Source organism: Pimephales promelas, chromosome 2 (assembly GCF_988280905.1).
Source record: "Pimephales promelas chromosome 2, fPimPro1.hap1.1, whole genome shotgun sequence".
NCBI lineage: Eukaryota > Metazoa > Chordata > Actinopteri > Cypriniformes > Leuciscidae > Pimephales > Pimephales promelas.
Window position 1 is genome coordinate 47,859,347 of NC_142770.1, and position 72,089 is coordinate 47,931,435.

Below are 72,089 nucleotides of genomic sequence, written 5' to 3' on the forward strand. Positions count from 1 at the left end.
CCATGCACATCAATAGCAGTGTCAGTATACAGCTATAAACTAACTCTTCTATAGCCACTATGTTATGGGTAAAAAGTTGTATCATATGCCATTGTTGAGTACCCTTTGAAGTATGATAGTGTGGATGGAAACATACCTTTCGAAGCCTTTTGCTAAGACTTTTAGCAGCATGCCAAATGTCAAGTGAATGCTGTAATCCCCATTCCTTGTATCGTCCACGTTCAGGATCTGCAAAAAAAAAAAAAAAAATTGTCAAAAATCCAATATGAAAGTAAAGACTTATAATACAGTACAAAAGTTCTGCTTACTCAGTAATGCCATGATCTGAGGGTGGGCATCAGTAACCACTTCTTTTATTTTGACATTTGGGAGCAGAGCATCCATGGTGCGAACGAAACACTCCTTCTCCATGATCACGGAGTTGCGGCTGGTCTCCCTTTTGTCAACAGAAACGATGTGGATGATATCTCTAGACTCCTGCTCTATTGTTGTATATGTGCAATACTGAGCACAGTGTCCTGAAGCATAACACACCTGTCAGTAAATGAACATTAATCACACAAAATAAATGTATGTACTCATAACTTACCAGGAGAGTCCATTCGGCCGTCTCCTACATCCAACAGACAATTGATTAAAAGGCATTAGAATCACAAGTCTCACATTGACTACGTCTTTGATAAACATTGATTTCTACGTAATTGATGTCGGCAAAGAAACAAAAGTATCCCTCACCTAGAACAACAATATGGTCCTTTTGACGCATACGCTCCATGACTTTGGCATTGATGTTGTCCCAGAAGTCTTGGACAGGCTCTATGCAGTATGCATCTTGGATACGGTAGTATGTCGATTCTGTAACCATCCCCATGGCCATGAATTTGAAAAGAAGAGCTACTTTTCTGTAGTTGTTGCCAGACAGTAGTATATTTGCAGAGAGCATGAAGTCCCCACCCTGCATGCCAAACTTTAAAGTTGGCTGCGAGTTCCACTTCCACTGGCTGTGTCCGAAGGGGCAGAACTAATGTACATGTGAAAAAATACATCAACAAGAGACCGTTGTTTCTATGGGTCTGAATAAAATGTGAATAACGGGATCTGAATTACAGTCACATCTCATTCGCCAGAACCAACTTACCCATTCCAAAACTGCTCCAGTCCCACGAGGTTTCAGGGTGACCTGAAACGGTGGAACACCAGGACATGGACAACCAGACAGTCTGTCCATGTGTTTGCAGTTCTTGATTGGTAGTTTCAGGTGCCGAGCGAGTTGAAGGAGATTATCGTTGTATGTAATGTTTGCACATTTACCAACTAGGTCTTCCTCTGTAGTTATTCTATGTTGTTCTGGAACAGAATCTGATTCCGATTCATCAACTGGACAATCAGATACAAAAAAATCTAACACAGCTTCGTCCACACTGATTTCCGGAAGCTTGTCTGTTTTGGCACCAATAGTGCTGTGTAAAGAGTCAAAATATGTATGCATTGATCACCACATCAAATTATTAATGACCATTACATAATCAATTAATCAGTGGTATGAACAGCCCACCACCTACTTCAAACAAATAAACAAATTATTTTACCGCAAATGAAGAGATGGGACAAAATCCTCATCGGAGCTGTACCCATCTTCAAAGCACACATTTTTTGGGTTATCCCAAAAAGGATCCATGACAATACTAAGAATTAGACATGTATATTGACCTTATTAATGATGTATACATTTATTAATCTAAATGATACACATAATATCCATTACTTACTAGGTATTCCTGAAATCATTCTCCTCCTCTTCATCTGGTGAATCTTGGTTATCCTGTTTGCTAATATCCAGGGAATGCATGCTGCAAGCGTAACAATAAACAAATGAACAAATAAATAAACAGTAAACAGAAAAGAAACACATTAACCCAAATCAAATATGAGTTGTCATATTTGTGTAATATCACAATATGTGTTGCAAGGCAAACTCACCTGGATTCTAAAACCTCAATTTCTCCCTCTCTAACCAACGTTTCAACACCAATTGCATTGGGATTCATTTCTCTGATTGAAAAAAACGAACAAAACAATCAATCACTTTCTGCAATACCAACCAACACTGTCTGAAATATTACTGCTTTTGGGAGAAAAAAAAATTACAGGTCATGATCCGACTCCGTGCCGATACTCGACACCACTGGTTGTGGTGGTCTGCACTGGCCCTTGCGTGGCGTGGACGTTGTCGCTTGCCAGCGCTTGTAGCTACAACAAAATCAAGAGGACAGGTGTCACCTTTACACATTGTATAAATTTTCTAAACAATATAAAACTAAAAGAACATTTATGACTATTGCTAATCCATTACGAAATCAAACAGTCTAGATATAGTAAACGCATATTTTTGACCGATGCTAAAACACGAATGCAGAGACACAAATGTGATCAGTGTTATTAGCCTTGGTTATTATGTACCACTACATGGCCCGACGGATAAATCATATATGACAATAGTTGTTTGTCAAGTTTGCCACATAGATATGAGCAACCCAATACAAAAGATAGCAATGTACCGTGCTCAAAACAAACACGTTGTCTCGCTAACGTAAGGCAATCAGCTTACACAGACAGTCATGGTTTGAACACATTTATAAACACAAACAAGAATAAGTAATAAATAAAACAAACACTTACTTACAATTGCATTAGCAGAAACGCAAGGTCCGCATCTGTTCTGCATTCTTCATTATCTTTTAGTTCTCGCCACTCGGTGAATGCACGACCAATGTTGACTCTTGTACGGTCCCTAGCACGGTCAAAAAGTTTTTTCCTCTCTTTCACCTCCTCCGCCGATAACCGTCTCTTCAGTCTTTTCGCTGGAACATTATCCATCGTCGCTTGTACTCAGGTTACTGCTAGCTAGTATTGAGGTGGGCGTGTGTGTGTTGAATTGCCGTAAAGCTGCTCGTGTTTCGCGCTCGTTCTCGTTCTCGTATTTTGCCGGGACGGTAGTCCTCATGTTGCAAGGTTGTTTTTTCGCCTGGGAACGCTGGGGGGAGCTGGTAAAGTCACCAATATCACCAGAACAGGTTGTTTAACCATCCAAATGATTTCTAGACGGCTTTATTATGTTAAATAAGTTACCAAGTTCCCCTTTAAAAATAATATAAACAGATGAGTTGTAAAAAATTTTACCCACCTCACAGTTGTCATGAAGGGAAAAATGAGCTCTATAGACCAAAGCCACTTTTTGCTCCAGGCTGTAAACATGTTTTTTTTTTTCTGCTGTAAAGTTGGGCATTTTAACATGGGGGAGATACAGATTTGAGCGGCCACTCGATAAATTGCAGTTTAATTCACTTCCGTGTTGGCTTCAAGAGAGAGACGGGGAGGTTGCCGCTTGGTCTGGATCGGCATGATATTAAATAGTTGTAATAAACTACTGTTGCTAACATATTTATTCCGGCCCAGGATTCTATTTATTCATTGATTTTTCTTCTTCTAACGTGACTCTGGTATAACGTTAGTGCTGCGTATTATGACCGTTCTAAAAGCTTGGCTTTTATTTTGATAGGCCATATTTACTATTACTTCCGGGTCACGTGGCCAACCTGTAGATCTTCAAACGGAAAAATGGTAAAGGAATTAAAAAAACAAAACAAAATCGGACCGTTATTTGATTTTGTTTTTTTAGTTTTCGGATTCAGAACCAAAAACGGGAAAACGGCTCTTTTTTACGGTTTCTTTGTTTTTGGTTTGAAACGACAAACGAAAAAAGGGTGGTTTCTCGTTATTTTGTCTCTTTTGTTTCAAACGAAAAAACAAACTATCAAAACGTACACGTACCGACTTGGCATTTTGATATTTCTGTATTCATTTGGCCATTTAGGTGCGCAACCAAAAAGCTAATCAAATGATCGATCTCCTAACTTGCACTGTTTGTTGGCGGCGTCACGGCGACCATCAGTAAACGTTATGGATACAAACAATATTTTATATTTTTTATTAAGCTGTTCATGTCTTTACTAAAATCTAAATTAGATAATCAAAGGGAAGAGTGCTCTTAAAACTCACGAGGGAGCGATTTGACCGAACGTAATAGACTCGCTGTTTTTGCTGATGGTGAATCGTCTTTAGCATACAATGCATTCTTTACAAACGTAACTAAGTTAAACGCGTGTTTAAACAACACCTAGAGAAACTCACTTCACCTTCAGAGGTTCTGGGCCTCCGCACTCGTCGCGCTGTGTGTGTTTGTTAGAGCACGACGACAGCGTCACAGCGAACGCCGCTGCCGCTTTTAGCTCCACGTCGAATCAGGGGGAGGGGCTAATAATATGAAGGTATATTTGTTTCTTTATTATTCAATCAAAAAAACTATTTTCAATTAAAAAAACCTTCACTTCACTGGAAAAAAAACTTTTCAATCAAAGAAAAAAAGTGTTTGAATTCAAAAATATATTTGAGACTAAAAAAAATAAATTTTAACACTGCTTTTCTTTGATTGAAAATGTTTTATTGGATAGCAGTCCGTTTTTTTTTTGTTTTTGTTTTTTTTGTTTAAAGCAACCTTTTTAATTAAAGTAACATTGTTTTTTGATTGGACCATATAATGGGGACATTTGTGTCTTTATCATTCAATCAAAAAAGAAGTTGCTTCAAACAAACAACAGAATCAATAAAAAAGTCACTTCAATGAAAAGATAAACATTTTTCAACAACACACATCAAAAATACAAAATCGTTTTTGAATGCAAATAAAATATTTGAGAGTCCAAAAATTGCATTTGAACACTTTTTTTAAAAAAATTGGAAATTTTCTCTTTGATTGAAGTAATCTTTTTTGTGTTTGGGCCATACATGGGTAGGATATTTGTCTTAATCATTCAATTCCAAAAAAGTTGTTTCAATCAAAAAAATATATATATTTTCAATCAAAGAAAAAACTGTTCAAATGCAAAAAAAAAAAAAACCCTGTGAATAAAAAAAGTATTGAAGAGAATGTGTTTTTTCGTTGTTTTTGTTTTTTTATTTGAATTAAGTGCAAAAAGTTTTGAAGTTACATTTTTTTTGATAGGGGATTATCACGCTGTTACGTAGACTTCCGGATTCTGTGATCTTTGTGCACTGCCACTTCCGTTGAATCACAGATCTCGCTGGCGAACTGATGACAGACTACACTAAGTTTATTTATACGGCATCCCTGGTAAATTCATCTGATTCACTAAAGTGCCGGCTGCAAACAAACGTGCTTGTTTTATCTTAATGTTTTAATCCACTTCTTCCTTATACTCAATTCAGTCGGGAATCCATGAAAACTTAAGTAGGGTTGGCGTTGTTGGCTAAATTTACAAAGTGGAACAGAGCAGTGACATAAATAGCATTCGTCTCAGCCATTGTTGAACTGCGTCGGAAGTGGACATGCACAAAGTTGACAAATCCCGCCCATGAAACCCGGAAGCGTGATAAAAGAGCGTAAAAAAAAGCGTAAAAAAAGAGATAATTTGCAGGTCACCGCACATGCGCAGAGTATAGTGCCTTCTTCCCGCGCGCTTTTCAAATACTGAACTGATTGATGATGAAGAGCAGACTGGTTAAACAGCCAAGGACAAAACAGCGGATTCGGTAATTTTTCGAGGGTTTATCATGACAAACGTTTTGTGAAGGTTTTGTAAAAGATTTTGTTTTTGTAAAAAGTTTTTGTAAAAGATGCGGAAGGATTCTAATGTAAGGAGGTGTTTCACGTGACGTTACTTGTCCTAACTGTACATGTGCTTCAGATACCTGTGTGTGTGTTTAAGTCAAGTCAAGTCACATTTATTTATATAGCGCTTTTCACAATACAGATTGTATCAAAGCAGCTTCACAGTGATAACATGAAAGTAGTACAACACAGATCAATAATATTGTTAAATATTAAATATCCCCAACTAAGCAAGCCAAAAGCAAGGCGACAGTGGCAAGGAACCAAAACTCCATCAGATTGGATGGAGAAAAAACCTTGGGAGAACCCAGGCTCAGTCGGGGGCCAGTTCCCCTCTGGGTTACATTCATATTGTTTAAATATAAATGTTAAATATAAATATTTTTTATATATAAAACGGCGCCATAACATATCGCCGGCGTTGAGTCGTCTCTTCAAAGGCGTTGGGGCATCCGAAATCCCCGTGAGAGGCTGGATACAAAACTGGACCTGACGAACGCCATTTTTCTCGGGACAAGCATCCCGAGATAACAGAAAAAAGGCAGATGGGAAATAATTAACATAACTGATGTTCATAATGATTTCCATTATACGGGAGTCGGTGTTAGAAAACCACTATCTAGAGTTAGTTAAAGTACGTAATAAGTAAATCATCAAAAAATGGCGGTAAAATTAGAAATGGCCAACTTCCTGTTGACTTAAGGGTATCCTTTTCTGTGCGTCTGGACATGGTAGATGTACCACAGAAATATCGCACATGTCGGTCAAACATGCGACGGGGGCTGCTTCTTTAAATGTCACTTCCTGTTGCCACTAGGTGGCGCTATGACTGTGTGAATGTCGGCATGTAGATTTGTTCAGGGCAGGACTCTTGTCAAATGTGTAAAATTTCATGCATATCTGGGCATTTACAGCCAAGTTACTACAACTTCCTGTTTCATGGCGAATCATCGACGCCACGGACACGCCCATCGACGAAAACGCGCAGATAGCACAACTTTACATCGTCAATGCCTTTAGAAGGCACAGCAGAAATTTGAAGTCTTTAACCTTTAACCTTTTTTAACCTTTAACCGTTTGACCTTTAACGAAGCAGCCCCCGCCGCATGTTTGAGCGACATGTACGAAATTTCTGTGGTACATCTACCATGTCCAGACGCACAGAAAAGTCTCTTGGAGCGATGCCTTAAACTCAACAGGAAGTCGGCCATTTTGAATTTGCCGACCGATTTGGGGCGATTTACACACTCCTTACTTTAACGAACTCCTCCTAGGGATTTTGTCGGATCAACTTCAAATTTCTGCTGTGCCTTCTAAAGGCATTGACGATGTAAAGTTGTGCTATCTGCGTGTTTTCGTCGATGGGCGTGTCCGTGGCGTCGATGATTTGCCATGAAACAGGAAGTTGTAGTAACTTGGCTGTAAATACCCAGATCTGCACGAAATTTGACACATTTGACAAGAGTCCCGCCCTGAACAAATCTACATGCCGACATTCACCCACAGTCATAGCGCCACCTAGTGGCAACAGGAAGTGAGATTTAACAAAGCAGCCCCCACCACATCTTTGACCGACATGTACGAAATTTCTGTGGTTACATCTACCATGTCCAGATGCACAGAAAAGTCTCTTGGAGCGTTGCCCTAAACTAAACAGGAAGTCGCCATTTCTAATTTTACCGCCATTTTTGGACGATTTACTCATTACGTACTTTAACAAACTCCTCCTAGGGATTTAGTCGGATCGACTAATTAAAATTGTATGTTGTTTTTGTTGCTATATTTGTTTTTTCTATTGTTTATTATGGATTGAACTGCTAAATTTAGACAATTCTCTTCACAGACGAACTGACAATTTTGACTCTAGAGCCTGACTTCTCCCAAGTAATTAATTAAAGAAAATTGTGATGATGAAACAAAGGTTGCACTATAACAGTTATCACCAGTAAATGTTAGATATGTGCGTTCTCTGATTTGATCTACTCTGATTAATTGTTTTATTGAAATTACTGGAAATATTGGATTTGTTTTGCCTTACGGTGAAGTGTGGAGCTTTTGAAAGTCGAATTACATGATTTAGCTGATTAATTATGTGATTAAAAAAATACAAAAAAATACCTCGATCTGTGTAAACAAGTGTAGCCTCTGTTGATCAGAGAAAGTTAGTAGTTGTTTTGTGTGATAACAAAGAAACTCACAAAATGGTTGTGACGAATGCTAGGTTGGTTCCTACAACCTTTTTTACACTTGTAAAAAAGTGCTTGGAGCAAGTATTCGCAAGAACAATATGAAAGCTATTATCTGTTGTTACAAAGAATACAGTTTATCCATTGCACAGGAACAAGCTAGGTGTATTGCTAAGTTAAATGAACAGAACAAACAATTGCAGACTCAATTGTCCTGTTTCAAGACAAAGGTGGGCCATAACCAGGCCTCAGCCAAATGTAACTCTGAAGACCAACAGTCAGATGAAACTTTTCCTGACTTACAAGCATTGTTTGAAAGAGATGTAGACATCCCATCAGTAACAGATAAGCATGCAAATTCAGTGAAGGTGTGTGCTGCTAGAAAAAGACCGCAGGGAATTGAAGAGTCAGAAAGTGTTCCTTCCAGTGCTTCTGTTCAAATCCAAACTGTTGCTACAACGCTCGGACCTAGAGACATAGAGAGATTGTCACAGAGTTTACCGCCAGCACGCACACAGTTCACTGAATTTAGAAGAGCATTGGTCAGCAAAATGCGTCTCTACGACATGTCATTAACAGAAGTCACACAGTTAATGTCTCAAATTCTAACTGAATCTGAATTCAACAGTTTTGAGTCTGCTGTTACTTCTGAACTGCAACATGCCAGAAAAGATGAATTGAGAGAAGGTGTTCTGAAAATCCTAAAGAATATCCTAGGACCCAAGATAGATTGGTCTAGAATTACTAACTGTGTACAAAAGAAAGAAGAAACTGTGAATGAATATACTGAGAGGTTTTGTCAGTCAGCTGTAACGTACAGTGGAATAGTGGATGATTCTGAAAGTGTACTCAATGACAAAGGACCGCTGGTCCGCATCTGGTCAGATGGCCTTATAGCTGACTACAGAAGTGCTTTGCCATTTTTGGATCTGACTTGGTCTCACAGAACTCTTAGAAGTAACCTGGACAGGTTAACTGCTTGGGAAAGAGATTTTAATGTTCAGGCAAGAGTACAAATTGCAGCAGCCTCTTTTAAAGTCAGCACAGAAAATCCACAGAAACGTAAATGTCCTAAGGAGCAGAGAGTGTAGAAAAAGTAGAAAGAACTTTAGAGAAGTCAACCTTTTTGGCCAACTTTTTCCTCTGCTTTCTTGCTACTCTGAAGCAGCCATTCTCCACGCCAGTAAACTTGACCAGCTTGTTGACGTGTTAACCATTTGGACTGTGAGTGCTTAATTTCCCCAGTAACTTACAACAGAGATAAAAGACTTATGTTTGTTTAACAGAACAAAAAGAAAGTGACTGTCTCTGCTTTTCCTTTGGGGGACTGCTTTAAGTAAACTCACAGCCTTAAATGTTATTCTACAGCACAGGCCTTTCATCAATAATAGTGTTAGGTCAGACTGTAAATGCCCACACGCAGTATTAGCACTAATGAATGAAGCGAAAGTCAATTTTGTCACCTTTTCCCTTTGGGGAAATTGGTTTAACTACCCTCACCCATTCTCACGTATGATGTCTACAACGACTGATGTTTTGTTAGAGGATGAAGGAAAAATAACTCATGATTGGGTTACGCAGATCAAAGTACACTTGTCACAGGACAGGTCAAGCCATTAGAGCCTAAGTGGCATGTGCCCCATCAAGGGATGTTGATCGGCAGTATTTAGTCAAGCAAGAAAAAAAAAAACTTATGTCGCATTGAAAAGTGTTCTGCAAAGTTCTGCCACTCACAGGGACATGTTAGGACATGAACCAGTGAGGAGCCAAGGGAAGAACCAAATGCAACAGGCTTTGGGGGCCAACCCTTTCGGTGAAGACTCCCTCATAGGTTTCCCCCATCCATTTAGTCCATCCTCACCTCACTGTTTTCTTTAGGTGTCAAGAATTAAGAAATAGGGAAAGAGGGAACAATAGCAGACTCAGTGTTTACTCAGCAGGATACAACCCTTGTCTTTGAAGAAATACTGCTCTCCTGTCTTTTGTCTCCCTCTGTGCAGATACCACTTGATGGCTATCCCGAGACCCATACGCACAGACGTCTTCACCTGCGTATGAAGACACCACTTCCAGAAAACAACGAGACCCGCTGCCGAGCCAACTATCACCAAAGTAAAGAAGAAAAATTCACAACGCAGAGAAAAGACTTACGGAACCTTCAGTCATCCATCAACATTATCAAGATGTAGTAACCACCAGGACATCACACAAAGTGAAGACTAAAGAATCCTTGTTTTGCTGGAAACGTTGCAGGCCACAGCCGAAGATGGCTGCATTGACTCACTTGTGCACAAAACATGATGGTTAAACAGTCTGAATCTTTCAGCAAAAATTACACCAGATGTAACTGAAGTTTAATTCTTCCGTTAGAGCTTCACGGACCCTACTTGCATTTTTGTTTTCTGTGTCAGCATGCAATTACAGAAAAAGCAAACACAGAACATGTGCCTGTAACTAGCAAAAGTTACAAGAGTGAACTTTTAATCATTTAAATTTGTACTTAATGTGAGAGTTATTAGCACTCTCAAGAGGGGGAAATGTGAGATTACAAATTTTATTAATACATGTTTAATTTAATGTTTTAAATGGAGAAAGTCTGAAAACAGTAGGAATTCCCAGTGTGACCCTCCTGATTGTCCTGTGACCACACGGGAAAGCTAGGCCTTTCCTGTTTCTCGTCTCACCGTGTGAAAATGCCTGTTTGAAGTTTGAACACCTGCTAGGTTACCATTTGTCTTGGAGCTTCAGGGTCACGTGCATTACCATTTGCTTTGTCTCAGAGTCTCCAGCTTCATGTAATCCCACCCTCTTTGAAATGTATAAATTAGAATGTAAGGTTCTTTTAAATCAGACTTATTTTGAGATGACTACAGCGATGCACTAAAGAACTTCTGCATGAAAGATACCTCAAGAGTCTCCTGGTCTGTTGTGTGGAAGAATAAAACGTCACTACAACGTTCATAGAAAATCCTACAAATATGTACTCTCTCTCCGTGTTAGTCACCAAGACATTGTTTATTTGTCGGCAAGTCCGACATGCAGGTAACATGAAGAAAAAGTACATATTGTTCATTTAAATATACTACCAGTACCAACATTGTAACAGTACAACGTTATAAAATGGTCGAATTTATCTTTTACTAACGGCTAGCTAGTTTGGGACCAAATATTGATTTGTAGTTAATTTATGGGAAATGAAAGTTCATTTTGATAATTTTTCTTGGAATGGTTGGGATGGTTTAGCTTTACAAATGCAAATCAACAACATTTATTAAAAAAACAATAAAAAGTTACTCATTTAAGATTCAAACTGTCCATTGAATCTCAAAATAATGTATGATTTTAGTTGTTAGATGAGTTGCAGTCGAAAAGGTTAAGGAAGGCCACCATTGGTGGAAAATGGTCAAGTCACCATTTTAAGAGTAAGGCTGGGGGATACATTCTAAATTAACTGAATGTTGGATAGTTATTAACATGGGATTTGCAACACAAGCATCTTAAAAACTACATTTATGAAACTGAAAAATATTTGTGCCAAAAGGAGTTAGAGAAAGAGTTCTGCATTGGACTGACCGATCTCCAGGCGTGAGCTTGAGTAGTCAATAATGTTGACCTGAACCCCCTGAGTCTCGATGGAATGCACTGTTCCATTCAGAATGAAATTAATGGTCTTGTGCTTAATGTCCTTCACCAGGATGTTCCGCCAATGAAGATTTCTGAAACATCAGTACACACCACTTACATCAGCTTGCACTGTAGATGCATACAGATTTCTGCATATGCGGTCATTTAAATTTCAGCTTCACACTTGTTACCTGTGTTCAAAGCTCAGGGCTTGCTCAGCAACAGCCAAAGCTGTGGTGACTTGATGTAGAACACTCTTGGCCTGGGTCAAGGATTTTAGCTGCAATGGTACACAAAAACAAAACTTTTAAGTTGTCATAATGATACAATATAGCTCAAAGTAAATGGACAATCACTTCTAATTAACAGGTTTAGATATTACAGTAATTCTTAAAGGGATAGTTCACCCAAAAAGGAAAACATCCTTGTGCCATTTCCAATTAAGATATTTTTTAATGAAATAATGAGATTTATGCCAGTCTACCAAAACTTTTTTTGATCACAAAGTTCATAAAAATATTTTAAACTAAATCCAAATTAGACAAACGGTGTAATGAAAGTCCTCCGAAGAGACATGAAGACTTTAGGTGAAAAAAAACCCACATCAAATATGGTAAAAGGAAGCTCAACTATGCTTTACTGATGTGCGAGAACTAGGGGTGTCACGAGATGCTTATCCCACGAGACGAGACCGGACACGAGATTCACGAGAACGAGACGAGATTTTTGCACAACTTTTCAGAAATCCTCAATGACAAAATGCATGACTGGAAAAATGGCATGCAGGTGCATTTTGCAATCTTTTAACTAGTGCTGTCAAACAATTAAAATATTTAATCACGATTAATCGCATTAATGTCATAGTTAACTTGCGATTATTCGTACATTTTTATCTATTCTAAATGTCTTTTGATTTCTTTTTGTTACATTATTTTTTTCTCATTTTAATGCTCTTATCAACATGGAAAAGTGGATTGGCTTGTTTAGTGCAAATGTTTTTTATTATTATTATTATTGAAAATAACATTGGAATAGTGCTCAATTTCACACTAACGTATATAAATAACCTCTCACACAATGCAACACTGTCTATCAATAAAAGAGTGAAAGAAATACTGACGAGGACCTGATAGTGACGAGGGGGTGGAGAATTCGCATCATCTTTGTGTGTGTTTGCTTTGAGTGGATGACGAGCGCGAGACGCCAAAATGGATCAGGAGGCATGCCTGTTGCCAGGTCCTGTTGCAAAAGAATGTGAAAAAACTACAAAGTTTGCTAGGACAAAAAGTCCGTTAATCACACGATAAAAAAAAATTAACGCCGTTAAAATGGGTTTGCGTTAACGCCATTAATAACGCGTTAAACTGACAGCCCTACTTTTAACTAATAATGCACTAATGCATGTCATTTCAGGTCTACTTTGAGTATGAATTATCAAATGCATTTAAAGGGTCATGAACCCCCCCTTTCAGCTAAAGTCTAGCTCAATCTTTTTGAAAAATGCAACTGAAATGGGCGTGGCTAGCTGTGAGAAGAAGGGAGGGAGTGGGTGTTGTATGGCCATCACGTCACTGTCTCATGCATTTCGACTGTCACTAAAAAGCAATGGTAAAACGTGAGGAAATGCTAGATTTTTATATAGCTGGCAAAGTTAAAGTCTTATGAAGTACACTGACCCTTTATTATTGTCCTTTCAAAAGTAACTGAATTTCCTACTACATATATTAGCCTACAATAATTGCAATTCTAATTAAAACATATTAATGTAGGCTACATGTATATTTATAATGTCATTATAAAATATATAGTGGTTTATATAGACACTATAAATACATTTCAGAAAAAAATTATTAATTTTCCGCTTAAAAAAAAATCGTTCCGTGCATAGTCATAGACAGTAAAAGAAAGTGCATACTCTACACCCCCTCTGAACCCTCATAATAAATGACTTCTCATTTTACACACACACACACACACACACACACACACACACACACACACACACACACACACACACACACACACACACACACACACACACGCACACACACACAGTTGATGTTGGTTCTTTGGTGTAGGCTAGACTGTACAGAGTGCAAAAAGGCTGCCCTCATTCATACGGTCATTCTGACTGAATCTGATATGATCTGACACTGATTACCTGATAGAATCATTAATCTTTGTTTTAACCTTTTTAATCTTTGTGTGTTAAGTGTCTGTGAACACCAACATGCCGCAGTGTCATGAAACCACTCTATCCCGTCCTGGCCTTCAACACCGGACCCCTCAAAGTAAGAAATATTTTAGTGTATGATATGTTTGTACTTCTTACTCCGTATCATGGTAGCCTAGAGCAGAGCAGGGCTCGAGACTAATGGCTTCCTAGAGGCTGAGACAGTAGTCAAGTATTTTTATATAGCGCTTTTCACAATATAGATTGCATCAAAGCAGCTTCACAGTATCAATCAGAACATAATAACAATGTCCGTTTCTTAGTGGAAAAACATCCACGTTTGGTAGAGCTGATCAATGGTATTAATGTTAATTAATTTGAATATCCCCAACTGAGCAAGCCAAACGCAAGGAACTGAAAAACTATCAAGTGACCTAGTGCTGTCCTATAACTCCATCAGGTGACCTAGTGGAGAGGGAAAAAAACCCTTGGGAGAACCCAGGCTCTGTCGGGGGCCAGTTCTCCTCTAGGGCTGTGTATCACCAACAATGTCACGATACGATACGCATCACGATACTAAAGCCACAATACGATACGTATCACGATATGGATCAATTTAGAATTTTGAGCTGAGTTTGGTAACAGTGTTATACTGTAACAGTTGTGATAACTGAAAAACAATTTAGTTTTTGTCATAAAAAAACAATGTATTGTGGTGTATATTACTCAAGTGAAACTAAAGAAACAAACAAACAATTAAAACGCCACAGCAGGCTGAAACATGAGGATTCACACTGAAGACGCGTTACGCTGAACCTTTGTATGTATTGGTCAATATTACGCTATTTCACAAACATAAACAACCAATCACTTACTTGAGCGATGCATGGTGTAAGCAGTACAAAGGTACCTCAGAGACATCAATAAAGGATGTTTGTAATGATCACATTGATGGGAAAACAGTGGTAAGGCCAGTGGTGACGGTCAACAGAAAGTTTCTCCCCATAATCACCCTGCAGCCATGATCCAATTCCAAACCCAAGCTTGCGCACAGGTGAGCACACTCACACATTAATACAGACATCGCACCCCCAGTAACGCCCACAGTCACCGATGACGTCACCATGCGCGTGCATGTACACAACAGTGCAAGAAAAAGAGAAAACATAATAAAAGCCCAAAACCCAGTGTATGGCTCCTACACAATGAGTTAAATAAAAATGCTTAAAATGGCTCTTCCTTCTGAACGAGATGAACGAGACACGAGCTATAATTTATAGGCAGTGTTTTTCAATTCAGTGAAATCTAGAATTAATTAATTTTAGATACTTTAAAGCTATGAAAGATCTTGTAGCTTTTGATCAGATTTAGTGTAATAAGGGGGCTTTGTGTGAAATTATTGACGACAACCTGCATTTGCACCCCTTTTAAGATAATTTTGTCTTGTCTGTTCTGATTTTTTTTTTTTTTTTTTTTTACAATGTGTTAATTGACTGGACAATGTTTTAAATTTTGTAATTCAAAATTCTCTCTCTCTCTCTTGTCTGTCTTTCCCTCTCTGTCTCTCCCTCTCTGTCTCTCTCCTTCCCTCTCTCTCACACACACACACACACACAGTTTTATTAAAAAAACAAGACACACTCGTAGTTTGCATTTTTGTTAATGCCTATATTTTTCCTGTTTTCCACAGGTCAAAGATTTGCCAGATCAGCTCCTGCTGGATGCACAGGTATTTTGGGCAGGTTCTCTCTGCTGTTGTCAGTAAACTACTGTATTATGCATTACTTGTTAATTTTGTTTTTTGTATATTTTCTTCCTGTACTTTCCCCAGCTGTTGAAAGGCTCCTTTTGGAGCAGGTCGGAGAACTGCAGCTTAAAATGGATCATGTAATCCAACTACTTCAAAAAAACAATCCGATTCCTCATGAAGATTTTAATTTGAATATGATACCACTGCTCACGCTGCAAGACCTGGAGAATTTTGAAGATAAACTTCGGACCGACAGCACCTTTAAGAAGAAAGTGGTATGTCCCGTCTGTGTCTACCTCTAAAGCACAAAAGCCCTGATTTATCGTCAAATAAGACACCTATAGAGTATAGATTCTTTTTTGATCCCGTGAGGGAAATTTGGTCTCTGCATTTATACCATCCATGATTAGAGTAACACACAGAGCACACAGTGAACACTTACTCAAGGGCACTTCAGCCATGGATGTGGGGATGGGAGAGCAGTGCTTCAAAGACAATGTAATACAGCAGGTTGTGAAATGGGATTAGTCAAATTTGTCTTTTACTTTACAGATAACTAAACTGTCACTGTCTGGTGGCAAAAATTTAAAGGAAACAGTTTGGAGAGTCTGCTCTAAAATATTTGAACAGAATCTCTCAACTCAGCTGAACTGGTGCGGTAGGGGTCAGAAGACAGGTCTTAAATCACGGCCTATTCATCAGGTACTCCTGAGTAAGTCCTACAATGTGTTGAAGCAACATTCTGTCACTATTTAACATTCTGTCACTATTTATAAATATATATATATAAATATTTAAAACAACTGATATAAATACAGACACCACCTGTATTTATATCAGCTGTTTTCGATATTTATATACTAATTTCACAGTATTCTAAGTAAATCTTTTTCCGAGTCATTTGGTTCATTCAACAAACGAAACAAACAAATTTACTCGGAAAAATATTCGTTCATTTTGATGAACGTGATCGAACAGGAGTCACGAACGCGCATCACAGAACAGAGCTAGGTGAGCATTTGAGCTTATAAAACATTAGGATGTTATCTTGCAAACTAGGTATTCCGATATTATTATCATATGAAATAATCAGAATATTAAAGTGATAGTTCACTTTGAAATTAATTTTTGATATGTTTTATCTTACCTCAAGGGCATCCAAGATGTAGGTGTCTTTGTTTCCACTGTAGTTTCAATTTTGATATTTTTAGGTCAAACCGTTCTTGTCTGTCAGTCATATAATGGAGGTCTATGGTCACCAACTCAAAGAGCATGCGCAGAGAAGTCCAAATTAAACATGATTGAATGATTCGTACATGTAAGTACACGTTGATGCCCTAAGACACGAAACGAGCGGTTTGTGTGAGAAAACGAACAGTATTTATATTGTTTTTACCTCTTGTAACCACAGCCACAAAGCGCCCGCACGCTCAGATCACTTGGACGTGACTGGTTAAAAGAGGTAAAACGATATAAATACTGTTTGTTTAATTTGGACTTCTCTGTGCATGCTCTTTGAGGTGGTGACCATAGAGCTCCATTATATGACTGACAGACAACAACGGTTTGACCTTAAAATATCAAAATTGAAACTACTGTGGAAACAAAGACACCTACATCTTGAATGGCCTTGAGGTAAGATAAAACATATCAAAAATTAATTTCAAAGTGAACTATCCCTTTAACGATACAGATAAGCCCATGATTATTACATGTTGTGGCTGATATGAAAATTAAATGCTATGTTGTCCAAATCATTTAAAAATCATATCAATAATTTGAATTTGGTGAATTTGTGCATCACAACAATATAATGTACAGTATAAAAAACTAATATTAATTTTGAGATTTGCTAAGTATTTAAGTAAGGTTTTTTTGTGTGTTTTTAAAGATTCAATTCAAGTGAGTTGTGATCTAAATTTAAAAACTGAAAAAGGAAATAAGCATGTACATTTCATAGCTGCCAACTCTCACGCATTGGCCATTAGACACCCGCATTTGATTGGTTTCACACTCTCACACGCCACACCCCCGATTTCTCACGCTGAAGTGTCAACCCTCCCGTTTTTCCGGGTTTCTCACGTATTTTAGCTCTTTTACTGTCTTCCCATGTTAGTATTTCCCGTAAAATATCTCGTATTTGTACACTCTGATTGTGTGAGACCTACAAGCTCGGACAGATTCGGCTCGAAGTCGATCGTCCTCGGATGCGGTTCCGCGCGCGCTGTAACACAAGCTTTGCACACAGCTCGAAGTGAGGTCTTGCCGGTGTCGTGCCAAGGTACTTACCCCTGATAGAAAGTGTATCCCCGGTCGCGGGAGCGCGCTCGCATTCAGCAGGAGGTGTGTCATTGCTTTGTCCAAGGTGAATTAAACTATAACACGTGAATTGTTTAAGTTATCGTTTTACTGTTGTTGTTTTTTTTTTAATCGACGAGGTTTAGCAAAGACAGATATCACGTGGCCCATCAAAAACTAATTATTTTATTCTTCTGTGGGCAAACGATCGAGCTTCATGCACGGAATGGAAAAATTCTCACGAGAATGTCTAAAGTTACTGAAAAACTAAGACGACCATATCGTTCAAACAGCCTGTGGATATAAAATTGTTCTAACAGAAGTGAATATGAACACATTTCTTTTTTCCTGACTAAAGTTATAGTGGGATACAGATTTTTTCAGATCGTATTTTCGACCTGCCAAAATATGTACCCCCCCCCCCCCCTAAAATCTACAGGTGATGGCCTATCATTAAGTGTTTTATTTTGTGAATACTGTACATCATGTCTAATAACAGAAGTGAATATGAACACATTTCTTTTTTCCTGACAAAAGTTAGTGGGATACAGATTTTTTCAGACCGTATTTTCGACCTGCCAAAATATGTACCCCCCCTAAAATCTACAGATGATGGCCTATCATCTAGTGTTTTATTTTATGAATACTGTACATCATGTCTAATAACAGAAGTGAATATGAACACATTTCCTATTTCCTGACTAAAGTTATAGTGGGATACAGATTTTTTCAGATCGTATTTTCGACCTGCCAAAATATGTACCCCCCCCCCCCCCCCCCCCCCTAAAATCTACAGGTGATGGCCTATCATTAAGTGTTTTATTTTGTGAATACTGTACATCATGTCTAATAACAGAAGTGAATATGAACACATTTCTTTTTTCCTGACAAAAGTTAGTGGGATACAGATTTTTTCAGACCGTATTTTCGACCTGCCAAAATATGTACCCCCCCCCCCCCCCCCCTAAAATCTACAGATGATGGCCTATCATCTAGTGTTTTATTTTATGAATACTGTACATCATGTCTAATAACAGAAGTGAATATGAACACATTTCCTATTTCCTGACTAAAGTTATAGTGGGATACAGATTTTTTCAGATCGTATTTTCGACTTGCCAAAATATGTACCCACGCCACCCCTAATATCTACAGATGATGGCCTATCATTAAGTGTTTTATTTTGTAAATACTGTACATCATGTCTAATAAGTGAATATGGACACATTTCTTGTTTCCTGACAAAAGTTATAGTGGGATACAGATTTTTTCAGATCGTATTTTCGACCTGCCAAAATATGTATCCCCCCCTAATATCTACTTAATGCCTATCATTAAGTTATAGTAAACTTTTGTCAGGAAACAAGAAATGTGTTCATATTCACTTCTGTTATTAGACATGATGTACAGTATTCACAAAATAAAACACTTAATGATAGGCCATCACCTGTAGATTTTAGGGGGGGGGGGGGTACATATTTTGGCAGGTCGAAAATACAATCTGAAAAAATCTGTATCCCACTATAATTTTAGTCAGGAAAAAAGAAATGTGTTCATATTCACTTCTGTTAGAACAATTTTATATCCACAGGCTGTTTGAACGATATGGTCGTCTTAGTTTTTCAGTAACTTTAGACATTCTCGTGAGAATTTTTCCATTCCGTGTAGGGCTGCAACAACTAATCGATAAAATCGATTATAATCGATTATGAAAATCGTTGTCAACGAATGTCATTATCGATTAGTTGGTCCGATTACGTCGCGGGGATTGTTTACATGCTACATGCGCTTTTTACATGCGCTTCATGAGGCACACACGCAGTCTCTCTCCCTCACGCTCTACCCTGCCTCGCGCGCGCCACACCGACTGTTTGAACTGAGCACATTATCTTCTGTCTCGCGCGCCGCAACACGGACGGTTTGGAGCACATTATCTTCTGTCTCGCGCGCCGCAACACGGACGGTTTGGAGCACATTATCTTCTGTCTCGCATGCGCGCTCTTGATTCCGTGAGTTTGAACTAATCTGCGGGCATCAGGAAACCGCTATCAATATGCAGTCACGAAAATCATTCACCTTTCGGCAAATTCGCCGTTTTGAAACCAAAATAGGTGACCTACGTTAATCGTGTATACTTTATGAAGCCATACTATAGTATAATGTGAGATAGAAATGTATATTTAAGTAATTAAATTAAAGTTAACCTAAGCTTTTCCCTCCACTGCGGCTGTCAGTCATTCTCTATTCGGTGTTCAAACAGCGCGTCGCGTTCGGTTACAACAGTTAACATGATGAAACTCTTTCCAAGATGATTCAATGTTATTATTATAATTGATCCGTAGATAAAGCTCTATGGTTTCGTAATATAATGACTATCTTGCTAGACTTTTATTGCTGTAACTTTTCACTTTCTACTGAGTGTCTGTTAGATCACAACACTATAGTAGAGTCGGCGCAGTATAATTGTTCTTCACGTGCACAGTAGCCTAACTGAAATTTAAAACTGTTAAAAGAAGAGGCTTAATAAACTATTGCAAAGATACTGTATAATAGACAGTCAATATGTCTTTCTCTTTCCTTGGTGCTTTTAACTTTAATGCGGCGGACACTGAAGAGCTGCGCGCCGCCCTGTGACTCCGTGTTGCTTCAAGCGCATGATTCAGCGCTCGTGATGCGCATAAGCACTTTGTGCAGCTCTTTCATGATCATGTCATAATACTTTTGCGCAATGAAAGCTTATTAATAGCCTTTCTTGTTCTGTCCTATCTATTATATTTTGCTTCCTCACTAAACAGCTGTGCTTTACATTTAAAACAGTTGTGCATCTGATTTTTACGATGTTTTTCATGAATGTATAACAACAATACAAAGAGCAATGTGTAACGTTTTACCAGAGTTAGTGCTACACTTATTGTCTCTTATTTGTTCCCCACTAAGCAATGTTTTTTTCACTAAATGTTCAGATTTTATAAAATTATTGTGCACTTGTGATATGTCTAGGCTAAGTTTTTCTGAGTTATCCACTAATCTAGTTTACAATAGCATTTTTGTCATAGGTTATGGTCATATATATATTTTTTATTTGTTGTTTTTCTTTATAATGAAGTTGTCTGTATTAAGTAGATTGTTTAACATACAAAAGAGTGTGGTTTTTAGGGTTTTATTTAGTTATAATAAACAAAAAAATTAAATACATTTTTATCCGATTAATCGATTAATCGAAAAAATAATCGTCCGATTAATCGATTATCAAAATAATCGTTAGTTGCAGCCCTAATTCCGTGCATGAAGCTCGATCGTTTGCCCACAGAAGAATAAAATAAAATTTGTTTGTGATGGGCCACGTGATATCTGTCTTTGCTAAACCTCGTCGATTAAAAAAAAAAACAACAACAGTAAAACGATAACTTAAATTCACGTGTTATAGTTTAATTCACCTTGGACAAAGCAATGACGCACCTCCTGCTGAATGCGAGCGCGCTCCCGCGACCGGGGATACACTTTCTATCAGGGGTAAGTACCTTGGCACGACACCTGTCTTGCGCACCCAACGCGTCATTTTTACCGCGCTCGTGCAGACGCGTCGAGTATAAACAAGGCTTTACTCCATGTCAGCGCGCGCAGAGACCTCAAGGTGCAGAGACCTCTCCCAATCATCTCCAGGCAGCAGAAGCAGCCTCCCCGTTTCCCTCGTAAGCTGATCGTAGTATTTAAACATTCTCTATGGTATTTTTTTAATGACACAGTGCTCTTTCTCACACATATGTGGGCTAGTTCTAAACTCTTTAGACTTTTTGATTAGTGCTTTATTTGTAAAGTTTGTGAGTAAGAATCGTGAGGAAAAAAACACCTTATTTTGGGGATGGTTCCCGGGAAATCTCCCGTTGATGTTGACAGCTATGGGTCGGTAAACTGCCTGAAAGATGAGTTTATCTATTGATCTATCTGTTGGGCCACAAGTAATACCGCAAATTAGTTACAAATCTCCCGTGATACCCGCCCCCACCGTCCCACCGTCAACAGATCTCACGCCAAGCAAAACTCAAAAGTTGGCAGGTATGACATTTAAATGTCCAATTTCGCCTGATGCAAAAAAAAAAAAGTACACCATGGTGAACGAACTGCTGTGACGTAATTTCGAACAAATTCAGACCAAAACGAAGTTAATTTAGAGAATTCAAAACGGCTTGCCAAAGCGAACTTTCTAGAAAAGTTTAGCACATATTTCAAATGTGGGTGCTTTTATTTCACAGTATTCTCAACCAAATGTCTTTTAAGGTTTTTTTTTTTTTGTTGTTGTTATAAAATGCTCTAACTTTTCTTAATTGTCTTTATAGAAACAATCAAACGAAGATATAGAGACGTTTGTGCTACTGTCTTATTTTTTCCCCCCTGTTGCTTTTTATTTTATTTTTTGTTTAGGTGCTGTGTTAAGAAATCAATCTAATTTAATCAATCCCCAGCTGTAGACTACATATTTTTGACAAATTGACAATTGGATAATGGATAACAATGTGTTGATACTAGAGAAAGAGAGAGAGAAAAGGCTCTGAAAGAGAGGGTGGGACAACATTCTTGAGGGTAACACCCAAGTATGAGAAGAAAGTTGATTTTAACTAGTATGAAAGTAATCTAGCTCAGAACTTAAAAACATCAAAAAACAAAGCAAACACACAGGTATTAATATTCCTATAACTATTTTAATATCAAATGTGTGTGAAACAGTGTTTGTGTGTGTGAGTGAGTGAGTGACAGAGACAGACAGGTCAATTCCCACGACTAACTTTACATTATTTCCACTCGACGTCACTGGCGCTGCCATTCTGCTCTCATCTGAGGTAAAAAAAAAAAAGTCCCGTGGTGCGCGTGCACGGTGCACTCCCCTAATCTGATAGTGTGGGCGATATTTTCAGCGCCCCCAAACCATAAAATTTGACGACGCTGATTGGCGAAATATAAACTTTTTTGCATAGCAAACGGGGAACCATTGGCTTAAATTCCAGCACTGTGGGGCTGAGCGAACTGGCGCCCTGAGAAGACAGCCTATTGGCTATACTACTGCACCAACATGATAAAAGTAACGAAAGTGAATGCAAATATCATTCTGGTGAGTTCAAAACACTTTTAATAGTAAAACCATTATTAGCATATAATTAACACAGATCATTTTTCAAAATGATAAATTATTAAAAAAACAGACAGACAGGTCGGAGGGAGGGCGGCGCCCCAGCGCCCTCTATGGGCGAGCCACCCCTGGACTACTGTGATTTCCACTGTAATGCTTGAACTACTGTGATTTTTAAAGGAACACGCCGACTTTTTGGGACTTTAGCCTATTCACCTTACCCCCCAGAGTTAGATAAGTCCATACATACCTTTTTCATCTCCGTGCGTGCTATAAGTCTGTTTGACGCACCCACCGCTAGCCTAGCTTAGCACAAAGACTGGATGTGAATGGTTGCAGCTTTCATACTAATCCAAATGAGTGACAAAATAACGCAAACATTTTCCTATTTACATGTTGTGGTTTGTATAGTCACATAATGTACAAATAACAAAGTCAAATGAGACACAGACATCTTTTAACCGTATAAAACCTGGGAACTATTCTCTGAAGGCGAAGCACTGCTACTTTGGCGGAGTAATAACCGCATCACCGGAGACACGCTGTGGTGAGGAGCGGAGAGTTCGCTCGGTGTTTGGGTAATAGAGTCAGCAATTTATAAATAGTAAAAGCGTAGTTTAGAGTCATGGGTTTTCGCTCTATTGTAAATAGCTGCGACAGTAAACAGGGGAGGTAATACCATGTTTCACAGAATTCCAACTAAAAACGCTGACTGGATGAAGAAATGGCTAACTTACTCTGGATATTTATCCAAACACACCTAAGATTATCAAGGGACATTATGTTTGCTCGGTACATTTCAATGAGGACGACTATTTTGAAAAAATGGAATTTGCCACACGGACCATAATGTGCTGAAGGATACGGCTAAGTTATCCCATCGATAGCACAGACAGGACAAGTGGATCACCTGCGGCTGAGGTAAGTGCTCCGTTATGTTTTTAGATGACCTACTGTAACAGTGCCTTTAGACAGATCTAATGTAACGTTAGTGACACTATTATATGATTAGGGTATGAATATGTTTTTATCTTGATGCGGTGCGGACGCGCTTGGGAAAAAAACGAGTGCGTTCACCGCGTTGAACTTGCACCCTGCGCGCGGCGCGCCTAGTAGCCTAAATTTGAAATAACCATGGAAATAACGAACTTGAACGTGCAAAAGGGTACGATAGGCTGTGAGTTCATTGTGCAAAAACAATTTGTGCTATTACTTTCCCCTTATTCTATCCTATAGTAATGCAATACTGTATATTATATAGGCTACTGTTGAATACATTTGGTTCAGCTAATAAATTGCATTTAAAATATATTGATTCCTGTAATAATTATTTATTCATGTGATATTTATAAATCTGGGTGCGTTTTTGGTTGGAAATCAATGAAACATGGTACTGTATTACCTGGTCTCCCCTGTTTATTGTCACAGCTTATACAATAAAGCAAACACCCATGATAAACTATGCTTTTCTATCTAACGTTAGTAATTGCTTACTCTTTATTCCAACACTGAGCGAAGCGAACTCTCTGCTCCTCGTCACGGTGCGTCTCAGGTGATTGTTATCACTCTGCCCAAGTAGCAGTGCTTCGCCTTCAGAAAATATAGTATTTATACGGTCAAAAGATGTCTGTGTCTCATATGGCCTTGATATTTGCACACTCTGTGACTATACAAACCACAACATGTAAATAGGAAAACGTTTGCGTTATTTTGTCACTCATTTGGATTAGTATGAAAGCTGCAACCATTCACATCCAGTCTTTGTGCTAAGCTAGGCTAGCGGTGGGTGCGTCAAACAGACTTATAGCACGCACGGAGATGAAAAAGGTATGTATGGACTTATCTAACTCTGGGGGGTAAGGTGAATAGGCTAAAGTCCCAAAAAGTCGGACTGTTCCTTTAAGGTCTTACTGTAAACTTTACAATATTCTACTGTAAAAATCTTTTACAGTATTGTTACTGTGACATCTACAGTAAATAACTGTAGATTTCACAGGCATTTTTTACACTTAAAGGATTAGTTCACTTCAAAATGAAAATTCTGTCATCATTTACTCACCCTCAAGATGTTTCAAACTTATGAATTTCTTTCTTCTGTTGAAAACAAAAGAAGATATTTTGAAGAATGTCGGTAACCAGACAGTTGATGGACCCCATTGACCTCCATAGGAAAAAAAAAAATACAATGGAGGTCAATGGGGCCCATCAACAGTTTGGTTACCGACATTCTTCAAAATATCTTCTTTTGTGTTCAACAGAAGAAAGAAATTTATAAGATGGAAACAACTTGAGGGTGAGTAAATGACAGAACTTTCATTTTGAAGTGAACTAATCCTTTAACATATGTAGCGCCCCCTATGCTCTGAGTGTAACCCAAGCGACGCTCCGGATTCTTTAAATGTGTCTCTCGACTTGCAACTATGCAATATTGTTATTCTTTCCCTTCCTTGAGATCTAATATCTCAATTAACTGTCTACTAATTAACTGCAAGCAACACCATTTGGTAAGTATAAACAAATAATAACATTTATTCACACACAATAAAATAAATATAACAAACAAAAAACCCCTTGTATTGAGTCTTAATAAACCAATAAACTTCAAATGTAAATCAACCCTTGTCTCTTATTTTCTCTTTCACAAAAATAAACTCAATTCACTTTCACTCTGTGACTTTAAGATCAAAATGAGTGCAGCCTATTGGTTGGGAGCACATGGTGCAACCTGGGAGAATCAAGGTAGCTGATTGGTCATTGAAACTCCACATCTCCAAACTCCACCAGGTGTGTGTGATTACTGGGAGCAAGAGGGATCTTTGTTTGCAGTAAATGTGCTTCTCCTACTGAAGTTGGTGGGTTTTGGTGTTTAAAAAACCAAAGGAGAAAGACTGTTGAAAAAGCCACAATGTTTCATCAACTTTGAGATGCAACTGGTAGGACAAAGACTTATTTTTCTTTAATGACTACATATTTTGTGTATGTTTGAAAGGTGTTTAATGCTAGTAGTTTAGCATTTTACTTTCTAACTGCATAACAGGCTTCTTTATTTACATTGCTGTTAAGTTGCTGTGTAAATTGTGAATGTTTGACAATGGTGTTTGTACTTTTGGTGCACTTTGTAGTGACTCATATCACATATCTGTTTCTGTGTAGGTTATTAAGCTAACCTTCTGGAATTATCATTGAGACAAGTACAAAAGAAGATCTCCAACAATCGTCTCTGTTCCACCGCTGCTTTGCAGTCGAGTTGGAAACATAAAATTTGTCCACAGTGTGTACATCGTGGCACAGGAAACTTGGCCTACAGACACAGAGGAAAAGAGGGAAAACAAAAGGCAATGTGGTAACCCAGATAGCAAACTGACATTGAATCAACGTGGAAATATGACATCGAAACAACGTTGATCTGACATTGTTTTGCTCATCGAATTAACGTTGAACCAACGTCAGACGCGTCATTCTTTCAAAACTAACGGAAAATCAACTTGAAATCAACGCATTGTTTCAACGTTATGAAAGCAAACCAATTTTCGATTTTCATTTAGCTTTGAAGAATGCCGCGTCTGACGTTGGTTCAACGTTAATTCGATGAGCAAAATCAATGTTGTTTCAATGTCATGAGAGACGTCGTTTCCATGTTGATTCAATGTCAGTTTGCTGTCTGGGAAGATAAAACATTCTGCAGTTATAACAAAAAATGTGTGCTCATGTGAGAAGACGCTTGACTGGCGATGGAGGTTCGAATATCAGTAAAGGTCGGCACCCAAGGGAGCTGCATCTCCTTCCAAGCCTCCTGGAAGTATCCTTCAAGTTTTTGCAGGGGTTGGGTTTTGATGTAAAAAACCATAAAGTTGCAGTCTCCCCACCCGGCAGGTTATTTTTCATTTTTAAAAAGCGCTGTGCCCACTCGTATTCATCCTCCAACAGCGCAATCTGTGCTCTCCCGAAAACCTTATTGGTTTTGTGACTGGACACCTAATCCCACACAAAAAACACAAAATCAGTTATGAACAGAACAGATAAACAAGACATAGTCCAAGACATAAAAAATTCTATTGAATTTTATATATTTGACAAACACTCACTTTTATAACATGTGCCTTCTCCATGGTGGAGTATCGAGCCGCTGCACCTCCTGGATCATCATGTTCTGCGAAACACCTCCCCTGTGGCCAGTGGCGGTTCTAGGATTTTTCTGTAACAGGGGCCATTAAGGGGCCACATGTTACATTCAATGGCGCCACCAGGGGGTGGCCAGGGGTGGCCATGGCCACCCCTGGCCGACTCCTGGCCACCCCAATGGCCAGTATTAATTTTTGTAGCATCAGTTATGCATTTTATAAATAAGTCAAAAATATTCTTAAGTAAAAGAAGACGGGGAATTATGTGTCGTGACGTGCTTTTTAAGTGCCAAATGGTACACTGTTACAGCAGCTTTTAGATGTGTTTTTGCCACGTTTGGACAGGCAGGGATGCAAACAGCGCGCTTTTCGGCGCCTCCCGCTTTTTTCACGTCAGTTTGGGTGACAAAGTCATCTGAAGTCATTCCATAGCTTAATGTGAGGGACAGAAGTACATTTACATCATTAAAGTATAAACTCGTTTTCCCTCCTCTGCGGCTGTCAATCATTCTCCATTCATATTCAAACAGCACGCGCGCCTCTTGGATGAACGGTAAAACTCTCTCCAATATGATATATTGACATTATAAAGGCATGATCTGTAGATAAAAGTCTGTATATTCGCATAAAATTACTTTATTTTCTTGGAGTTTGTTGCTGTTTTTAAACGACTCACTACCGTGTTCTGTTAGATCACACATACATATCACAAGGATTATGAATCGGCATCAAACACAAAATAACTGTGAAACAAAGGAACAAATCGCACTTGGATTTGTGCGCTCAACATTTCTTCGATTTGTGACATGAGCTTTTAAATGCGCACTAATGAAGCGCAGTACTGCTGCACATTGTGACTCCATGTTGCTTTGAGCACATCATTCTGCACCCGCGATGCGCATACACGCTGTGTGCTCTCTGTTTTTCATGTAATCATGGGTTTGCGCACTGAAATATTATTAAAAGCCAATATATTTTGTTATACCTAGCCTGCTCAATACATTTTAAATAAGCATAATTTAATTGTATATAATTTATTTGTAGTTTAGGCTATGCACTTCTGAATTCTTGACATTAATATATAAATATAAAATTGTGACATGATTGCCTGATTGAATTTTAAAAGAGAACTAATAGTAATTTGTTTTTATTAACATATTTAGATTTTATAAAATTACTGTGCAGATTTTTTCAAGAATTACTTTTTGCTGCTGATGTATACACTCATTAAGTGTATTAAAAATTCATAATACATTTATGTAATATTTAAAGGTGTTAACTGTAATCTTACACTGCAAACTAATAACTTAAACATGATTAAATTCATCACAATTATGTAAGTATCTGGAAATTTGCTGTGGGGCAAGGACCCTTATATATCATATAATATATATCATTATATACAATGTAATATATATTAGTTGGGCCCTACTAATATCATTAGTAACATTAAATATTACACAATAAACCAAAGTATATCAGTAGGAGTTTCCTTAAGTCTTTCTGATAGTTTTCTACAGGCTGGTTTATTACAACAGTAGAAAACAATTCTGAAATTATGGTTTATACTGTAGTTTTGGTGTGCCACCCCAAGATTTTAACTGGCCCCATCTGGCCACCCCTACGAAAAATTTCTGGAGGCGCCACTGGTTACATTCGGGGGCCAAGTACAGGGTACATTCAAGCACACAAAATAATTTTTTCAGTACGGTGCAAATACACTTCAGCAGTTATTCCTTTTCAAAAAAATGTGCCAGTAAAGTTCTTAATGATTTTTTTTTATTTTTTATTTATTTATACTGTGCATAAATCACACAATAAGGTAAAGTGCAGCAGAGCACGGCAAATTCAGAACAAAAAAATAATAATAATAAAAAAAGAGGTAGTTTAACATGTACGAATGTTACCATAACAGTTTCCAAAAACAATAAAATTTACAGTGTGGATATATTTACCAAAACATTTGTTTTTTATTTCTCATCTTTCACATCTTGTCAGAAAAACAAATTGCAATTTAAGCCCTTTTTTGATGAGAAACAATTTTGAACATGCAAAGCAGCATTAACATACTGTAGTTAGAGCAACAACTTGCACCTTTCAGCTTAAACAACTGCTCTTTTCTTATGTCTGTCTCTTACTCCTGGTGACATCATCTGCTCTTTTTTAATGAGATAAACAATTTCCCTCTCTCTCTCTCTCACACACACACACACTTACTCACTCACACACACAAACACACCTCAAAAAAGAAGAATTCTCCGATTGCTATGCTTGGAGCTGAAACGCCTGACAAATTCATCCAAATCTAATGACCTGGCCCGTCGGGATTCAATGCTCAGGACACCCAAGTGACTCAAACGGGCATCACCCATGGTTGTCCTCAAGTGGTTTTCAATAAGCGCTAGAGCTGAAAAGCTTCTTTCACAAGAAGCACTGCTCACCGGTGTAACTACAGCAATCTTGCAAAGCCTGAAAAGCTCATGGAACACCTCTTTGAAAGGCTCCAGAAAAGCAACAAACTCAAGGATTGTGGTCAATCTCTGCATTCCACTTTTCTCTTTCCTATCCAGCACTCTCTTGATCTGATACATCTCATTTGACAAGTCCTCAACATTTGAGTCAAAAATCTTTGCAAAGGAGAAAAGAGCCTCTTCCTGCAAAAAGGTAACACTTTGTGGGTGAAGTGCTTGAATTCCCTTCATAATTTTGCAGTTTGGTTTAGAGAACCGCCTTTGCAACTCACCAGCCATTGAATCAAGCACCGGGTAGTACACATGTTTCTTAAAGCTTTCCCCATCATCTTTATTGACACGACGCTCACCAGATGGTGCAGTTATTATGTAATCACACAATCGTGTGTTCATCTTTGGCTGCCTCTTCTCAGTCTTTTCCAAGCTGAGGTCACATTTTACAGCCATTTCCTCAACCTCTTTCCACAGAGACTCAAAATAGGCCTCACTCCTGTATTGCTCTAATGTGTCCAGCAATGATTCTACAAGAGTGACTGCTGCTGCTAGATCCAGTGAGGGGGACTGTAACATGTCAGACAAAAATTTGGACTGTCCCAGGACTTTGTTGAATGTCACTAGAACAGCGATGAAACTAACATCAAGTTGAGCTAACAAACCACGAGCATCTGTTGCCTGATCACCATCCTTTTCCTGCCCAATTTGCTGAAGAACACGGTACACTGCTGGAAGTCTATCAAGCATATTGCGACAGGCTGAAAATCTGCAAGCCCACCTGGTGTCACTTAATGAAGGCATTTCACAGGGTTGACCACCATACATCTCTTTCTGGATGTCATGCCATTTTGTGTGCACGTAAGATCCTGATAGGAAATGATGTAATTTCTGCATAAGTGAAAAAAAGCAACCTGCCTCAGTCACCGATTTAACACTATCCAAGATTTAAACAGTGAGCCTTACAATGCACATAAAATGCATATTTTGCTACCTCCTGAATTCTTGTGCAAACGCCAGAGTGCTTGCCACTCATGACGGCAGCTCCATCGTAGCCCTGTCCAACGAGGTTGCTACGATACTCCAGCCCATGTTTTTCCAAGCATTTTATAATCAGTGTACTTAGACCTGCTGCATCAAGCTGTTCGGCATTCACAAAATCAAGAAAGCTCTCATTGATGGTACCATTATAATAATACCTTACAACAAAGGCACATCTGCTCTTTCTTCTGCAGGTCTTTTGTTTCGTCTGCGATTATGCTGTAGACCTCGCTTTGTTTAACTTCCTTGATTATGTCAAGTTGAACCATCTCTGCAAGCGTTTCTAAAATTTCATTTTGAATGTTCTTACTGGTGTATTTTGCATTCCCATGTGCATTCATGCGTTTCTCAATTAATGAATCGTGCTGTGCAATTGCATCCAAGATGGCTAAGAAATTGCCGGGGTTATCCGAGCCTTCAGATTGCCTGTGTCCACGCTGAGAAATGTTTTGAACCGCTGTTAAGAGCAGACCCTGAGCAATGGTTTTGATATACATCTGGTTCTCTCTAACTCTTTTTTCCCTTTCTTTGTTTATTGATTCGATCATGGAGGGTTTTTTTTCAACGACTAATTTGTGCTGTGTCCAAGCAAACACAGCACTTCTGTGATGTTCTGATTTGCAATGATCTCTAAAGCCACCATTTCTGCACAGTGCTTTTTTCCAATTAGAGAACCCTGATTCTGACCTGAATATAGACATTGGGGCACTTGGGAGTGAAAAGTGGCGACAGGGGTAGCAAAAAACAGAGTCTCTAGAGACAGAATACTCCAGCCACGTAAAGTCTTTGTACCAGGTCTCAATAAATGCTCTCTTCCTGTTCCCGTGCTGTGTCTTGGGGAAAACCTTGAGAACAGGTTGCACTGGATCATCTGCTCTGGATTGGGAAATGTCTGAAGAGAAGCAAAAAAAAAAAATTTTTTAAATAACTTCTTTCTGAATTTGACCTTTTAAGTTTCATAATCATGTCGTCGCTTATAAAAAATAAATTATTGTTAATGAACGCATAATTTTTTAAATGTCCATTGAGAACTTCAACAGGATGAAAATATATAGGCATACCATCAGGTCCAGGTGGAGCAGCACAACTTCTCTGCACTGAACCTTCTGCTAGGCACCGGGGAATGTCTACAAGAAGCAAATGAAAAACAATTAAACATAACCACTGAGTCAGTACCACATACATTGCATGCAATGTTTCTCTCATCTTATTTAAAATATGCACACACACACACACACAGTAGAAGATAGTAGCTGACCGTTAGAAGCAGCACTATCTGGGGACTCTGGTTTGGGGTTGAAATCATCAGGTTCGCTCTCATTCTGGCTGTCATTATCTGAGCCTGTGCCTTCACATAGAGCTAAAACAGAAATATGTGTCACAAAAATAATCCATGCTTTTATTCAACATACCATTTGACAACTATACATTTAGTTCAGTTTAAGAAATAAAATAATCAAATGCAATCCATACAACATTAATTATGTTAACCTAGAAAGAGTAACAATGACAGGTAAAGTTGAACTATACGTTACATCAGCTAGACATCAGCATGCATTCTTCTGAAAATTATGTTAATATGATATGAGCAGTAATTGCTAACATTTATGGTTCTAGCTGCTAGCAGAAACATCCATTTTGGTGTCATTATTTTCAGACCCTCAGCAAGCAGTACATTTCTCTCCTTGTTGCAATTTCAATGAATACTATTTAATACATTGCATTGTGTGTCTATCATCTGGCTTTGCCTACATCATGTTTTCTCTGACCTGGTGAAGAGGGGTTTGGGCTACCCTGGTCCTCAGCTGCCTGCTTGCTGGTTCGGTCCTCTGACTTCTCCTTGCTTAAACCCTCACTTTCAGTGGTATCATCGGTTAATTTTGTAAAAAACCTTTGAATGGCTCCCTGTGTCTGTCCTTTTTTTTTCATGCTCACTACTATATCTGCCAAACACGATAGTTAACATTATCACAAAGGTATAATTACATACAAGGCGGTTAGTGCATGCAAAAACTCTATAAGAACTATATAACCTTTGCTAGCGCTATCTTAGCATGTTAACATTGCTAACAAGTTTAACAAGCCTTCCACAATTTAGTTAACAAACCTAAAATAAGTGAGAGCAGCAGCTAAATATAATTTCATATTTTAATGACAACCAACACAAGGATTTGTGACTCACAAAAAATTGTCTTCAAGTTGGATAACTGATGGATTATGTCTCCCGTTTACTGGCATAACATCGGCGAATGTTCTGGTAGTTAAAGTTTCAAGCACTTTGGCCCTGTCCCAATATCCGCACTTGCGCCCTTGTGCCCCTTAATGCGCGTTCTCGCTAAGGGGTGCAAGACCGTAGGGTGTCCCAATCCTCTAATAGTTTTCTCCAGGGGTGATCAAAAGGGCACTTAATGCACCCTTTTCGTAAGTGCGCATCAGACCTCACTTTGCTATAGGATATTATATTACCCAGAATCCTTGTAGGGGAGAACGGTTGCTATGGTGCTGTTCGGGAGCGGAAACTCCGAAGATAAAGGATGCCGGTGTGGTGAAGAATTTTTCAAAAATATTTGTGTTATTGGGTCATGAAATGTAGTTTTAAGAGTTTTTCAGTCGAGAATATAGTTGTTTAAAGCTCAAATCTGTGGTTTATTTATAAAAATAGCGCCTATTTAAAAAAAAATGATCTGACGTTTTCGGAGTTGCAGGTGATCACAGGGCAGCGGGTGCTCAGCACTCATGTACCCCGCCTGCAACAGCCTTGCCCCGGCTAGTCATTCTTGCGTTTCCCGCGGGCTCTGTGTCTAGTGGTTAAACATGAGTTATAAATCGGCTTGTGTACATCAGACGGGCGATCTCTCATTATTCTATGATTTGTTCCCTGGAAAATCGTTTTGGCTGAGGGGAAAAGTGAAGTTTCATAACTATATATTTAGGCTATTTAACTGTAACGTTGAAACGTATGTTTGACTGAATCTTAACTTTCCTTATTTGTTGACTTATATAGCTTCTTATACTTATACTACTTATACTTTTTAAGCTTATACTAATGGCTATTCTTGGTCAATAAAATAAAAAGAGACAAGGTTGTGTCATTTTATTTTATACAGCCTGTTAGACTATTTTAATCTATAGCCTATACAAAATATATCACCTACGGGGGGGTTCATGTATGGGAATTTCATAGGCTATATAAATATCCATAATAACAATTAACATTGCATTTTGAATCTCTGTGAATATGGTAAGGCAGTATAAGCTCAGGTAAACCTCAATCACATTTTATCTTAGCCAACAACTGTTTAAATATTAGCATTAACAGAAAGGTTGCTGGCTAAGAGTTAAAAAAAAAAAAAGTAGCTTTTTGAGGTGTGCAAAACTGTCCCAATTCTGCTCTTCACAGCTTCGGGCCCTTGCGCTCTTTCTCCGCTAAGTGCACTTTCAACAAGTGTCCACTTCGAGGAAGGCCTCAGGGCTCAAGTGAGTATTGTCGATTTTGCGCATTAGTTTCAAGCACTTCTTCTTCTCCCAAGTTACATCGGCACATTACTACCGCAGTGCCGCCAATTGTTTGGGGGTGGAATTGCATCTGTGATCGTTGTGAAAAATTCTCTGGTTGCTCTTCTCGTCAACGATTGATGGAACGGGGCCAATCAGATTTCAGCAGGCTAGAACCGCCCCTGCCTGTGGCCATAAAGAGACGACAGCAAGGCCGAAAAGTGCCCGTAAGACCTCCAGAGGTTTTTATAGGCCGGGTTACTCTCAATACTGGCTAAAAACAACAACGACAACACAGAGTAAAATCTCAGCAATTAAATGGCAAATTAATTTTACAATTAACTCTGTGAGAGTGCAAGTTGAAAGCCCCCATGAAAGCTGAGGTCTAAACACTTACTGTTACTCCCTCCACCGCTGGTCTCTGGAAGTGGCCGAGGATCAGGATTGCTTCACAATAGTAGCGGAACATGGACTTTTCCTCTGACGCCACGTGGTCACCTTCCAGCAGTCTCCCGTAAATGGACAGCATGTCGTTTTTGGCCTTCCGGAGGACTGGCACTCATGAAGGCTCTTCTCGCCCTCTTGGAACCGTTCATACCTAGAATGACATACAAGACAACAATGTGATTACACACACCTGTATACAGTATACACCTGTATCACATAACCCCCGATGTACAGCCAGCACATAAGTATCATCAACATGAAGTCATTAAAGAAAACAAATGGAAAGCAGATTAGCAACTGGCCTTGTTTTACAGGTGACCTTGCTGTGTGACTTGGCCACTGGCTTTCTGATGGTAGCGAGGAGGTCGAGGTACGCTTGGCACTTCCTGTAGAAGTCCAGATCTGCTTCACCCAAGTTCAGGTGGGTCTTTAAATACTGAACAAACCGGATCATGTTCTTAATGTAGTTCAGTATGGTGGCCGGGCCCGTGTCAGCGCGCCGGAGTTGGGTGAGGTCGTCCTTGGTCTCAGTGGACTTCAGAGGCGATTCTAGGGTCCGAGCTTTAGGGGTGCTGAGCACCCAATGAGCCCCACTGCCACCACACACATTTTACACCCATATATGCTCCCTCTCTCTCTTCATTTTATTTATTTGTAAGGGGGGACAGTCAGTGTACACATTAATCAACATCAGAACAATGAAAATGTACCTGAGTTAGCTAAAAGAGCTCATTTTCATCGGTAGTTCCCCAGCCAGCAGGAAAAAAAAGCAAAGATCACTTTATCAGGAAGTCCAAGATGACTTCGGGTCATCGGGTCGTCCCCTGACTTCGGACCCCGGAGCATCACCGGCCGAATCTCGGCAAAGTAGAGGCTAAACCACTGGGGAAAAAGAAATAAATACAGTTTAAAAACACACACACACACACACACACACACACACACACATAGTCAGTTATGTCATTTTGAAAACAAACGTACATGTTCCTGTTCAGGGGTCAGAGGAACTTCGGCGACTTGCGATGCGGCCGTTTTGTGCTCTTTCACCGCCACAGAAGAGCCGTTCTCTGTGTGTTTTCTCCCCTGCCATTCCTCGACCTGCAAACACACAGGCGTACACACTCAATGACAGGTCTCACTAATAATCAAAAAACGTGAGGCGTTGATGAATGTTATACAAAATACACTTACGGTCATGTTGCTGACAACGCCGGGCCGCTGGAGGTGTTTGAGCATGACGACCGCCTCCAAGTAGTAGAGGACCAGCAGGCGTTCGTCCTTGTCAAGCTCCTCCCCGGATATGGCATCTGGACCCTGGAGTTTTCCCATCACGGCCAGGAAATCCCCGAGAGCCACATTGAGGATCTCCACACAGTCTCCCGGCTGCTTCTGTTTGCCGTGACTGAGGTACCTGAGAAATAAAACAGGACTGTTGAGCGCACCTGCGTTTCCCGTTTAATAAATATATATAAAAAAGAAAAAGTGTACCTTTTCGGTGTAATGCAGGCCTGATGAGCATTTAAACATGCAGAATTTATTTTTATCTTAAAAGAACTCTTATTAGAACTCTTAAGCCTGTATTTACTTGATCAGAAATACATTATTATATTTTATTAATATAATTATATTACAGGCCAGTGATTGTTCTCATTATCTTCCTCTTCTGGGATGCTGCTCTTTTTCTTTTCAAATTTCAAGGTTTTTTTAATGTGTTTCCTATCAAAATGAAGCTGCCAGGTTGTAATGACCTATTGTATAATACTGCGATCTAGTGATGGGAAGTCCGGTTCTTTTCCGCGAACCGGTTCTTTCGGACAGTTCGTTTTAATGAACCGGTTCAAAAAACCGGTTCACCAGTTCTTTTACGTCATCACGTAATGACGTCAATTCTATCATACCGGTGGATAAAAATACTTTAAATTAAAGGCATTTGTAATCATAACTTCAGTCAAATAATAGTACACATCGTCATAATCATCTTGGATAAGTTTCTTACATTTACATTTTGAAAACGAACCCTGCTGCAGCCTAGGCGATGTGCTAACGCGGATGTTTTACATGTTTTAAATATATAAAATGCATAAATGGTCTTCATCATTTTATTTGTTATTAAATAAACTTACATTTCGCCGATTCGCCCTCTCATTTAAGTCCTGGGTTCACCCGTACTACTGCGTGCTCATGTATCAGCACAGGATCAGCCGTTGTTCTGAAAATTCATGCTACCCATCGAGATTTGCTACTTACCGGTTATGCGCATGTGCAGACTCAGTTTTTTTTATTTTATTTTTTTACAAAAGGTACATTTTCCTGTTATAATGTATAATTTCCCTTTAAAAAATGCTTACTACCATATGAATATTTGTACGGTCAGCCAGCTGAAAAAGAATAACTTAAAGTTTCAGTTACTATGAGGAAAGGTGTACTTTGACAAGTCAAAAATGAATATTTTATTATAATTTTTACTTTTCACACCGTTTTAAAAATAAAAACAGTAGTCTACAGTATACAGTAGCTACTCATAACTTAGAATTGTATTATAATTCTATTTCATACGACTTTAATCGGCATTCTGTGATCAATTCGCGCTACGGTAGCATTTTTCGACAAGGCAGCAAAAATCGACAGAACACCGGCCGAAAGAAAGTTCTGTTCAGAGACGGTGATATCACGCATGCGCAGTATCTCCAGCTCATCGGTTCTCAGTATCGAACGTGTCCGAAAGAAACAGTTCTCGGTTCTGTAGGCCTACTGGTGATTCAAGAACTGCAACAACCAGTTCTCGACTCGAGAACCATAGCATAGGCCTGTGTGTGCTGAGCTGAAACATGAATATACATTCGACAAAAGTAAAAAAATCGATGCATGTCTGTCTCTAATATAGCCTTCTGCAGCCTATAGCCTACAGTATATATACATCATGTTTATAATGTGTTAACATAACGAATTAAATGTTTAATTCGTTATGTTAACACATTATAAACATTTACTAAGCAGTGCACCATTAAAACCTTGGCAAGAGTTTACATTAAAGATTTATATTGTTACTTAGAAATTAAACGAGCTGTTCCTGAAAATATTATTTTAGTCTAATAATAAATGTTTAGTAGTTTGACAGTTTTAGAATCCAATCATTGTTTCCAATCGTCAAAATAATACAGTGATACAGTAATTATGTGATAAACATGTTTCCAAAATGTTTTATTTTGTTACACTTACTGATGTTCAACTAAAGACATGGAAACGTACATTTCGTCCCTCAGAAAAAAATGCACGCATGCTCAGCTCATCAACTCATCAGTTCTCAATATGTCGAACGTGTCCGAAAGAAACAGTTCTTCTCGGTTCTGTACTGGTTATCCGACCGATGTACCTGTACGTTCGGTAGTACACGCATGCGCAGTATCAGCTGCTCGTGCTCATCACTTCTCTCAGCACCAACATATGTCTCCCTTCAGTGAACTTTTTGAGTTACTGGAATAAAATGTACTTCTGGATACTGGTTTATTTCGATTCGGAGGGACTGTCAGGCATGTCTGAAAGTGAGTAACTTTAGTAACTTGTGGTTTAGCGCTGACGCAAGACGCGAACTGTTTCGAACGATTCAGTCCGATTTAGTGTACTGGTTCGACCGGTTCACTAAAAAGAACCGGTTCAAAAGAACGATTCGTTCACGAACCGGCCATCACTACTGCGATCTCATTACATATATTAATTATGAAAAACTTGCGTAAAATTATACTGTCCACGAACAGCTCACAGGGGCCCTGTCGAATACGTTACAGGTTGGATGCTGTTTTCAACTTGGGTGAGTTTTTGGAAACCACAAATCGATCCTCACCCCCTAGCTTCATTTAGGCTGTTAGGCGACAAATAGGCTCTCCGTGGATGGCCCCGCCCACCCCGTGACTTCAGCCAATGGCCTGTAAGGGGGACTTTTAGGCTGTAGGAGGCGTGTCCAGGAACGATCCCCTCCCCCTAGCTTCATTTAGGCTGTCCGTGGACAGGAGGCGTGTCCGGGACCGATCCCCGCCCCCTAGCTTCATTTAGGCTGTCTCTGGAGCATTTTTGTTACGGCTGTAAAACACTGGGCCGATTCATGTTCAGGCTCCGGCTCTGTGATCTGGATCACTTCTGGAAATGACTTGGCTTAGCTTAAATCAATATGGTTTTAATAAGCAATAATAGCATAACATTTATATATATTTATATATTTTAAAATTGATGTAAATTCCTGACCGTAGACATCGACTGTATTGTCAAAACAAAATATAAGCGGTAAATAATAATTAAATAGTGTTGTTTTGCACAGAGCATCCTTTAATATACCAAAGCAAAAATATTTAGTTGTCTTGAAAATCATTGCATTCGCGTTTAAGCCGAGGCGCAACAAATAAGTGTAGATGGCGCAACCATGAGCGCGACCGCACTTCTCCGAAGCACAAATTGCGTGACAGCGGTAGGCTATTATACTGAGGCAGCTTCATTGAAAAGCACCTGGATAGCACCTGATGAATTTTGTTTTTCTCGCACCTCATATTCATTGAAGTATAATAGTCTTCTTTGAAATGTGTACCTCGAAATGCTTTGTTTACATTCCAGATTGATTATAAAGGCCAGATGTTGTCAGCAATTACTAGGCATATTGGTAAAGAGCAGATTAGCCTATACCAGTGTTTCTCAAACTTTTTCTGCCATTCCCCACTTTGAAGGTAGGGAACCCTAGTGAAAAAAAAAGTATGCTAAGTATACTTGCAGCCAGAATAATTGTCAGTATACTTCAAGTGTGTTTATGATTAGTTAACTTGAAGTGTGCTATTTTGGATAATTTTTTTTGTACTAAGTGGAAAAAAAAATAAAATAAACATTGTGGAACAGCAAGCAAACTTTAATTTTTCTTGTTAAATTGTTCGTTGTTGCACTTGCGCCTTATGGTCGCTCGAGTTGTGTTTGGAAACTCCAGAAGAACAGTGTCTGTTAACAAAGTAAAATAGGGAAGGTCAGAGGGCATGTTCATACAACTTTTACTTTCCACTACATCAGACAGTAAGCATAATGTATTACACCCAAAATACTTAATAAAAGTACATTGTGAATAGCAGTGAGGAAATGTATCAGTATGTCATGTCAATATTGCTTCCAGTGTGTTAATCAAACAGAGTATACAAGAGAAGAAACATCATAATATAAATCAAATGATACAACGTCTTTTAAGTTGAAAAGTATATTTATATTATAGATCAGACTAAATTGTAATAGAGACATGTACATTTTCTATAAGGCTGCTTTGAAATGGCATGTATTGTGAAAAACCCTTTACAACATAATTTGAATATTTTATTTTTATGAATAGTCAAAAAAAGAGAGGTTAGAAATTCTATAGGAAACACAGTGGCCAAAGTCAAAGAAATAAAAGAAAATACATCTGCAAGAAGTACAAAAGGTCTCTGCACGGGGATGACGACATTTATAGATGGATATCTTTGGATGCATCAATTCTTTTATTGTTTGTTGTCTGAGCTGCTAAGAAGCTGAAATCAGTGTAAGAATCAGGTTAAAACAGAAGCAGGTTTAACTCTGGGCTGGATGAATGATGATGATGATGATGATGATGATGATAACTAGGCAAATAAAATCAAAAACCAAATAAAATGAACAACAATAAACATCTGTATCAGTAATCTTGATTTAAAACAGTTACCAAAAACACCATACAGTCAGTCATTTAAATACTGCCACCTGCTGGTAGAAAGGGGAAACAGTGGTCCATTACGGTGGAAAACACATTAAATATAAATTTAATTATATAATATAGCGCTAACACACAATAAGTTCTTAGGTTAACCTATATTACCAACTGTATTGAGCCAAACAATGCGCTCATTAAACGTGACTGGTTTATGTCTGGATAGGCATGATATTAAATAGCTGAAATAAACTACTGTTGCTACCCACTAAACATTGGACGTCGGATAGACGTGCAGATCATGTCTATATTGGGTCCGTCGGTCCATGACCAATTGTGGACGTCTATTCGACGTCCAAACTAGGTCTGTTATTTGAACGTCCAACCATGACCCAAATTGGACGTCATCTTGACGTCCAACATTTGACCTTAAACTGGGTAACTTTTTTTGGACGGCATTTGGACGTCTTTTGACAGTTGCTGGAAATTATTGATTTGTAATATTTGTTTTATTTTTATTTTTTTATTTATATATAAATAGGCCCCCCTACAATAAAAATAAAATCAAAAGCAAATATGGTATACAAATATCATAGAACTAAAAAATTAGTTTTAACTTCATGATTTAATATTAATGACATTATACATTATTATAAGATGTTTTTCTTAATGCTGCGTGCGTGCCTTTGATGCGCGTGCGCGTGAACATTCAAATCACAGGAGCGCGCGAGCAGTTTGAATTGAAACAGGAAGCGTCGTGCCGTCGTCAACTGACAAACACCAACTAGCGTCTCTCGCTGTTGTCACTGCGTTCAGGTAAGTTAAGTTAACAAAATCACACAAATACTACATAAAAATGTTCCTGACACCTTTATTGCGTGTAATTGATACGCTTCTGTTGAATATTTACTTTATAGAAATGATTTTGGGTCTTCGAAAAAGTCCGTTAGCATCTCAATCGTTTTCAGAAGAGGCTAGCAGCTAAGTTAGCTAAGGTAAGTTACTCTGAAGCTGTTTTGTATAAGTTTGGGGTTTTATCTTTGTGTAGATAATAATTTTTGATAGTTTTTTGCTGGTAATTTACAATGGGTGATTGGAAGTAACGTTAAGCTAATTTATTTAGCCTAAAATAATGCGATGTATTATTAATCAGTGACGTCACTTAACGTTACAAAGATTGATTAAAAAAAGTGATTTCATGAGGAAAAAACGTCCACAATAAAAGGGGGATTTATTGTTTATTCATGATAGTAATGTCATATGCATTTATTTAATAATATTTATGTATATAATTTCTCTTTTCTTAGCTAGAGGAGAGGTGAAATGCAGAAAAGAGAAATTATATATGCTTGCTTCCTTGTAATAAACCCTATGTTCTAATCCTATGTAACATTGTTGGCTGTGACACATTGCATGTTATTTTCTAAGATCATGTTGATGTCCTAAGTTACTGCACCCCCTGTCCAAGACAATCTCCACGGCTATGAACTCGACTAGTAAGCAAAACCTCAAACATACTGTACTCTACTGTTCAAAAGTTGTAGGTCTGTAGGATTTATGCTTTTGAAAGAAGTCTTAACCCCAGTTTTTTTTTTTTTTTGTGAGGTTGTCCTTAAGAAGCCTTTAGGCTAAATAATCAGCTAAATAATAGATGGCAAATATCATGTTATAAAGGTCATAGTTATAATAATGAATTTAACTATTATGATAACAGAATATCATGGTCATTGGTATTTTTATTTTAATTCTCTAGGTGTGTTTTGAAATAAGTTGTCCAATGAGACATCGTACTGTCCAACTCAAAGGTATTTATTTATTTTTATGTATTTTTTTACTGATAAATACTGAAATTCTTTTTACTTTTAAATGCTGAATTCAGGGGGTCGACAACTTTAGGTACGCAAGTTATTTTTCACAGATATCTGGCCAGTTTACTCATGGCTCATACTCTTAGCCTTTATGTTTAAATGTTTGAATTTATATCTGCAATAGAATATTTGCAATATTAACCCTATCAGGGGGTAAAGATATCATTAGAGTTCTTTAAGGAGTAGTTCACTTTTGAAAGCTTTTGCTGATAATTTACTCACCCCCATGCCATCCAAGATGTCCATGTCTTTCTTTTTTCAGTCAAAAAGAAATTAAGGTTTTTGGTGAAAACATTCCAGGATTATTCCAGTATTTTCTCCATATAATGGAGTTCAATGGGAACGGTTCAAGGTCCTGTAGTGAAGTTTTTTTATTCTTCCACGCAACAGACCAGGAGACTCTTGAGGTATCTTTCACGCAGAAGTTCTTTATTGCGTCGCTGTAGTCATCTCAAAGATAGTCTAAGATAGTCTAACTAAGGGAAAATATTCCCTTACAATTTATACATTTAGAGGGGAGGAGTTTACATTGAGAGGGGAGAAACTGAAACAAAGCATGCAAATGAATTAGGAACACGCCCTACTCTAAGGCCATTACCAATCCGATTGAATCAGCATAACTTTTCAAATGCTGATGGTGGCAGGAACTCTGGTTCCAAAGAGCCATCCCAGAGCCATTAAAGACAAAAGGTGGAAGTCTCCCTTATAGCTAATCCAATCAAAAACAGGACTATCAGGAAAGGAGACTCTCGCTGGAGACTTTATCAGTTTTTATACCATTGGAGTGGAAACCTAAATTAAACATTTGACAAATTTGTATTTCTCCAGTCCCCCCTTTTGAGAGTATTAATAACTCTCACATTATGTACAAATTTAAACACTTAAGAAAGTTCATTCATGTAACTTGTGCTAGTTACAGGCACATACTTATGTTCTGTGTTTGCTTTTTCTGTAATTACATGCTGACACAGAAAACAAACATGCAATTAGGGTCCGTGAAGCTCTTACGGAAAAATTAAACTTCAGTTACATCTGGTGTAATTTTTTCTGAAAGATCAAGACTGTTTAACCATCATGCTTGTGCACAAGAGAGTCAATGCAGCCATCTTCGGCTGTGGCCTGCAAGGTTTCCAGCAAAAACGAGGATTGTGGAGTCTTCACTTTGTGCGATGTCCTGGTGGTTACTACATCTTGATAGTGTTGATGGATGACTGAAGGTTCCGTAAGTCTTTTCTCTGCGTTGTGTATTTTTCTTCTTTACTTTGGTGATAGTTGGCTCGGCAGCGGGTCTCGTTGTTCTCTGGAAGTGGTGGCTTCATACGCAGATGAAGACGTCTGTGCGTATGGGTCTCGGGATAGCCATCAAGTGGTATCTGCACAGAGGAAAAAGAAAAACAAGAGAGCAGTATTTCTTCAAAGACAAGGGTTGTATCCTGCTGAGTAAACACTGAGTCTGCTATTGTTCCCTCTTTCCCTATTCCTTAATTCTTGACACCTAAAGAAAACAGTGAGGTGAGGATGGACTAAATGGATGGGGGAAACTTATGAGGGAGTCTTCACCGAAAGGGTTGGCCCCCAAAGCCTGTTGCATTTGGTTCTTCCCTTGGCTCCTCACTGGTTCGTGTCAATATCATGTCCCTGTGGGTGGCAGAACTTTGCAGAACACTTTGCAATGTGACAGAACCCTTTTCAATGCGACACATAATACAAAGCTTTTTCTACCTTGACACAATACTGCCGATCAACATTACTTGATGTGGCACATGCCACTTAGGCTCTAATGGCTTGACCTGTCCTGTGACATGTGTACTTTGATCTGCGTAACCCAATTATGAGTTATTTTTCCTTCATCCTCTAACAAAACATCAGTCGTTGTAGACATCATACGTGAGAATGGGTGAGGATAGTTAAATCAATTTCCCCAATGGGAAAAGGTGACAAAATTGACTTTTGCTTCATTCATTATTGCGGACACTGCATGTGGGCATTTACAGTCTGACCTAACACTATTATTGATGAAAGGCCTGTGCTGTAGAATAACATTTAAGGCTGTGAGTTTACTTAAAGCAGTCCCTCAAAGGAAAAGCTGAGACAGTCACTTTCCTTTTGTTCCGTTAAACAAACATAAGTTGTTTATCTCTGTTGTAAGTTACTGGAGAAATTAAGCACTCACAGTCCAAATGGTTAACACGTCAACAAGCTGCCCCACCCGTTTAAAGACGTGGGGAGTGGCGGCTTCAGAGTAGCAAGCAAACTGAGAAGTTGGGCAAAAAGGTTGACTTCTTTAAATCTCTTTCTGCTTTTTCTACACTCTCTGCTCCAATGTCCCGGCTGACCACAGTAATAACACCTGCCCTCTCTCTTAGGACATTTACGTTTCTGTGGGTTTTCTGTGCTGACCTTAAAAGAAGCTGCTGCAATTTGTATTCTTGCCTTAACATCAAAATCTCTTTCCCAAGCAGTTAACCTGTCCAGGTTACTTCTAAGAGTTCTGTGAGACCAAGTCAGATCCAAAAATGGCAAAGCACTTCTGTAGTCAGCTATAAGGCCATCTGACCAGATGCGGACCAGCGGTCCTTTGTCATTGAGTACACTTTCAGAATCATCCACTATTCCACTGTACGTTACAGCTGACTGACAAAACCTCTCAGTATATTCATTCACAGTTTCTTCTTTCTTTTGTACACAGTTAGTAATTCTAGACCAATCTATCTTGGGTCCTAGGATATTCTTTAGGATTTTCAGAACACCTTCTCTCAATTCATCTTTTCTGGCATGTTGCAGTTCAGAAGTAACAGCAGACTCAAAACTGTTGAATTCAGATTCAGTTAGAATTTGAGACATTAACTGTGTGACTTCTGTTAACGACATGTCGTAGAGACGCATTTTGCTGACCAATGCTCTTCTAAATTCAGTGAACTGTGTGCGTGCTGGCGGTAAACTCTGGGACAATCTCTCTATGTCTCTAGGTCCGAGCGTTGTAGCAACAGTTTGGATTTGAACAACAGAAGCACTGGAAGGAACACTTTCTGACTGTTCAATTCCCTGCTGTCTTTTTCTAGCAGCACACACCTTCACTGATTTTACATGCTTATCTGTTACTGATGGGATGTCTACATCTCTTTCAAACAATGCTTGTAAGTCAGGAAAAGTTTCATCTGACTGTTGGTCTTCAGTGTTACATTTGGCTGAGGCCTGGTTATGGCCCACCTTTGTCTTGAAACAGGACAATTGAGTCTGCAATTGTTTGTTCTGTTCATTTAACTTAGCAATACACCTAGCTTGCTCTTGTGCAATGGATAAACTGTATTCTTTGTAACAACAGATAATAGCTTTCACATTGTTCTTGCGAATACTTGCTCCTAGCACTTTTTTACACTCATCTATAGACCATACTTTTTCTGGGTGAATGCCAAATTTCTTTGTCAAATTCAATCTGACTGACGGAGTCACTATGGAGTCCATGTGCTCTCCTAACAATGACTTAAATTCACTATCTGACCACAATGGAGTGGCAAGGCCACTTTTCTCAGTTGTAGGAACCAACCTAGCATTCGTCACAACCATTTTGTGAGTTTCTTTGTTATCACACAAAACAACTAACTTTCTCTGATCAACAGAGGCTACACTTGTTTACACAGATCGACTGTTGTAAACCTTCTTTGACAGAGCAAAGGAAACCCACAACATTACTAGCACTTTATGCTAATACTTCCCTGTTTGTACAGAGGTTCAAAATTTCATCTCTAAAGTAAATTTTTAGAGGGTAACACCACAAAACAACAACAAACAAACAACACAAACTATTAGCATGTTACGCTAATCTTCCCTGAAAGAAAATGGAAAGGATCTTTCACCTTCCAAAATTTTTAGAGGATACGACCACAATAACTAGCACAAAAATGCTAATCCTTCTCTGCGAACAGAGGTTATCACCAATATTAACACGTAATGTTAATCTTCCCTAAGTTTAGAGGATATCTTCTCTAGCAACGTAGAGGCACTATTCCGTTGAACAAAACTTCCCTGACTCATTCAGAGGATATCTTACAACTTCCCTGAATTATTCAGAGGATCCCAAAATATTAACATTTAATGTCAATCTTCCCTGCCTGACAACAGAGGATATCTATCATCTTTAAAAGACCACTTTTAAAGGATAACTTTAGTTAATCAAACACTACAGCTGCCTGATAACTCTTTCTCTGACGGCGCAGAGGCACAACTTTGGTACTGGTCTGGTTCTTTGAATAGAGTGAAACTCACCGAATCGTTGCTTGTATGAAAAGATTCAGTCTGGAACTCAGTCAGAAAAGTTCTTTTTGTTCTTGTTCTGGAACTCAGTTCACTTTGTTGATCTTGTTCTGGAACTCAGGTAAGATTTCTCTGTTGAAATCTTTTGTTGCAGTTCTTGATTCAGGTAAGATTTCTCTATCCGGGTCACGGCACCATCTGTAGTGAAGTTTTTATTCTTCCACGCAACAGACCAGGAGACTCTTGAGGTATCTTTCACGCAGACGTTCTTTATTGCGTAGCTGTAGTCATCTCAAAGATAGTCTAACTAAGGGAAAATATTCCCTTACAATTTATACATTTAGAGGGGAGGAGTTTACATTGAGAGGGGAGAAACTGAAACAAAGCATGCAAATGAATTAGGAACACGCCCTACTCTAAGGCCATTACCAATCCGATTGAATCAGCATAACTTTTCAAATGCTGATGGTGGCAGGAACTCTGGTTCCAAAGAGCCATCCCAGAGCCATTAAAGACAAAAGGTGGAAGTCTCCCTTATAGCTAATCCAATCAAAAACAGGACTATCAGGAAAGGAGACTCTCGCTGGAGACTTTATCAGTTTTTATACCATTGGAGTGGAAACCTAAATTAAACATTTGACAAATTTGTATTTCTCCAGTCCAAATGAGAGTTTCAGTTCAGCTTCAAAGGGCTTTAAAAACACCAGACAATGAATAAGGGACTTATCTAGCGAAACGATCGCTCATTAATAAATAAATAAAAAAGTTTTTTTATGAGCACAAATGCTTGCCTTGCTCTGTTCTGTGATGAGCGTTCGTGACTCTCCTGTTCGAACTCGTTCATCAAAATGAACTAATCTTTTTTCGAGTCATGACTCAAAGGGTCCTTGATAAGACCCTTATTCATCATCTGGAATCGTTTAAAGCCCTTTGAAGCTGCACTGAAACTGTCTTTTAGACCTTGAACCGTTTGGTTCCCAGTAAAGTCCATTATATGGAGAAAAATCCTGGAATGTTTTCATCAAAAACCTTAATTTCTTTTCGACTGAAGAAAGAATGACATGGATTTCTTAGATGACATGGGGCAGAGTAAATTATCAGCAAAAGCTTTTTTTTTATTTATTTAAATAAAAATAAAGTAGCCTTCAACTGAAAACAGTCTGCTCTGACAAATAGTTGATGTGTTGTATTATCAGGGATACTCCACTTTGTCTGGAAATTGGCTAATTTTACAAATCCCTCAGAGTTAAACAGTTGAGTTTTACTATTTACGATTTTCTGATATTTAGAAGAGTATCAGTAACCAGACAGTTTCTGGTCCCATTGACTTCCATAATATATGTTTTTCCCACTATGGAAGTCAATGAGAACAGAAACTATCTGGTTACTGATATACTCTTCTAAATATCAGAAAATTTGCTGAATGATTTAGAAAATGGTAAAACCCAACTGTTTAACTTTAGGGGAGTTGTACAATGAGCCTATTTCATAAAAAGTGGAGTATCCCTTTAATCCCTTTTTTTGTGCAAAATTATTCTCAATAGTAATTTTTATTGAGTCCAATGTGTTTCCAAGTAGAGCCCTGCGCAGGACTATTTTCCTCACCCCGCCGAATCTCTGACCATTACCGCCCGCTCCCGCAACGGATGTTACACTCCCGTGGGACCCGGCGGTACTCAATCCCAATGCAGCCCTCTACCAAGCACAAAGCTAACTTTTGTAAATTGCACAAAGCACAACAGGTTGATACAACTGAACGTTATTACAAACTGTTATTTCAGTGTTTTAAGTAATTTATAAGTGGTTGATGATGAACTAATCATATACAAAACATTCATAAATGTTTAGCAAGTGATATGCTAACACTTCATGTATGTTTTGTAAATTATTACAAGTCATTTACAATTGAATAGTCGTGTTTTGTAAATTATTAATCATTACGTTTCATAAATGTCAGGTGCCTAGTGGTTAGACTCCATGTGTTTTAGAGAAGACAGCTGTCTACAACCTCACTAGTCAGCAATTACACTGCAGTACACACTACAGTGTTCAACACCTGTTATAGATGTGTAAAGGCATGAATTAATCATTTACACTTTCTGCATAAAGTGTGAACTATTCATCACTTGTAAATGTCTTACACTTCATTCGTAGATTACCACTTCAAGAATCAATAAGGCATAAGATCTACGCATGCTTTGTAACACATTTACTAGCGATTACTATACACTTTAGATTAGGGGATACAGAAAGTGTTGTAAATGACTTATGCATTTACACACTGTTAAAAACTGTTACTTACCTGTTTCAAATGATATGTACATGAATACAAGACATTTACAACACTTTCCCCCTCTAATTGTGTCATGAATCGCGCCTCCGTGGCTCTCTCCGCTCAACCCAGAGCTCCGTCTCCTGAGTACTGAACTCCATTTCCCATAAAGCCCCGTACCTAGGTCTAATCACCAACACAGGTGTTCCTCATTTACCTCTCCATATAAACTGCTCTCTGACTCTCTATCAGTGCGAAGTCTTGTTTTGCCCCGGCGACATTTCTGAGCGTTTCTATACTGATTATCTGGATTGCCCGTGTATCGACCCGTGACTGTTCTAGGACTTTGATTCTCTGTTTGCTGCCTGCCCCGACCCTTGCCTGTCTCTCTCTGGATTACGATTGTTGCCGCCTGTCCTGACCCCTGCCTGGTATTGTTTATGCTCTGGATTGCCTACTCCATATTGAATGCTGATCGTTGACTTCTGCCTGTCTTACTACTCTTAATAAACATATACTGCACATGGATCTGCACGCTTCTGACTCTGCTTCACAGAAGACTTTGCCAATACAAGATCCAGCAGCCATGCATCATCTAGCTTCAGAACTGACCACTCAAGCTAATATCCTGGCATCTCATCAACAGCAACTTGTCAAACTAACTACACTTACCGAACAGCTGGTGAAGTCCGTTCAATTACTCACGCCTCCTGCTGGTGCTGCAGCTATTCCTTCGGCTGAATCCGACCCTTCTCCTCCTGTCGTGGGTAATTCATCCAACAATCCCCGCTTATCTCTACCTGAGAAATATGATGGATGTCCCTCCAAGTGTAAAGGTTTTTTGCTGCAATGCTCCATTTTCATTAATCAGCAGCCCCAGTTCTACCAAACAGACGATAGTCGAATTTCGTTTATATGCTCCTTGTTAACTGGCAGAGCTCTGGAATGGGCAACAGCTCTCTGGGAAGGAGGCAATCTATCTTTTCCATCTTATCACAGTTTTATGCAACAATTCAAGGAAGTTTTTGAACATCCCGCCGGAGGGAAAGAACCGGGTGAGCTGCTGCTTTCATTACGCCAGGGCGCTTCCTCAGCGGCGGATTACGCTCTCTCCTTCCGCACTCTCGCTGCGCAGACGGGCTGGGGTGATGACCCACTCAAATTACTATACCGAAAAGGTTTGAATACTGACCTACAAGGGGAACTGGCATGTCGGGATGAAGGAAAATCGCTTCACCAACTTATTGATCTATCCATTCGTCTGGATAACTTAATGCGAGCTCGGCGAGTGCCACAGACACACAGATTCGAAGTTCAATCCGCTGTTGGCTCGGAGAACGAACCCATGCAGATCGGTTATACCCGCTTAACACCCGAGGAAAAAGAGAGAAGAAGACGGAATCACCTGTGCCTGTACTGCGGTGAACCTGGCCACATGAGGGCGACCTGTCCCAAGCGACCCATCTCACGAACCTCTACAACGGTGAGTTCCCCTTGCAATTCTTTAAAATTACTGGAACTTGAGGTTACGCTATGCTTTGGAGATGAGAAGATTAATACCACAGCATTAGTAGATTCAGGAGCGGCAGGAAATTTCATTGACTTATCATTTGCAAGGACTTACCAACTCTCTCTTCTTCCATGCACATCCCGGATGGCGGTTGCAGCATTAGATGGACGCCCGTTGGGCACCGGCAAGATACAATACATCTCTCAAGAAATCACGTTACAGACCAGCACCCTTCACTCTGAACGCATCCAATTATATACCATCGACTCTCCAAGACATCCCATTATTCTAGGATTACCCTGGTTGGAGAGACACAACCCCGTCATTTCATGGTCTGAGAAACAGATAACCCAGTGGTCCGACTCCTGTAAGGAGGAATGTCTACGTTCTCTCACCAGGGTACCCTCAACTGTCACACACTCCGAGAATTTTGATTTAACGAAGATTCCTGCGCAGTACCATGATCTTTCCGTGGCCTTCAGTGAACACCAGGCAACCAAACTTCCCCCTCACCGCTCTTATGACTGCGCGATTGATCTCATACCAGGCTCCTCTCCTACCCGAGGAAGGATTTTTCCTCTATCCCAACCCGAATCCGAAGCCATGAAGTCCTACATCGAGGAACAGCTATCGAAGGGATTCATCAAACCATCTACTTCTCCGGCTTCAGCTGGATTTTTCTTCGTGAAGAAGAAGGATGGAGGATTACGTCCTTGTATTGACTATCGCAGCCTCAATGAAATCACTGTGAAATTTCGTTACCCATTACCTTTAGTCCCTGCTGCCCTTGAACAACTCCGTACCGCTAAGTATTTCACCAAGCTGGACTTGCGAAATGCCTACAACTTAATCCGGATCAGAGAGGGAGATGAATGGAAGACAGCCTTCTCAACCACTACGGGGCACTATGAATATAACGTGATGCCCTTCGGATTAGCCAATAGTCCCTCTGTATTCCAGTCCTTTGTCAACGAGATCCTCCGAGACATGCTAAATCGAAACCTCATTGTTTACATTGACGACATCCTTATCTATTCAGAGACTTTTGAAGATCATGTGAGAGATGTGAGAGCTGTATTACAACGCCTCATTGATAACCAATTGTACGCTAAGTTACCCAAGTGTGAGTTCCATCAGACGCAGATCGCCTTCCTAGGATATATCATCAGTGCTGAGGGAGTCACCATGGACAGTAGTAAGGTAGAAGCAGTGGTAAACTGGCCGCAACCCACTAACGTGAAACAACTGCAACGTTTCCTGGGCTTCGCCAACTTCTATCGTCGATTTATTAGGAACTTCAGCATTATCGCAGCACCACTTACGTCCCTACTGCAGGGAGGTGGTCATCAGTTAAAGTGGTCATCCAGAAGCGTTGCGGCATTTCAGCAGCTAAAGGAGAGATTCACCACAGCCCCCATTCTGCACCATCCAGACCCTGAGCGGGAGTTTGTCGTGGAGGTAGACGCGTCTGATACAGGCATTGGGGCAATACTGTCACAGCGGCAGGGTAATCCAGCAAAACTTTTTCCTTGTGCATTCTACTCACGTAAGCTGAATCCTGCAGAGAGAAACTATGACGTGGGTGACCGGGAACTACTGGCTATGAAGGCAGCTTTGGAGGAGTGGCGTCATTGGCTGGAGGGAGCTCATTTACCTTTCACTGTTCTAACTGATCACCGTAACCTTGAGTACATCAAGACCGCCAAGAGACTGAACCCCAGACAGGCCAGGTGGTCCCTCTTCTTTAGTCGATTTGATTTCAAAGTAACATACCGTCCTGGTTCCAAAAACGGCAAGGCTGACTCTCTTTCACGACAGTTTGACAGCTCACCCAGTCCTCGCACATCAGAGCCCATCCTTCCCTCAACTCTCATCGTTGCTCCTGTCCAGTGGGACATTATGACGGAGATTTCGGCTGCACAGCACGAGGAACAATCACCTCCAGAATGTCCTCCAAGTCGTACTTATGTGCCCACCCGTCTGCGTACTCGAGTGTTACAATGGGTGCATAATACTCCCAGCGCCGGTCATCCTGGCATTACAGCCACCACTCATCTCGTGACGAACCGGTTTTGGTGGCCGACCCTTCCAGCCGACGTAATCTCCTTCGTACACCAATGCAGCGCCTGCAACGTCTCTAAATCATCCCACCAGAAGCCTGCCGGATTACTCCAACCACTTCCAGTACCACAACGCCCATGGTCTCATATCGCCATCGATTTCGTTACTGATCTACCCCCATCGCAGAATTTTACCACCATCCTGACGGTGGTTGATCGATTTTCTAAAGCTTGCAGATTTATTCCGTTGGCCAAGCTTCCCACGGCTCTACAGACGGCGGAGGCATTGGTACAACAGGTGTTCAGGTTGTATGGATTACCCGAGGATATTGTGTCCGATAGGGGGCCTCAGTTCACTTCTCGGGTTTGGCAGGCTTTATGTGGGCAATTGAATATCAATGTCAGTTTAACGTCCGGCTATCATCCACAGGCCAACGGACAGGTAGAGAGGCTGAATCAGGAACTTACTCGCTTCTTACGAACCTACTGTCACCAGAATCAGCAAGATTGGAGTCATTTCCTGGTGTGGGCCGAATACGCCCAGAACTCTCTATGCAAGCCTTCTACGGGTTTGACCCCTTTCCAATGCATACTGGGTTATCAGCCGCCCCTATTCCCCTGGTCTGGGGAACCCACTGGTCTACCAGCCATTGACGCTTGGCTACAGAGAAGCGAGGAGACTTGGAATAGTGCTCATGTTCATCTTCAACGTGCAGTTCGACGATTCAGAGAACAAGCGGACCGTCATCGGAGGAGGGGGCCCAACTATCAGCCAGGACAGTGGGTCTGGCTTTCATCCAGGAACCTTCGTCTCCATCTTCCCAGCAAGAAGTTGAGTCCCAGGTATGTGGGTCCATTCAAGATTCTCAGACAAATTACACCTGTGTCGTACCGTCTTGCATTACCTTCAACTTACCGTATATCTCCCACCTTCCATGTCTCTTTACTCAAACCCGCCGGAGCTCCGAGTGGAGAGAGGGACCAGGACGAGGCTGCGGAGACGAGCTCCCCTCCTATCATCATCGAGGGCGAGGAGGCTTACCGTGTGAAGGAAATTCTCGACTCAAGACGCCGAGGTCGGGAGTTACAGTATTTGATCGACTGGGAGGGGTATGGTCCTGAGGAGAGATCCTGGGTTAAGTCTCAGGATATACTGGACCCCACACTAATCTCCGAGTTCCATCAACAACACCCCACCAGACCTGCTCCAAGACCCCGTGGAAGACCTCGGCGTCGCACGGGTCCTCGCTTCAGGAGCCGCTCGCAGGAGGGGGGCTCTGTCATGAATCGCGCCTCCGTGGCTCTCTCCGCTCAACCCAGAGCTCCGTCTCCTGAGTACTGAACTCCATTTCCCATAAAGCCCCGTACCTAGGTCTAATCACCAACACAGGTGTTCCTCATTTACCTCTCCATATAAACTGCTCTCTGACTCTCTATCAGTGCGAAGTCTTGTTTTGCCCCGGCGACATTTCTGAGCGTTTCTATACTGATTATCTGGATTGCCCGTGTATCGACCCGTGACTGTTCTAGGACTTTGATTCTCTGTTTGCTGCCTGCCCCGACCCTTGCCTGTCTCTCTCTGGATTACGATTGTTGCCGCCTGTCCTGACCCCTGCCTGGTATTGTTTATGCTCTGGATTGCCTACTCCATATTGAATGCTGATCGTTGACTTCTGCCTGTCTTACTACTCTTAATAAACATATACTGCACATGGATCTGCACGCTTCTGACTCTGCTTCACAAATTGCTAGATGCATACATTATTATTTTTTTCATTTATGAAACGTATATTCATGTTTTATACATTAATAATTTACTAATAACTTGTAAATGACTTGTAACGGAATTGACAAAACATTCATAAATGATTAGCAAATGATACTAATATTTTCAAAGTAGTTCATTAACTAACCACTTACAGACTTACAACTGAACGTTATTATAAGGTGTTGACAATGGTCAACATTCTAATGCACACATTAAAGAATGCAAGCTTTCTAAAAAAAGTGCAGTCTGCTTAGTGCCTCTGTGTAGACAGCCTAAGTGTTAGTTAACAGTTGCTGAGATGGCTTAGTATTTATCCAGTAATGGATGCAAGGAAACATATTTTTGCTTACAAATGTGGGGCCTTTGGTGAATGATTGCAGATTGCCGTTGCATATATCTAAATCATATATTTTTCTGCTTGTGTAGGAGGGATCATGAAATTTGATTCTGCAGCCACAGAGAAGTAAATCAAGATGCATGTTTCTGAGCACCTCAAGCACGCGCCGCAAAGATTGGAGGTAGAGGATTCACAACTCCCTGATGAGCCAAGACGAGAGGACTTGAATTATAAATTAAATTACAATCTAGTTATTTGTTCATAATTGTGCTTTACTGTGGCCCTTCAATGACAATCTAATTATTTGTTCATAATTAAATTAAATTACAATTTTACACTACAGTGTTCAACACCTGTTATAGATGTGTAAAGGCATGAATTAATCATTTGCACTTTCTGCATAAAGTGTGAACTATTCATCACTTGTAAATGTCTTACACTACATTCATAGAGATCTACTAACTAATTATTTGTTCATAATTGTGCTAGATATATTTGGTGCCCTTCAAATGCAATCTAATTATTTGTACATAATTGTGCTTGATATGTCCGGTGCCCTTCTGATGCTATTCATGGCAATTTATTTTTGAATAAAGATTAAAATGGTGATTATTGAATTGTGATTTATTTGTATGTGTATTACTGTAATGTTGTAAAGTTATATAAGTTAGAAAAACGACGTATAATATAAGTCTAAATTTGACGTTGAAAAGACGTCCATAAGTAACCACATTTGGACTATAAATAGCCCTTACACGGAGGTCCCACAGACGTCCAAATTAGACGTGCAGTTGACGTCGAAAAAAAGACGTCGTCTGGCGTTACAAAACAACCCCTTCATTGGACCGAATTTGGACGTCCAAAAATGACACGAAAAAGACGTCACATCGACGTCACGTTGCGCAGTGGGTAACATTTAGTCCGGTCCAGGTTTATATAAGCCATTCATTGATTTTTCTTCTTCTAACGTGACTGTGGTATAACGTTAGTGCTGCATATTATGGCTGTTCTAAAAGCTTGATAGGCCATATTTCCGCTGGTGCCCTCCCAATTGCCAACGTTGGCAAGACTCAAGACTGAACGTGCTATCTGTGTAATTGTTGTTCAAGTTCACACAGGTAATCTTACTCTCAAAATCGTTCAATACCGTTTATGCATCAGTAAGTCATGCCAGTGCATAAAATATCAATTTCGCATCGTTTCTTTTAATAGGATAAAAACAACTTTAATTTATGAATAAATGGCTATAAGAGCGATCAAAGATCAATCATTCCACACAGCGCGAGTTTATCTGGACACTTGCCAAACTCGTCATGAATTCAATGACGCACGTTACACTGCACAACGAGCTCTTACTGTATTTACATGATCGTGTCTGCATTGGTGAAAGCAGAGAGAAACTGCGTTACAATCATGATAATATCCTCCTCGCGATCGACAGACTGTCCTCTGCTGCTCAATGCTCATCGCAGCAACACTTTGATGGGAATAGATCTTCAAAAACATCTCACGATTAGTTCATCTCGATAGCTGTAATAGTAAAAACGTATAAGCTGTGGTAAAATTATTCGGGAGAGTTTCACATGTAATACATAGCTATTTCATATGCAAGCGTGTCAGCCAATCACAGCAGAGGCCGGATTACACACAGCAGACACGCCCCTTCAAACAGAGCGTTCAAAGCAGAGGCTAAAATCAGGCTAGGAAAAATGCCTTTTATTTCTAAATTATGACTATTTTTGATCTATAAAACATACTAACATTGCAGGAAATATTATAAAATAATTTAAAAAAAAAACATTCTGGGGCACCTTTAACATTTAAACAAACAATAAGCATCAAATGTTAAAGAAAAGCAGACTTCACTTTGTCACCAGCGCACAGAAAGCCTGTAGCTTCAATAGGATCAAATCAATGTTCTTTCATTAAAGGGTTAGTTCACCCAAAAATTAAAATTAAGTCATTAATTACTCACCCCCATGCTGTACCAACCCCGTAAGACCTTCGTTCGTCTTCGGAACACAAATAAAGATATTTTTGATTCAATTTGAGAGCTGTATAACTACCACATTGGCTCCTAAGGGACTGCCTCTTGACGGCCCAGAAAGTCAATGAAGAAAATGTTTAAATATCCCAAGTGACTACCGTGGCTCAACTATATGTTTATCAAGCGACGCGAATACTTTTTGTGCGAAAAAACAAACAAAAATAACGAGTTTATTCGACTATTTCTTTTCTTCCTTGTAGGCCAGAACGAGACTTCCTTAGATTTCCACGACGCATGCGCGAGATTTGCGATCTGCTCACACCAGCTTACACCACTTCAGATCGCAATTCTCGCGCATGCGTCGTGGAAATCTAAGGAAGTCTCGTTCTGGCCTACAAGGAAGAAAAGAAATAGTCGAATAAACTCGTTATTTTTGTTTGTTTTTTCGCACAAAAAGTATTCGCGTCGCTTGATAAACATATAGTTGAGCCACGGTAGTCACTTGGGATATTTAAACATTTTCTTCATTGACTTTCTGGGCCGTCAAGAGGCAGTCCTTTAGGAGCCAATGTGGTAGTTATACAGCTCTCAAATTTAATCAAAAATATCTTCATTTGTGTTCCGAAGACGAACGAAGGTCTTATGGGGTTGGTACAGCATGGGGTGAGTAATTAATGACTTAATTTTCATTTTTGGGTGAACTAACCCTTTAACTGGTAGTTCTGGTTATTATAATGTGATGATTGACTGGGCGACACTGAAATAAAACAGTGATCATAACAGCTCTCTGATCTAATAACCAGAAATAACACTACTCATTGATACTTCTGACAGGTTTGAAATTTATGATGATGGTTCTGTCACGTGGTTAACGTGAGATGTGCAACCTCTGATCCGATAACCAGAATCACAGAGGACTTAAGTAAAAAGGAAGATTACAACACTTTTAATATTATTAAATATATTTTATATTATTATATTATCTCACATGACTCTGTGCTCTGGCAATAAGAGAAATCTTTTTTTCTGATGTATTGACTCATTTGCTCCATGAACTGATTCATTGATTCACTGATTCTCAGCGCCACTCTGGCGACTCCTGCTGGTCAGAACTTTTATTTACTGATTAATTATTTGATGATTAATTAAGCCATTAGTGGTGACACCTGATGTTAATAAGAAGAATCATTGTATGAAATAGAAACAACAAGAACAGAAAAAAGGAGAAACTCAATAACTACTGACTTCGATCCTTTACACATTATTGTACATTATTGTGGGGTGGGGGTGGGGGGATAGGCTATATTTGCACTAAAACCACCTTTAGTACTTGTCTTTATACCAAAAACACGCCCGTCACAGAACAGCTACAGTGGTGTAGATCGTAGAGCCTGTAGTTTGTGAAAGAGCTTTTGATGCGCTCGGACCCGAGTTTGAATCCGCCTTTTGCCGAACATGAGATGTAAAATGTATAAACTAACATGAAGGTCTCAGTGTTATATTTTGCCAATGAACTAAAAAACGAAACCATGATATGGCTTTTTGATTAATAATGTCGTCTAAGTTTAAATGTTAGACATCTTTCCATACCAAAAGTGGACGTTTCAGTAAAATGACGTGGCATCTGTGTGAGTGACACTCAGCGAGAGAGATTGGCACGCTCGACGTTGCAAACGCTTTACTCCACCCTTGTGCAATTTAAAAAGCGTCAATATGACTTAAATTATAGACTTATACACTACATTTACACGGTTATCTTGGGAACATATTCTTACTGTTGTCTCTATGCTACGAGCTGGCATCTTGCTGACAAGCCACAACATCTGGTTTTGAGTTTGCCATATTGTGTGGTTCTGTGTGATTTGGACAACTTCAAGTTCCGCCCACTTCCTGTTACGCCCCTCTCTTGCAGTCCGCAGACAGACCCATCTCGGTTGTTGCAGTTTCACCAGTACAGAACCAAGAACTGTTTCTTTCGGCCAACTGATACAACTCACACATGAGCACGCAGCACGAGTGAACCGAGGACTTAAATGAGCGGCTGAATTCGTTGAAATGTAAGTTTATTTAATAACAAATAAAATGATGAAGACCATTTATGCCCTTTATATCTTTAAGAAATGTAAAACATCCACGTTTGCACATCGCCTGTAGGCTACAGTGTTCGTTTGCAAAATGTGAAAGTAAGAAACTTATGACGATGAGTAATATTATTTTACTGAAGTTATGATTACAAATGCCTTTAATATGTGTTGCTGCACCTCAGAGTATCTGGAGTCCTTCTTACAGAAAGAAAAAGGATTACACAATCACCAAAAAGTAAATTTTAAACATTGTGAAACCAACCAAACAGAGAATAATGTAGATGGAAATTTGCCATCACTAAACATTTAGGGAAAAAAAACTGTAAAAAGACATAATTTTGATACATTTTCAAGTGAAAGACCACATGTAAATTTCCTTGTTATTAATTGACTGGTGTCCCAGAAGTGCAACATTTCACTGAAATGCAACTCCAATTCAAGACAAAACTTTTGTGGCACACCTACACGACTATATTCTGGAATGAGCTTTAGAACAATTTAATGGTAACAGCTTACTCATCAGTGTGACATTGGAGATGATAACAACACAAGAACTCAGTCATGGAAACTAGGAACAATACTTTATGCAACAGTGTTATGTCAATATAATGACATTAATACAAAGTTAGTTTAGAAGTTTCACTCACATACTGGTGGAGTCAGTCACCTTTGCAGCAATGCTGTAATGCAAACCATTTTAAGTCAACATCCATATGTCCAGTTATTTATTTTGAAAGAAATATACGTCTTGCAACTTACAAGCATTGTTCACCCAGAATGCACAGTTGATGGTCCCATAGTTTACTATGCTTGTCAATGTGGTCTAATAATTTTCTAATAAGAAACATTCTTCAAAATATCTTCCTTAAAGTTCAACAGATGAAAGAAACTCACACAGATTTGGGACAACATGAGGTTGAGTAAATTATGACAAAATTTCCAGTCTGTGGTGAACTATCCCTTTAAGGAATGAGAATCATGTGAGTCTAGTGATAACTAACTATCAGAACTACCTGTCTGAGCAAAATGTGTGACCTGCTATAGCTGAACTCATTAGTTACTAGGGGCATTAAGAGTTATTAAATGAGTTCCAGCAGACAGTTAGCATTATGTCCTGGTATTGTTATGCTGAGCCAGGAATGAAGCGGAGAGAGAATCCACATGCAAGCACTACTTTATTAAAAATAAAAATATCTATAATATCAATACAAAAAAGCCTAGCCTTTCTCTATTGTGAAAATAGTAAAAGAACGAGTCGCATACCTAGTGATGCAGTGTTGTTTGTGGCTTTCCAACACATTTTTTTTGCAGTTCATGCATGTTTGCTGCAAAGGTTCCACCTCTCTCACACTGACATCCTAAAATGCAAATTACACTGAATATCAGAGAAGATAAGGGAGAACATAAATAATACACACAAAGAAGTACCTGATATAACTTACCTTTTGAATATCCCCATTTAGGGGAAGATCACACTGCAGCGGGACAATGTAAGCAACAGCCTTGATAAGATTGCTGGTGTCCTTAAGGTATTTCACTGAATACCCTTCTGGCGGCATCACTATATCTATTAACTTTCTACTCCTGCAGCAACGCATTAACTTGAAGCCTCCAGCATGCCGCAGTAAAGGAAAAGACTCCTCAATTGTTATCAAAAACTGTTGAGGTGTGCACTTTACATCACAAAATCGGACCTTCTTTTTTCCCAAGTCCGTTGGCCTGGAGGCTCATATGTTCCTCAAGACTAGGAATTTCACTCGTGTTAACTGTAGCACAGCAAACAAATGTGTGCTCCCATGGCTTTTTTTTTTTTTTTGAACTTTTACTATAAGGCTGAAACAGCCTGCTCAAAGATTCTGTGACCTTATTTGGTCGGTAACCTGAAAAATTACTCATGGAGGGAAATGGAAGCCGACCAGTTGGAGGCACAGCTGTTGGTGCTGAGGAAGAAGTGTCAGATCCAGCAGCCGACCCCATCACTCCAGTAGGTCCAGTCACTCCGGCAGGCGGCCCAGCCAGTCCCGAACCATCTTGCACTCCAGTTTGGCACCTAAGAAGGCGACTCAACTCCATGAGATGTGCAGATGCCCTATATTAATGGACAAATAAAAATCATAGACCAAAAAAATTAATATGGCTGCAATCAGGCTGATATAGCAGATATATCAGCTACTTGTAGCTGAAAACATTGAAATAATGACATAGACAGCTACCCCATTTCAAGTCTTGATCTACATCTGACTGAAAATCATAACTTTGTGATAAAGTTATGTCTAAGAGACAGACTACAGTAAGTACAGTGTGGAACAACATCATAGCAGAGTAGAGTGAAAGACTACACTGAAAAAAATGATGTGTTGGCTTTACTTAATTTTTTCATGTAAACAGGTTCCACCGGTTGCACATAACTTTGTTTTGTTAAACAAACATAATTTGTTCATGTAACTTCAACATCATGGAAGTCATTTTAAGCCATCCAATCAAACTCTGAGCTGAGTGTTAAAGTTAATGAGACAATTAAGTGAATAACTGAGTGATGATTGAGCATCATTGAAGACACCTGATGTTAACGAGCAGAATCACTGAAGGAGAAAACCGGAATTTAAGGTCACCATTATGGAGATGAGTATTTGTTTTAGTTGGCCCCCCTTGACCCCCACATTATTTACTTTTGATTTTGTCTGAGCTGTAACAGCCAGATAATCAACTAGAAAATATGATCTGTGGATGTTGGTTGTGTTTTCACATAATCATTATATCACAATGATTTGACCAGAATCGTTGAACTCATACAGATGCAAGTTTCTGAATTAAGTTTATTTTATGGATTATAGCAGTATATATATATATATATATATATATATATATATATAGAGAGAGAGAGAGAGAGAGAGAGAGAGAGAGAGAGAGAGAGAGAGAGAGAGAGAAAGGTCACCTTTGAACTAGGGCTGGGCGATATTGCACAATATTGTTATGCACATCTAATCAGTAAAGCCGGTTCCTTGATAAGTAGTAAATCACCTTCACCTGCTTTCAGATGGACGATATGATGCAAATAGGAGTGTTAAATTAACACTCAAGAGTGTTAAAGTTAATGAGATAATTAAGTGATTAATTTAGTGATGATTGAGGATTATTGAAGACACCTGATGATCACAAGCAGAATCGGTGAAGGACAAAATCACAAATTGTAAGTCACCGTTATGGAGATCAGTGTTTGCTTTAGTTGGGCTCTTGACACTTATAATTTCACTTTAAATTTTGTTTGTCTGTTGATATTGACTTATAGCAGTCAAATGAACAAAGGCAACTGTGATCTGGTAGTGTTGGTTATGTTTTGACATAATCATGCAATGATCTGAAAAATGAAACTTATTCAGATGATTTGCTTAACTTGTTAACTATGGTTTTGTGGTTCTGCTGCATATCTGTATTGTACTTATAACCTAACATATTTAAAAAAATATTCTGATCAAATCACTGTCATCTTTATTCAGAAACACAGAGATCAATAATCAGCCTGTCTATCTCAACCATGGTGACATGTTGCCACCAATCACAACTCAGTAATGTCTCCCATCATGCATTGCGGTATGAATAAATTATGACCTGAATTGTCAATGTAATTTACTTTTCCTACTTGAATATTCTGCTCGTCACCGTTGTTGAGAAGCATTGACTGAATCTTGAAGTCTGTGTGTGCCTTAAAAAAAGATTTAAAAAAAAAAAAAACTCTGAGAAATGCATTATATTATATATTTAACATTCTGGATGATTATCCAGACTCTCAGTTATACATTAACAAAGAGAATAAATCACAGACATAAATTTTAAATGATGAAAGTCATTATATAACCAACATCATTTTACAATTTTTTATCTTAGCTCATCTGACTGGTTTAACTCAGATGTAACAGCAAATGAAAATATAACCTTTAATAAAAGCATAAGGTTTTAAGGCCATCTTTTGTTTGAAAGTAATTTTTAGTCATTTTCATTTAAAGGTGCAAAACGCAAGTCTCTGAGTTTCTGCAGAACTACGCCTCCTCTGGCGACAAGCGAAACTGCAACCAGAGGTGTGCACGCTCATGGATCACACACACACACACACGTTTGCATGAGCTGTTCATAACCAAAGGAGCATCAGCCACACACATCTTTTGTTACAGTCATAATGATGTAATAAAGTTATAAATCTGCAAGTCATTTAAAATATATGAAAGGCATTTGAGTAAATTACACACTTATGTGTGTGTATGAGGGGGAAACAGGGGTGGTGGAAAACTTGTTTTTGTTTCCATCTGGTTTTTGTTTCCATCTATCTCCATTTTGAACTGTTTTATGTGCTTACTGTATCCACTTATGATTGTATTATTATGGAAACACGTTCATGAACAATATTTACTTTGTATAGGATCCGTTTGAGCCCTAGAGCAGACCGGAGATCTTTCCGTTTGTTGAAAGCCTTCACGATGTTGACTCTCGTATTATTCCGACATCTGGCACTGGACTAGACAGACAGAAGTTTTATTTTCTTTGTCTTACGTGGAGTTTGCGTTGCGGTTTGGAATGAACTACAAGCCGGTCTCTTTGGGGCTGTTTACACCTGGCCACTTCATGCGTTTTCTCAGATCAGATATCTGATTTATCAAAATGATTCCATTTACACCTGGGGCCTCATGTATAAACGTTGCGTACGCACAAAATGGGCATAGAAATATGCGTACTCATTTTTCCACGCGCACATCGGGATTTATAAAAAATAAACTTGGCGTAAATAAATGCGCATGTAAGGATGCTCTTGACCGTGCGTACGCACTCTTTTAGAAGAGTATGGGTTTTGGCGACACTGATGGTGAGCTGGAGTCAAATGTCTTTTTGCTCACTGTTAGACAGAGAATCTAAAGAAAATTATACATCTACAGAAAGATAATACAAATATAATTTCACAAACCTATCATCACTTGAAGCAAACATCCATCCCTTCTTAAATGACCGCGCCAGCACGCGCGTTGGGCCGTTTGGTGAAACTGACGCACATATAGCCTATAATCTAACGGCAGATGGAGTAAAACCGTAAATCTCCATTATGAGTCCAAATCATAAATACAGTCCATATTCACAATAGCAGTTTAAATAAATAAATGGCATATTTAATCTAAATGTTTATATCAGAAGTAAAACATAGTTTTACTTCTGATATAAACATTTAGATTAAATATGCCATTCTCATTAATGGAGTTAAACTCTTAAACTACATGAAATCATTCCTGAGAAGTTACAATATGTATATATATATATATATATATATATATATATATATATATTCAATAAATAGAAATAGACCTATTTGTTGTGGATGCATTGCTTTTGAACACTTTCCCTCTGGCCTGTTGTGTTTTATGTTTTAACTAGAGATTGTCTGAGAAAACTGTTTCGTGCAAATAATGCACAACCATGTCTATCTCTTTCCATTAAAATATGAATCAATTAAAAATACTATTTGGCCAGTGGAAAAGATTGAGAAAAACTTTCTCTGAAATGTATTTAACACTATTTGATTTATTCATTCAAAAACAAGGCAAGGATATAGGCTACTAAAAAAAAATGTTTGTAATAATGTGACGGCACATCCGCATTTCATATTTTCCTAACGTCTTGTACCGTTAAACTTGGTATCACGTGGATGAATAATCATACGCAAATGATATGCAGATGAGAATATGCATATTTAAACTAGGCGTTGTAATCTCCATATATGGTTATTTCGGGGAGGAGACGAACGTGCACACAATCTCCCGCTGACTGGGATTTATAAAGTGAATTCTGCGCAGGTTCTGGCGTACGAACGGTTTTATAATTCTGAAAACTTTTGTGCGTACGCAAATTCTGCCTTATGTGCGTACGCACACTTTAAGGATGAAATCTACGCAAAGTTTTATACATGAGGCCCCTGGTCACATAAATGTGTTTTTGCAAAACGGATATAAATCTGATCTTCAATTCCCGCGCTATATACAAATTTAATTGGGTGCACGTCACCGAAAGCAACAGATATGAGCTGCATTATATTAATCATCGGCTAATTTCAAAATCAGCAAAGACAGCAATAAGAGAGAGTGGCAACAGCCCTGGTAAGATCATTTCATTTCTTTACTTTTAATGAAGATGGTAGTGTTAAGCGTCTGCGACTTACTTTCACTTTGATTTGCGATAGATTGCGGAGCGCTGGCTTTATGAATAGGCGCTCAGCTACTCATCTGAGGTGATGCGCATCGTCATATATGACTAAAATAACATGAAATACAGCCTGGTTTCAACAACCAGATGCACTTGTCCAGTTTCGTCTGGAATGCGGCCCAGACCACGTCCTCAAGTGGTTTGAGCGATCGGATTCAAATCCGTCTCGAATGCATTTCGGAGGGTCTTTTCACGATCGAATAGCTATCCGATCACAGAAAACGCATGAAGTGACCTGGGGCCTCATTTATAAATCTTTGTGTAGGATTTGCGTCAGAAGTGGCGTACGGATGAAACATAGGACGTGCGTACGCACAGAAATATTCGGATTTATAAAACCGTGCGCACGCACATCCTACGCATTTTTCCCTTAATAAATCACAATCAGTTCTAAATGTAGCGCAGCTTTTGCGGCTTCATGTCACGCCCATAGTTGCCCATAAATAGTCCGTGAAACGCCCACAAGTTAATATTCATCAGTTGCGAAATCATGTCAAACACGGAGAGGAATTTAAAAAAAAAAAAGGTAACTCAATGTGAAGTAGAAGTATCATTGGCGAGGTGGAAAAGATGAGAAAAAATGTTGTTTGGAGGGCACAGTGTGTGCATTACTAATGCCAAAAACGCACTTGAGTGGCTAAAGGTTGCAGACGCCGTAAATGCTGTAGCCTCACAACCTCGGACTGTGGCCGAAATCAAAAAGAAATGGTCGGACGTCAAAGTCGAGGCAAAAAAGCGTCTAGTCATTAATTCAATTAGAGAGGTGGACAAGGAATTGGGCGAAATCAAGACTGTCCTAACTGAAATAAACTGCACAATGAGGGAATTCTTGAATAAATAATATATTTTTTCCACACCTTTTGTTATGTTATGTCTAGAGTTATCCATTCTTCCCCACTAGATGGCGCTGTTTGCTTTAGTTTTAGTTGAACTTCCATTGGAAAACGTCTCGGGTTATGACTCTAACCCTTGTTCCCTGAGAAGGGAACGAGACACTACGTCGAGAATCGACACTTTGGGGACGCTCCCTAAGCGTGCGCCTCTGAAGTATGAATGAAACTAATCCAATCCTGATCGGTGTTGCGTCGTGACGTAACATGTGACGGCATACCCGGAAGTATAAAAGTGACGTTGTCACAACACACACTAGCCTCTCGATGAAGCAAGACGCTCTAAGGCCTAAAGGGGGCGTGGCAGAACGACGCAGTGTCTCGTTCCCTTCTCAGGGAACAAGGGTTATAGTCATAACCCGAGACGTTCCCTTTCGAGGGAACTCTACACTGCGTCGAGAATCGACACTTTGGGGAACGAGTGCCCACTAGGCCACGCACCGAATAGGCCTGTCCTGGAGTGAAACTGTTTAGGCACTCAGCAAGGACTGAGCACCTGTGCACCGGGTGTACTGGGAAGGTGGAGACTGTAAAATTTTATGAAAGTATGTGGGGTAGCCCAGCCGGCTGCCTCGCAGATCTCCTGAAGAGGTACTCCCGAAAGAAGGGCCCTAGAGGAAGCCATGCCTCTAGTTGACTGTGCCCATAAGGTAAAAGGTGAAGGCAAACCGCGCACCTTGTAAGCCTCAGTAATAGCCTGGACGATCCAGTTGCTAATAGTTTGTTTGGTTGCCGGGAGCCCCCTCTTAGGTGACCCAGAACATACTAGTCCAATTGTTCCAACCTTCTCCAAGAAGAGGACCCCTCAAGGTACAAGCTCAAGCTCTGACTGGGCAGAGCAAGTGAAGCCTCTCCACTTCCGCCGACACATGAGGTGGAGGATGGAATGCCTGAGAGACTATAGAATGAGCCGTATTCGATGGAACTTTAGGCACGTAGCCCGGACTCGGGTGTAAAAAGGCCTTCACTCTGCCAGGGGCAAACTCCAAGCAAGCTGTCATTACTGCCAGGGCTTGGAAATCTCCCACCCTCTTAAGTGAGGTAATTGCTAAGAGAAAAGCCATTTTCAGTGTTAAGTCCTTAGGCGAAGCCGACTCTAAAGGTTCGAAGGGGGCAGGGATAACCCCTCCAGAACTATTGCCAGGTCCCAGGCAGGAACCCTGGACCTGGCTGCCAGCCTCATCCTCCAAGTACCAAGGAGAAACCGAATGACCAACTGGTGCCTCCCCAGAGGCCCATCACTTAACGGTGCGTGGAAAACCGCAATGGCAGCCACGTACACCCTAAGCGTGGACGGGGAGAGACCCTCAGAGAAACGATCTTGGAGAAATCCCAGAACTGAAGCCACTGGGCAGTTTACTGGATTTAACCCAAGTTCTCTACACCAAGTGACAAACACATTCCACTTGAGGTCATATAATCTCCTGGTGGATGGAGCCCTGGAGCTAAGTATGGTTTTCTCAACAGGATGTCTGCCCCCTGATTCTGAACCCCCGGAATATACATTGCTCTGATAGAGAGTATTTTCCCTTGGGACCAAAGGATAATCTGATGCGTCAGTCTGCACAGAGGGCGCGATCTGATTCCCCCTTGTCGGTTCAGATAGGCTACCACTGACCGTACTAGGACGTGGTGACCTTTGATGTCTGGGAGGAAGCTCCTCAAAGCCCTGAACACAGCCATCATCTCTAGGCAGTTTATATGCCAAGAAGATGATGGTCCTGCCATAGACCCCTGGCAAACGGTCGTCCATGACCGCGGTTTCCCGGCGACATGACACTCCCAACACTGGCCCAAGGTTTCTTCCATATTCTCAGAGAACAAAGGCATCTGCGCGTTACTCTGATCATACGAAGCGGATTCCCCTCGGGAGAAAACCCCTTGGTTTTTAACCACCACTGAAGGGGCCTCATGTGTAGCAGGCCCCAAAGGAATGATGTTGGATGTCACTGCCATGAGGCCCAGCATTCTTTGAAATTGCTTCACAGTGATGGCCTGGCCTAGCTTTACCGTGGATACCATCGTCAAAATTGACTCGATACGTGCGGGAGACATGCGTGCCTACATCGTAATCGAGTTCCATATGACTCCCAAAAATGTCATACACTGGGATGGTTCTAGCACACTCTTCTTTGCATTGAGTCTCAACCCCAATTTCAGAATGTGGCCAAGGACGACATTTCGATGCCGAACTGCCATTTCCCAAGACTGAGCCAGAATGAGCCAGTCGTCGAGATAAATCAATATATGGATGTCTTGAAGTCTCAGTGGAGCAAGGGCTACATCCATAAATTTGGTGAATGTGCAGGGAGAGCGTGCTAGGCCGAACGGAAGAACCCGATATTGGTAAGCTTCGAAAGCGAACCTCAGGTATCTCCTGTGACATGGAAGGATGGAGTGAAAATAGGCGTCTTTTAGATCTATCGTGACAAATCAGTCCTCTGATCTGACTCACGATTACTGGAGTTAACCGTTCGAACCTGCACCTCCCTATTCAGAGATCGGTACAAAACCCCGAGATCTAGAATTGGCCTTAACCCCCAATCCTTCTTTGGAACTATAAAGTACCGGCTGTAAAACGCGGACCCCCTGTCTGAAGGAAGAACACGTTCTATGGCTTCCTTTAGCAGCAGAGTTTGAACTTCTTGTTCCATCACCTGAGCCTGCTCTGGGACCACTGTAGTCTGTAACCACCCCAGAGAACTTGGGGGGCGGTGTGAAAACTGCAGTCTGTACCCTGATTCTATTATATGTAGGACCCATGCAGATATGTTGGGAAGATGATACCATGCCTCTACAAAACATACTAGGGGTACCAGCCTCTGGAGACTGGCCTCTGGTTTTTTTTTTTTTTTTTTGTCTTTCGAGAGCATCTTTCTCGACTTCCTGAAGCGGAATACCGGCAGGCTGTAGTCGATATGGATGTTTTGACCATAAACGATGCTTCGTTATAATATTTTCGCTGGAAACCGATGTGGCCCGAAGCGTCGCTGACGGCGGGCAACATACATCGTTTCCTGTTTAAAAATATTCAGGCCCCATATAGATATATTGGAAGGTGTAGCCATTCTGCAAAATCTACTAAGGGAACCAGCCCCTTGAGACCGACCTCGGGTGTCTTTCGAGTCCCTGAAGCGGATGACCGGCAGGAAAAAGTCGAGAAAAATTTTGTGACCACAGTCGGTGTGAACGCCACAGTGTGCGTTCGCTGGAAATCGATGTAGCCCGAAACGTTCAAAACGGCGGGACAACATATATTTTTTATATATATATCTTATATATATTTATTTATTTACTATATATATATATATATATATATTATGTATTTATTCCTAAACCTGTCGATGATTGAAGTTACAGCGCCGGAGAACAGGCCAGTTTCCCTTATTGGAAAGTAGATTTGTAATTTTCACGAGAGAAAATTTGCCTCGACAAACGAGAGATCCGAGTCAAAGTTTCCGTATTGCAATGCAGACATTAAATCTACGCGCTGCCTCGGCAAACGCGAGATCCCAGTCACAGAATCTTTATTGCAGAGTAGACTCGTAATCTACACGCTGCCTCGGCAAACGCAAGAATTTAGGACACTGGGTTTGGAAACACGGGACGAATGCGGTTCATCCCCCGATCTCATGATCTTTTAGTGGCGATCGGGGAAAAACGGCAAACTCCGGCGCTGAGGCTGTGACCCGTGCCGCATGAAACGCTCATCCAATTTATTTAAACTTGCATTCCCTGTTCATTTTGTGGTCAGCTGAAGTTCAGTCTGGCCACGGCACGAGTCACAACCTCACCAGTTCCTCATATGCTTGGCCGTGAACTGGCGCGCCTAACTCACTCAGTATCGTCATCCGTATCGATACTGAGCACGTCTACTTCCTTGGAAGCAGAGAGCCTGAGTATCGGAACCTGATCGTGGTCAGAAGAAGCCGCGGCGCGGACTTCTGCGCCACTCACAGGGGCTACGGGATCATCAGACGATGAATGAGAAAGTGCCTCAGCAGTCTCATTCTCGTCTGCAAGATCCCGCTGTGAACCCCACGATCCCAATCGCCGCGCCGCCTCAACGGACGCGGGACCAGAAACGTAGGGAACGCAAGCCTGACCGTGCTCATCAAAGCACGCCAGCCGGGAGCGCAGCACTCTAATAGGAAGTGCTTTACAGTCTGCACAACTCATGCTGCGCTCCCAAACAATTTACACACAAAGCATGTGCGTCCCCACCTGTGACATAACGAGGGCAGAGATGCACACATCTTTTTAAATTGCTCGCTGGCCATTTCCAGTTCAAACTGAGTGACAAACAACACCAAATAAGACAGACAGTTTCAACATAAAGCGCTTGCTGAAGAGCGAAAGCTAGTGTGTGTTGTGACAACGTCACTTTTATACTTCCGGGTATGCCGTCACATGTTACGTCACGACGCAACACCAATCAGGATTGGATTAGTTTCATTCATACTTCAGAGGCGCACGCTTAGGGAGCGTCCCCAAAGTGTCGATTCTCGACGCAGTGTAGAGTTCCCTCGAAAGGGAACTTTATTTGTTGTACTTCATAGTGACAATCACGCAAACTTCAGTAGCCATTTTTCCAGTTATGCGCAGCAGAGATCGCGTGCTGTTTTCTCTGGATTCCAGTGTTGTTGTGTAATGCCCCAGAGAAGCTTTGCTTGTAAGTTTATTTCATATAATTGTAATATTATATACTTTGTATCTGTATCTTATTAAGATTAGACGCACGTTAGTGGTTCCACGTGCTTTATACGGACATTTCAAAGATCGCCATGTGATCTCGTAACAATTACTTTAACGATGTTAATGTAAATTTGTGTAAGTAGTAATTGTATTTTGGTTATATTCTAATAAGTATTTTTGTATTTCTTTTCAGTTTCACAAAAAATAATGTAACATTGAGAGAAACAACATGATTGCACTCAAGTAAAGAAGATAATTGACATCCTCTGAGTGGTCATTGAAGCCTTTTCATCACGTTACATAGTGTTTAGCTATCTGTATATGCATGCCCAATGTACACGCATGCAGAGGACAGAATAGTGAAAAAGCATCATGACGGGCTTACGACAAAACTCTTGAGAAGGACAGCCATCCAGTTATTCCACTTATCACAGTTGACTCAAGATGGATCTTAAAGAGAAAACTGAAGAGCAACAGCTGTCCACATCGAATGCCTCACTCCGTCAACTGGAAACCAGATCGGTGATATCTGCATCTTCCAAGAGCTCAAGATTATCCACAGCAAGTATGGCGGCAACCAGAGCACGAGCTAAAGCAGAAGCAGGAGCACATACAAATTTCGTGGAAAGAGAGGCTGAGGTACTTTTAGAAAAAGCTAAACTGGAATCTGAATTGTTATCACTACAGCATAAAAAGGAGTTTGCAGCGGCAGCAGCAGAGGCTGAGTTTCTTGAAGCGGCTGCATTAGAGATTGAGTCAGGAGAAATTAATACGACGACTGATGTCACAGCGTTTCCACCGAAGACTATTGAAAAGCGTACAAAGGACTGTGTCGACAGTCTTTCTGGATTAAATTTTCACCGTCTCCCTCATGTTAAAGCAGAGTCTGACTCCTGTGATCACGAACAGTTTATGATCGCGCCTGTGTTTCCCACCACGGCTGTCATCATGAGCAATGCCACACAGAACGTTGACAGACTTAACCATATTTCAACTCCTAGACCAGACACTGTAAACCAGCAAAGAATGCCCAGTGCACGGTTATCATTTCCCCAGCACACTCCTGGCAACCTGTCAGACACATCAATCTCTCATAACAAAGACTATGTAAAATTTCCGGTTTCAGAGAAAGTGAGCCAACCTCAGACTTCCTATCTCAGCAGTTCTACGCAACAGCCTCCCTCGACAAACCATGCAGGTATGAGTGAAATAGCCAGATACCTTGTGCGCCGTGAACTTGTGAACTCAGGGCTTAGTAAGTTTGATGATCGTCCAGAAAACTACTTAGCCTGGAAGTCATCATTTAAGAGTGCTTTAGAAGGATTATCGCTCACCCCAAGCGAGGAGCTTGATCTTCTGACAAGGCGGCTGGGACAGCAATCCTCAGAGCAAGTCAAGAGATTGAGAGCTGTGCATGTTGCTGATCCAGCAGCCGGTTGTAGAATGGCATGGTCCCGTCTAGAAGAAAGCTTTGGGAGTGCCGAAATTATTGAGAAAACACTTTTTGATAAGCTGGATTGTTTCCCTAAAGTGAGCAATAGAGAACCCCAAAAGTTAAGAGAACTTGCAGATCTGCTCAAAGAAGTGGAGTCAGCAAAGCTTGGCGGCTACTTACCCGGGCTCTCTTTCCTGGACACAGCAAGGGGCGTGGCACCTATTGTCAACAAACTTCCTCTTAATCTCCAAGAAAAGTGGATGTCCCAAGGGTCTCAATATAAGCTTCAGTACCAAGTACCATTCCCTCCATTCACATTTTTCACAGATTTTGTATGTAGGGAGTCCTATATGCGCAACGACCCAAGTTTCGCACTCCACTTATCTACAGCTGCCCCTGTAAAGCCTGAAAACTCAGTAAAAAGAGGTGGACCACTGAAAAGCTTGTCAGTAAGCCTGATATCAGCAAACAATGCCCCATTCACAAAAAACCCCATCATTTCAAACGGTGCAGAGCCTTTAGAACTAAGAGCATTAAGGAACGGAAAATGCATAATATCTGAGCATAATATCTGCTTCAGATGTTGTTCTTC

General features: G+C 39.9%; 4 protein-coding genes and 2 long non-coding RNA genes across 8 annotated transcripts in view; 1 reads left to right on the forward strand and 5 right to left on the reverse strand.

Annotated features, from left to right (window-relative positions):
- LOC120479195 (uncharacterized) overlaps positions 1-3,103 on the reverse strand; it is a 4,480-nt gene extending 1,377 nt beyond the window's left edge. Inside the window, exons 1-10 of the mRNA XM_039671482.2 lie at positions 2,684-3,103; positions 2,149-2,250; positions 1,981-2,052; positions 1,770-1,850; positions 1,590-1,685; positions 1,139-1,460; positions 736-1,021; positions 590-613; positions 309-518; positions 137-228 (exon numbers count right to left, since the gene is read on the reverse strand). Of these exons, the coding sequence (XP_039527416.2) occupies positions 137-228; positions 309-518; positions 590-613; positions 736-1,021; positions 1,139-1,460; positions 1,590-1,685; positions 1,770-1,850; positions 1,981-2,052; positions 2,149-2,250; positions 2,684-2,877 (1,479 nt within the window). The 5' untranslated portion in view covers positions 2,878-3,103. The remainder of the gene's footprint in view (positions 1-136; positions 229-308; positions 519-589; positions 614-735; positions 1,022-1,138; positions 1,461-1,589; positions 1,686-1,769; positions 1,851-1,980; positions 2,053-2,148; positions 2,251-2,683) is intronic.
- A 25,781-nt stretch (positions 3,104-28,884) lies between these two features.
- On the reverse strand, positions 28,885-30,422 carry LOC148997671 (zinc finger MYM-type protein 1-like). The gene has a single exon (XM_089119048.1). The coding sequence runs from the start codon at positions 30,323-30,325 to the stop codon at positions 29,207-29,209; it is 1,119 nt and encodes a 372-aa protein (XP_088975174.1). The 5' UTR covers positions 30,326-30,422; the 3' UTR covers positions 28,885-29,206.
- Positions 30,423-30,546: 124 nt separating this feature from the next.
- LOC148997672 (zinc finger MYM-type protein 1-like) lies at positions 30,547-33,439 on the reverse strand. The gene is made up of 5 exons (XM_089119049.1): positions 32,652-33,439; positions 32,239-32,412; positions 31,728-31,829; positions 31,531-31,596; positions 30,547-31,361 (listed from the first exon to the last, which is right to left on the reverse strand). Exons 2-5 carry the CDS (start codon positions 32,396-32,398, stop codon positions 30,616-30,618), a joined length of 1,074 nt encoding a protein of 357 aa, XP_088975175.1. The 5' UTR covers positions 32,399-32,412; positions 32,652-33,439; the 3' UTR covers positions 30,547-30,615.
- A 109-nt stretch (positions 33,440-33,548) lies between these two features.
- On the reverse strand, positions 33,549-34,553 carry LOC148997673 (uncharacterized). The gene is made up of 2 exons (XR_016146363.1): positions 34,362-34,553; positions 33,549-34,238 (listed from the first exon to the last, which is right to left on the reverse strand). It is a non-coding gene; the product is annotated as an uncharacterized LOC148997673 (long non-coding RNA).
- Positions 34,554-34,718: 165 nt separating this feature from the next.
- LOC148997674 (uncharacterized) lies at positions 34,719-37,488 on the reverse strand. The gene is made up of 3 exons (XM_089119050.1): positions 35,603-37,488; positions 35,393-35,509; positions 34,719-35,293 (listed from the first exon to the last, which is right to left on the reverse strand). The coding sequence occupies exons 1-3, from the start codon at positions 35,738-35,740 to the stop codon at positions 35,147-35,149; spliced, it is 402 nt and encodes a 133-aa protein (XP_088975176.1). The 5' UTR covers positions 35,741-37,488; the 3' UTR covers positions 34,719-35,146.
- A 2,901-nt stretch (positions 37,489-40,389) lies between these two features.
- On the forward strand, positions 40,390-54,775 carry LOC120470715 (uncharacterized). Of its 3 annotated transcripts, none has more exons than XR_016146365.1 (6): positions 40,390-40,913; positions 41,015-41,092; positions 41,526-41,593; positions 41,851-41,902; positions 47,795-47,961; positions 54,256-54,775. It is a non-coding gene; the product is annotated as an uncharacterized LOC120470715 (long non-coding RNA). The 3 variants fall into 3 exon arrangements; XR_016146364.1 differs by having other exon boundaries at positions 40,394-40,913; positions 47,798-47,961; XR_016146366.1 differs by lacking the exon at positions 47,795-47,961 and having other exon boundaries at positions 40,487-40,913.
- Positions 54,776-72,089: the final 17,314 nt, after the last annotated feature.

Excerpts from the sequence above, each read along its gene's own strand:
- LOC148997672 (XM_089119049.1), bottom strand. The coding sequence starts at position 32,398 with ATGAAAAAAAAAGGACAGACACAGGGAGCCATTCAAAGGTTTTTTACA. Across the intron at positions 31,830-32,238 it reads CCCAAACCCCTCTTCACCAG|CTCTATGTGAAGGCACAGGC; the intron begins GTCAGAGAAAAC and ends TTTCTGTTTTAG. Across the intron at positions 31,597-31,727 it reads AGATAGTGCTGCTTCTAACG|ACATTCCCCGGTGCCTAGCA; the intron begins GTCAGCTACTAT and ends TGCTTCTTGTAG.
- LOC148997674 (XM_089119050.1), bottom strand. The coding sequence starts at position 35,740 with ATGGGAAAACTCCAGGGTCCAGATGCCATATCCGGGGAGGAGCTTGAC. Across the intron at positions 35,510-35,602 it reads GCGTTGTCAGCAACATGACC|GTCGAGGAATGGCAGGGGAG; the intron begins GTAAGTGTATTT and ends GTGTGTTTGCAG. Across the intron at positions 35,294-35,392 it reads TGACCCCTGAACAGGAACAT|TGGTTTAGCCTCTACTTTGC; the intron begins GTACGTTTGTTT and ends CTTTTTCCCCAG.
- LOC148997671 (XM_089119048.1), bottom strand. The coding sequence starts at position 30,325 with ATGCAGAAATTACATCATTTCCTATCAGGATCTTACGTGCACACAAAA.